The sequence below is a fragment of the Notamacropus eugenii genome, chromosome 4 (genome assembly GCF_028372415.1).
Source record: "Notamacropus eugenii isolate mMacEug1 chromosome 4, mMacEug1.pri_v2, whole genome shotgun sequence".
Lineage (NCBI taxonomy): Eukaryota > Metazoa > Chordata > Mammalia > Diprotodontia > Macropodidae > Notamacropus > Notamacropus eugenii.
The window spans coordinates 1,258,589-1,319,536 of record NC_092875.1 but is presented as its reverse complement, the minus strand read 5'-3'; the positions used below and the strand labels follow the sequence as shown (position 1 = coordinate 1,319,536).

The window sequence follows — 60,948 nt, the reverse complement described above, 5'->3', positions numbered from 1 at the left end:
CTGGTTTTGCTCTGACCTTTACACACACAGAACCCCTATTCACAGTGTGAGGAGAGGGTGGGGCCGAGGTTCTGGAGTTGGAGGGGTGCAGCTAGCCTGGGCCCCTGCAAAACAGACTGCCTAGGAACAGAGCAGTTGGGCAGTCACTGGGTAGGGCTCCTGGACAGCCTGGCTTCAGGCCTGGTCACTCCCTGATACCCTGGCCTGAATACCTCTGAGGCAGTCATGGCCCAGCTATCTTTCACTCTCATCCTTCCTCATCTCCCTCCAGTGGTCCTCCAGCCTTTGCTGAAAAGCCCTTCCCAGGCAGCTCTAGAAGGAAAGAAGGAAGCGAGGGAGGGAGGGAATATTTGAATGCTATCTGTGTGAGGCGGTGCTATGCCAAGGGCTTCACAAATGCCATCCCTTGAGGCTTCTGGTTCTGAGAGCTCTCAGAAGAACCAGGCCCAAACTTCTTGGGTGGTTCTTCACCTCTACAGGTTCCTCCCTGAGTCCTCTACCAGCATGGCACCCCCAGTTTCTTCTTCTGATTCTCCCTTCTCTCGCTCCCCACTGGCTCTCGCCACCTTTACCGACACAGATGCTAGCACCTGGGCAGAAGGTTGACACTGACTTAGTCAAGGGGTCCAGACACCTGAACCCAGGGGACACTCCCACCCCATGGGGCTCCTACCATACTTTCCAGGCTTTTCTCCATTCCAGCTCCAATCTGAAATGTTTCTCAAGCTGGGTGCTCATTGTCCACTGCCCCCATGACTCTGTAAGTACTGGGGTGTTGGCCCCATCACATGTAATGCACGCTTGGAAGGCCCAAGCAGCTATATCCAAGTGATCAAAAGGTGTAAACCAGATGGGAACCAGTCTTTATCCAATTTGAAGTAAATACAGAGATTTCCTCATTGGGCAGGAAACATCTGATTGGTTGGAGAGAACCAGTTGCTCCCTGCGGGTCAGTTCAGAAGCAGAACAGCCAAGGCTGAGAGGGGTCCAGGCCCCTGAGGCCTAGAGGGTAGGTAAGGTGAGGGTTGGGGGAAGAAACCCAAAGGACCCATCCCTGCTACCCCTCATCTACCTGAGCCAGCAGAGATGGGGCTGCCCCCAAGGAGTGCCCGGAGTCAGGGGCTGAGACAGGTGGGCCAGGAATCTCTAAGGGCACTAACTGACCCTACACAGAAAGACAGATTTTTGACTGTTCCTTGAAGGGAGAAAAGGACAGCTCCAGTGACAGCAGCTGTGGGATCCCTTTGCCACATACATAGAGGACATGTATGCCTCAGCACCATCAATCAATCAATCAATCAATAAACATTTATTAAGTGCCTACTATGTGACAAGAACTGTACTAAATGCTGGGGATGCAAAAAACAGCCCCTGTCCTTGAGGAGCTTACAGTCTGATAATGTACAAACAACATGCAAGCAAACACAGGCAAAACAAGTTGTAAACAGAGAAACAGAAAACAATTACCAGAAGAAGGTCTCTGAGGAAGGCTTCCTGTAGAAAGTAGGATTTTAGCCCGAGCTTAAAGGAAGATAAAAGCTTGCAGATCAGTGATCAAAGGGTCAGCATTCAGGCATGGGGGACGATAGCAGGAGAGAATGTCCAGAACTCAGAGAAGGAGAGTCTTGTTCATGGAACGGTCAGGAAGCCAGGGTCACTGGGTCATAGTATGTGTCAGAAGTGTATGGGTGTTCAAGGCTGCTCATCCAACTGGCATTCAACTCTTACCTGTGGTTCCAAGAAGTCGGATCATTTGCAGAGGCCACACCTCCTGAAACCATCTCAGCAGACAGGCTAAGCCAGGTTGAAGGGAACTGAGAGGTCTCAAACCCATAGGTGAGTTAGGGGGTGTCTACCCCAAGCATGTGAAGACTTCCCCCAGCAGAAAGGGTGGATGAGAACAGTTTGTTCCAATGGCCATGAAGGTGGTAGAAGCAGGTGCCATGGAGCATTCAGAGCATGGGCAGAATCAAAGATGCCAAGGTCATCCACTGCATCCTGCGCCATCACTAGTTGTCCTGACTTGTCTCTGGACTTCAATGACCTTGGAAGACAGAGGCAGATGACTTTGTGCAACTGGGTCTCACTTCAATCCAGTTCATGTGCAAGTCAGGGCATTATCCCGAGATGTCATTATAACATGTCAGGAGTGAGGAGGAAGGAGCATGAGAGGGCTCTGAATGACAAACAGAGCATTTTCTATTTGATCTAGAAGATGATTGGGAGCTCCTGCATGTTATTGGGAGGGAGGGTAGCATGGTCAGTGCTGCACTTTAGGAAAATCACTTTGGTGTCTGAATGGAGGATGGACTGGGGTGGAGAGAGGCCTGAGGCACCCCCATCCCCTGACTCCCCCAGCAGCTGCTGCCACAGTCCAGGTATGAGATATGAGGATCTGCACCAGGGTGGAGGTAGGATTGGAGGAGAGAAAAGTGCTGCAGAGGTGAAATCTACCAGAGCCATTGCAGACGTGCATATGCTTGGCGCCATATTGGATGTGGGGGATGGGAGTGAGGAGTCCCTGGTGACCCCTGCCCAGGTGCTAAGGGAGTAAGAGTGTGGGTGTGCCCTCTACAAAGATAGGGAAGAAGGGAGGTGGAGATTATTTAGGGAGAAAGATAATGAACTGTTTCGGATACTTTTAGTTTAAGATGTCTACAAGGACAACCAGTTGGAGATGCTTGAGAGGCAGCAGTTAGAGATGCAAAGCTGAAGGTGAGTTGGGAGGCTGGGGAGATTTCATCCCAGGTGTCCCTCAGGGCTCTGGCTGAGTCCTCTTCTCCTTCCGGATGATCTCAACAGCTCCCATTGACGGAATGACTATCTGCGCTAGCCTTAGGCAGGTAGCCACAGTCTTTCATCCTCTGGAGCTGAACATACTGGGCCAGCCCCAGCCCCAGGTCTGAGAAATGGGTTGTGCTATGCCTAGCCCCTTCTCCTTCTGCAGCAGGAATGGGACTGCTGTCCCAGGGTAGTGAATTTTCCTTCTAGCCCACTGAGGACTCAGGACTGGGAGATGGGATTTAAGGACTCCAGGAATGCTTGGGGGAAAGAAAACCCCAGGCTTCTTTATATGGGGAGCATTGCCAACAAGCTTAGAGGAGTGAGGGCTTGGAGAATTGGCAGCAGGAGTGAGGAATCCTTCAGGTCTTTGGGGAGTCCCAGGGTGCTCTGTAGAAAGCAGCCAGAGCCAGAAGAATGAATGAAATGAGGATCCCCCCACACAAAGCCCAGTGCACTTGTCCCCCATCACTGTGGGGAGGCTCTAGGCTACTAGTTCTGTGTCTAGTCTATTGGTCCTCCATTCCCTGGAGACAGAGAGTCTTAGTTATGGCTCTGCTTGGACATGATGGCTCAGGATGTGATCAGAGGAGTCGAGCAGGGCCAAGGGAGACAGCCCAGGTCCTGTACCCCTGTGTCCTCCTTGCACACTGTGTTGCTTTTATGTGTTTGGGTCCACTTCCAGTCCTCCACAGTGGAGAGCCTGGTAAGGAAGCTGGGATTGACCCTGGAGGTCACTGCCTACTTTGTGCCCCAGGATGGTGTGCCTGCCTACCAGGGGCAGAAGGCACAGGACCTCTGTTTCCACTTCTGAGCCCCCAGACAAGGGATGGAGAGGGACCTGAGGCAGTAGTTTCACAGGGGAGGGCTAAGCTTCAGCCTTCCCACAGTGTTCCTCTTGTAACTGGCAATCTTTGTTAACTATACCCATTTTCACTGCAGGCTCTCTGAGAATTCCTGAGGCATGGGGAAAGGGAGCCTGGGAGATCTGGGCAGGAGCAGGCATTGAGATTCTGAAGAACACAGGGCATATAGATGGAACTGTGGGGGGTGGGGTGAAGCGTGAACTGAAGGAATTAGAGGCTATTAGGTGGCTCGGTGGCCTGGGCCGGGAGGCAGGAAGACCTGAGGTTGAATCACTTCCTAGCCTCCGTGCCTCAGTGTCCTCATCTGTGAAATGGGGATAATAATAGGACCTCCCTTCCTTGACTGTAAGGATCAGATGAGGCGATACGTGTAAAGCACTTTCACACAGTGCCTGGCACATAGTGAGTGACGGGGTACAGAAGCTGGAAACCTCCTTGAATTCCCCTTGAATCTCACCACGTAACATGGCCTTTCATACTCAGATCTGTTCCCCTTAACTTAGCCTGGCCCTCCCTTGATTACTTCCCACCCAACCCTCCGATGTCTGATACCTTCCAATTGCCTCCAGGTGTTTCCCACCCTTGATTATATGACCTGTTAACAGAGTCCCATCAATCCTCCTTAGACCCTCCCAGACCACTGGATCACCTCTAGGTCTTTCCCACGTTCCTCGGGCCTCCATGATGGCTCTGATTCAATCCAGCTCTCACTCTGTCTAGGTGAGATTCTGTCTGGCCTGCTTGTCAATACAAGTGGCACAAATGGTTAGGTTCCTCAATTCAATATGGCGAATCTTTAATAAACTTTGATTTACTTTGGCTGGAAAAAGGCTTGAATCAAATTAATTTGGCAGCACTTGGCATATTTTGGGGTCCCAAGCACCCCAAACTTCAACAGAGAGCACCACATGTGTGCTGGCTACTAGAGAGCAGGCCCTGGGCCTCAGCCAGGGCCAAACTTCACACCCTTGACACCTGCTCTAGGTCAGTCCTAACTGCTCATGCCCTGCCTAAAACCAGAGACGAAAAAGGGATAGGGCATGGGCAGAGCCTGGCATGGGCAGGCACCAGTTCTGGCTCCTTGCTTAGATGCAGACACTAACTTGGGACCTTTGGAGTCATTCCTGTCTTTGAGCCTTAATCTTCCTGTCTGTGAACTGGAGAGGAGGGTCCCTTCCCTACCCAGTGGGTCTCACTGTACACCCCTCCCCCCGCTTTTCTAGTTTTACAACACACACACACACACACACACACACACACACACACACACACACACACACACACACACACACACACACACACACACGTACCCTGCCCATGCATGCACTCTCCAACCCAACGACCTCCTGGCTGTCTCACAAACACTAACTTCCATCGATTGGCCAGGTCATTCTCTGGTTACTCCTCTCCTTCCTCCTCTGCCTCCTGACTCCTCCCAGCTTTCTCTCAGTCCTATCTAAGCTCCCCACCCCCTATAGGAAGGCCCCCCCCTCCTGATTCGATGACCTCTCCCTAATCTGTCCAGTTTGTTGTTAGTTTGGACACAGTTGTTTGCTGGTCTCCCTGGTCAGATTGGGATTTCCTTGAGGACTATCTTTGGCCTTTCTTTGTATGACTCCTGCTTAAGACAATATTAAGCACATAGTAGGCAATTAATAACTCCATGGTGCAGTGGGTAGAACTCCCAGCCTGGAGTCAGGAAGACCTGAATTCAAATCTGACCTCAGACATTTGCTAGCCATGTGACCCTGGGCAAGTCCCTGTTTTCCTCAGTTTTCTCATCTGTAAAACTCATCTGTAAAATGAGGTGAAGAAGGAAACCACAGACACCCTCCAGTATCTGTGCCAAGAAAACCCCAAAGGGCAGCCCCAAGAGTGGACAGAATTGGAAATGACTCAACCACAACAGAGGGACTTAATCAACGTTGATGACTGAGCAGATAAGGAAGGAAAGTCTCCAAAGTTGGGGCATGGGCTTGTGTGACAAATGACAGATCTGTAGGAAGGGCCGCCAGAGAGGGCAGCAGGTGATCTCTGAGAGTGGCAGCCCCCCAAATTGAGCCCAGGCTGATCCTTAAGTCCTCACCAGGTCCTTCTGGAAGCCAGAGCTTGGACTTCATTGTCCCATTTCTGGTAACCTGAGGTCCAAGCTGCTGCCAAGGATACACAGGGACAGGCTTTCTTTAAAAATCCAGTGAAGGCAATGAATGTCACACCCACCAGGTCTAGACAGCAGGGAGAAGACTGGCCCTCCCAGCAGTCACTGCTCTTGAGTGCTGCTGCTGGCAGTTGTTGAGGCTGGGGTCATGAGCAAGTGGGACAGGCAGAGGTGAGGAAGTGCCATCACTGCTGGTGGCCATAGCTGGCTCCTTGCTGCCCGGTGGGTATGGGGAGGGTCTAGCCCTGGCTCAGTAGCCAGCTGCCTCCCCATGTTTCCTCTCATCTGATTCGGCGTAGATGCAGCCCAGTCTGTCTCTGGCCACAGCCTGGACCACGTTCAGCCAGAAGGTCATGTTTTGATCCTCATGTCCACGGTCAATGAGCCCATCCTGGACCTCCTGTAGCAGGAGGCAGTGGGCAAGAAAGACCTGGCCTGAGGGCTGTCAGCTGCTTCCCTCCCTCCCATACCCATGAGCAGCTCCCCTTCTCCACCCTGGCAGCTACCTGGGGATGAGGGTCCCCTGGGGCACCTGAGAGTGGCACACCAGAAAAAGCAAGGCCCAAGAGGGGCCCAGTGGGGTGGGGGCAGGGTGGGGTCCAAAATACTCACCTTATTAAAGCCTGGCTCAAAGAGAACCTTGGTTGTGGGCCTCACATAGAGAATCTTTGCCGCAATGGCTTCATGGAGGTCCAGACCAAACCACAAGTTGTTCATGATGGCCTGGATATAGGAGGGAAGGGCATCAGTGACAGGGCCCTGGGCACTGGCAGGAGATTGGGTACAGGGCCACAATTGTGGGCATGGATACCACACACTGGGCAGGAGATGCCAGACACTGGGCAAGGCAGGCTGTGCTGCCAGTGGTCTTCCACAGTGTATAACTGGAAAGGCCCTTGGCATCACTGAGTGTTGCTGGTACCCTTGCCCACTCAGGGGGGCCGCAGCAGTGCCAGGGCCCTGACTCAACTAATCCCTTCTAGCATTGGACACCAGGCCCTCATCAGTGGGCACCAGGAATCTGGGCTAAGGTGAGCTTTATGCCTTGGACAGATGAGGCAAGGGGCAGGCCTGGTATTGCAGACACATGGGGAGGAATTGGGGCCCCTCCGGCCCCAGCATGTGACCTGCCACCTCTAGGTTGCTTGGGGATAGGCATGGACATAGGGTGGGGCTCAGTGCCCAGGCTGTCAGGGAGGGATGAGCAGACAAGCATGGCTGACACACTCACCAAGGCCGTGGCTGGAAGGATCAATTGCCCTCCAGAGCCCCCGATCACCAGCTTGGACTTCTGATCTTTGGAGATCAAAATGGATGGTACCATCGAGGAGGGGGGCCTTTCCCCTGGAACTGACAGAGAGACTCGACTTCACTGACCAGCAATTCCTCCTTGGCCTCTCAGAATCCCCCAGGAAGAGATCAGAGGAGCTTCTCAGGGGCTTGCTCCCCTAAGGGGGAGTTCCAGCAGCTGTAGTAGCTGGTCAAGCTGCTCCCATCACCCAGCTCTGATGGCCCAAGAGAGCAAAAACTGTCCTCTGCAGTCTCCTCAGGGTCCAAGGGGAGCCCTGTGGCCACAGGCAAAGACCTCCTGCTGAATTGAGGACAGCCACCAAAGAGCTGTGGATCATGGTCGGCCAGGGCAGCTGCCTTAGGCAGAGAGCTCACTCCTCTGCCGCAGATAATTGGGGCTTGGCACCACTGGGGGGGACCCTGCTGAAGAAACTTGGTGCTTCTCCCTAAACATAACTGGCTCCATTTGGAGCAGCATGTGCTGGCATTCAATTTCTTTCTACCTCCCTTCCCTCCATGAAAGGACTCTGAATAGTGCCAGGGACTCACCCACCTCTCTTTATTTTGTCTGGCACTTAGTAGGAACTTAGCGAATACTAATGAACTAGCTGACTGGTGAGAAGCATCTGCTTATGAGACAGAGGCAGACAGATGGGAGAGAGGGTGTCCTGGGGAGGAAAAGAGCCAACCTGGCTCTGCAGGATTGCAGAAGGCAGGACAGGGAGGGGTCTCTGCCTTCTTGGCTTCTAGGGGCAGTCCCAAGGGGCTTGGAGGTGTTCTACTACTGCTCAGAAGCTCCCACCAGCTTGCCTCCCTCTGGATGATCACTCCATGTCTACGTGCTTTCAAATTTAATTAGCTCTTAGAAACCGAGTAAGGGTACATCTCAAGGACATCTCCTCAAAATGGGACATACTCCCCCATGAGTACAGGGTCTAGGAGCTCAGGAAGTAGAGGGGCTAATGCACAGCTCCTGGTTGGAGAGAAGTCCTTTTCTGCCTGTCACAGGGTCATCCCAAAGTTCTCCTTTTGGTGCTCTCTTCATAGTCACTATTTCCATCTGGTCCTTGGCTCCTGGTGTAGACTCTGTGGATAGCCATCCCTGATCCCAGGACACTACCGGCCCCCCATGAGAAGTCCAAAATCTTCTGACCTTTTGACGTTTGTGTGGTCATCCTCTAACTGAAGAAGGGGAGGTTGAGGAGGCAGACAGTCCTCTGCCAGGGCTGTGCCAGGTGAGGCCAGGGCTGATGTAGGTCTCTACCTACCTCTACCAATGCCCGTTCTTTCAGCCCGATTGCTCTGGTATCCCAGCCCTACAAGGTGTGACTGAGTCTCTGTAAGGGATCACCACGTACTTCCTGTGTAGACCAGTTTTCCTCCTTTCTAATGACTTGAGGATTTGTGGTGCCTCTGATGGATGGCTTCAAAAAAGATGTCACCTGATAAAATGCTTGGGGGTCTAATCAGTCATGGACTCCTAAACTTTTACTCCTTCTCTCCACCCCCCATCCATGACATTGACCTTTTGCTGCCTTTAGCCAGTGGGCTGGAGTGAGATTGGCCACAGAACTTGTTCGTGTTCTGGGCAAGTCTAGGGCTTTTGGATGGTCTTCCTCAGTGTTTCCTTCCAAAGAGTTTCAGGAAAAGTCTATGGTTTACAGCCCAAGACCACATTCAGTAATTAACATTCTTCCACTTTCCTCCAAGTCCACATTCAGTAATTAACATTCCTCCACACTGAGTCCTTGGCAATAAAATTGAACAAATGATCATTTTGCAGAATTCTAATAGGTTGGAGCAGATCGCTAACAGTCTCTGACCCACAACATAATATGGAAAAGAAAAATCAAACCTTCTTTCTCAGAAGGAGACCTTCTGAGAAAGTTCCTTGACCTCCAAGTTCCTGGAGCACATGGGGATTAGGAACATGTTCCTGGAAGCTATCCCTTCACCCCTAGATGAGAAAACAAGTTGCTGGGAGAGAAAATGCTTCCAAAATTCCCTCAGGGAATAAAGCCACCTAAACAGAGTCCAGTCGAAATTTCTAGGCATCCTTTCTATCCTCGTCTAGTTGTTTTTCAGTCATGTCCGACACTTCCTAACATATTTGGGGTTTTCTTGACAAACGCACCAGAATGGTTTGCCATTTCCTTCTTCAGCTCATTTTACAGGTGAGGAAACTAAGGCAAATACGGTAAACTGACTTGCCCAGGGTCACACAGTTGGGAAGTGTCTGAGGCTGGATTTGAACTCAGGAAGAGAGACGTCTTTATTCTAAGTCCAGAGGTCTCGACACTACGACGCCACCTAGCAGTCATGCTGTGCCATCACCAGTTTCAGAATCCAAGCCCATTTCCTCTGGGTCCTTGTACTAAAAGTCAGAAGACTCTGGCCCCCTCGTGGCTGTCCTGGGAACAGCGATGACTGTCGGCAGCCTCTACACCAGGAGCCCAAGACACCTCCCACTCTCCGCCTGTGTGGGTAAATCCCAATGGAGTTCTTAAGTCACCTTTCCACAGGACAAGTGGGTCCGATCAAAGAGAAACACGCTCAGAAAAGTCTTCAAAGAGATGTGGGGCTCCCCCAAGGTCTTAAGCACCTAGGGTGGGCTCCTTGGGGATCCTGAGCCATCAGGCAAAGCTTATCCTATGGACTGGGAGACACCAAGGAGCTCAAGAAAGGCACCTGAATGCGTGTCCCCTTCAGCAAATCTCCTAGGTCTGCTTAAGGATAAACCATGAAGGTCTGTGAGGGATCTGGGCCAAATTTAGGGGTGCTCCAAGTCTCACCTTGGGCACAGCACTAAACAAACATTGCGTAAGCATCCAAGGAGAGGAAGGTCTGACTTGGAAGGAGACCCAGGGAAAACTTGCTACTCTTCAGTTACAGTTTAAAGGAAAAACGGAGGAGTTGTATTATTTTTTTCCCTTGGACCTTGGAATCTTGACTACCCATTAACTAGAATTCCAGCTGGTGAATCTCCCTCATGAATCTTACAAACATGACACAATGAGACCCCACTACCCACCCGGTGCAGCACAGGGTGTGGGGCTGCCAACCCTCCTTTCATGGGGCAGGCTGGAGGGCATCCCCTGGTGCCCCCACAGGAGAGCTTGGTCAGTGTGGCTGACGATGGGACAGCTCATCTCTCCTGCTTAGAGAGGAGTGTCATCCTCTGTCCAATGAGGACGTTGCTGGCATGCTCACAGGAAGTCCAAAATCCTCCTCCTTTCTGAGGTTGTCGAGGTTGGGGAGGAGACAGAAGCCCATCCCTCCTCCAGGACAGCTGGACTCCCAAATTCTCCAAAGCCCAGATTCAGAAGTGGCTTGCTGTTCTATCCAAGCTCCATAGGGCCCAACTGAGGCTCCTCAACCAACTGCAATGTTGTACATTTTCTGTACAGTCATTTCATTTCAGCCCGTGGCTTCACCCCTTTCACACTGATTTAGCTGAATGCCTCACCTTGTTGGACAGAGGTGTTCTCACTTGGTAAATGGAGGTACTTTTAGAAGAGTAGGATGGGTGACTGAGTCAACTGACCTGCCATTTACATTAAATCTCTCTCCTAAGGATCTGGCATTTAAGACATAAGAGGAATTAGCACACACATGTAAGACCAGAGACCATTCCAATGGCTAATTGGTCACAAACCAATCTCAAGAGAAGAATTGCAAGTTGTTAGCCATGCTATGTGAGATCATTCCAAATCACCAAAAAGGGAAATGCCACCCTAAACAATAACCCCGAGGTTTCTCCTCACAGCCAGCCATCTGGCAAAGATGCCATCAGATGACAAGAGTCAGTTGTGGAGGGGCTGTGGAAAGACCCCTGTGTTGTAGGTAGAGCTGGGAATTGATCAGACTGTTCCAGAAGGCGTTTTGGGATTATACTTTTAAAAAAATGACTGAAGACTCCGCAGTCTGACCTAGAGAGGTCGTGGCTAGACATGAGTCCCAAGGAAGGTGCTTCCTGTGGTATTTTCTTCTAGAGAACCAATAGCCAATTACCTGCATCTGAGTACATCTGGCTCTACGTGTGTCCTTCCTCATCCCAGGTTCCTTTGGGCCCAGGAAGGTCTCTAGCCACCTGCCTATATACAGTAGGTGCTTCATAAATGCTTGGTCTCACCTGGATCCAGAAGCTTGCTGGAGCCTGGAGTTGTCCTCCAGCAGAGGTCCAGTAGTTGGTTGTTGAGAATGAGGCCAGTCTTTGGAGAGTACACCATGGAGCCAAACCTGGGTAGACAGAAGTAGGGCCCAGTTGGGCAATGCCCCTCACTCCCCTTCCCCACTTGGAGCAACTGCCATCAGCCTGTCTGATCTCAGGCTCTCTTCCCTGCTTCCACTTCTGTATTTCCTTAGGCCAGGAATGCCCACTCAGCATCCTTGGCATCAGTCCGGGCTGGGGGCCACGTCTTAGGTGGATCATACTCTAGCCATGAGGACTCCCTCCCTTCTGAAATCTCTCCTTGTTCCTCCTCTGCTCCAGCACCGCCTTTGTCCTATGTGACTCCATCTATCTGGAGTGCCCGCCACTCCATCCACCTTCCTGGGCAGCTCCCCTGACTTTCTCAGACCCTCTTCCTCCTATCATGGTTGATGGTTCATTTGCTTGACCGTCCTCAGCTTGGGCCAGTCTCAGGATCTCCCATTTTCCACAGCCTGCCTTGGCTAGGACCCTTCCTTTCTCCTCACATCTGCAGCTGGCCTCCCCTGGCTCAGACTGGGCACTCCCTGAGGGCAGGGCCTCGGCTACTTCCATCTCCTAACTGTGGGTCCTCCTGGTCACACATCACCCTCCCATCTGCCCCGGGCTCCTCCTTTTTAAGTCCCACAATGTCATAGATGGGACCATCTCATCCAAGTCCCCTTCACAGGAAACAGAGACTTCAATGCTGAGAGATGGGCCACAGGTCAGAGGGCACCCTGGTCCTTGGACCCCAAGTCCTCCATCATCCTGGGGCATACTATTGTGGAGGCCAAGGTCCTGGTCTGAAGTCTCTGGATTCTCAGGAATGCTCCCAGCCCTCTTTGAACAGCCCCCTTCAGGGGGGGCTCCTGACTTTCTGAAAGGAAGAGACTTAGCCTTGCTAAATGTGGGAGGCCACCGGTGTTTAGGCTGCCCTTGAGAGATGACTTTGTCTGCCCTGGATCAGCTCCAAAGGGGGGCAGCAAGAGAATTCTGGGAGCTGGTTGAGGAAGCCTCTGCTCCAGGGCTACTGGCGCCTGTGTTCTGGTCTGATTGTCTTTTGTTTCATGAAATGCTGGTGGACAGTATTCAGGCCATGGACCAGGGGCACGGGTTGTCTGGACCCCTCACAAAGCGGGAATGCTTCTCCTTACACAGTGTTGGCTGCAAGACAGAGTTGGGCCTTTGTCCTGGGAGGGCATCTGTTCACATCTGCTGCCCAGCGGGCAGCCAAGAGAAGTTGACATCTCCCTGCCCCTCCTTTCTTCATGTGTGAGCAGGTTCTGCTGCCCTCTGCTCCTCCTCATTGGCCACTCATGTCACAGACCACTCCTGACCCAGCAGCTGTTGCCATGAGCTGTGCCTTCCCCTTGCTTCCATCTTGTGACTCTGGATGCTGTGGTTCCCACCTACCTGCACATGCTGGACACACAGTAGTGCCTCCCGGATGTTTCCATGGGACTCCTTGGGCAGTGTCCTCCCTCCTCACAACCATGTGCCCTGGATGCCCTTTTGAGGCTGCCGCCTCCTGAGGGAAGCCCACCCTGATCTGAGGCAAGTGGAATTTTCTCCCTCTGCAGATGCTCAGGAGCCCACATTCTTAAGTAGCTTCTGGTCTGGACACACACCTAGACCACCCGGGGAATGGCAGGGGCTCTGTTGGAATCACGGAGCCCTCAGTGTCCCTGCAGTGGCCTATAAGCTCCATCCTCTCTCCATCCAGGCAGATGAAGAGCCCAGACTGGCCCTACCCTGTCCAGGCCCTGGGAATCATGGCTCAGACTCTGGTTATCTTTCAGGGGGTTCCCTCTGATCTTAAGATAGGAGGGTCCTCATGGGCCTTGGTTCTCAGCCATTCCAGCTTTGAGGAGCTATGCCAGCCCACGGCTCATAGAGGGGAACAGGGGGGGGCTTGCAGAGGAAGGTGATTGATGATGCCCAGCATGGTGCCACCCCCACGAGCTGCCCACTAGCCTCTGCTCCTTCCCCCTGGTGTCAGAGGATGGGAAGCCCTCCCTCTGCTCAGCCAAGGCTAACCCCTCAACCTCCCCTGCAGGGAGGACCAGGCAGGCCTTCTGTACTCACGGGGTGTTGATGGTGCTGGTGGCAGATACGGCACTGCCATCCGGTCCCAGGACAGCCACATGCGAGGTACCCGCCTCTTGCCCACCCACTCTGGTCAAGCTGATGTTGTAGTAGCTGGGTGTGTGGTTGCCCTGGGGGCTGATCAGATCCCGGACTTTCTGGGCCAGTTCCTCAGTCAGCAGGTCCAGGTACACATCCTAGGCAGGGTCAGAGGGGCAGCTGAGGCCCCTGGAGCCTTGTCTCAGGGCTCCCCAGAGGGGATCAGAGTCACCCTTCTACACACACTCACTTTACAGACCAGAAGACTGAGGCAGCCCAGGGAGGGGCAAGCCGTGCCCACACTGGGAAGAAGGCTCAGGTAACAGAAACACCCCAGCTTGGTTGAGGAGATAGGAGAGCAGGCTCCAGCCAGCTTCGCCAAGTCAGGGGCCTTCGTGGGACCAATCCCACATCCAAGGCTCTAACCCAGGCCCATTGAGTACAGCCGTAAGGTTGCCTCCCCCTCCCGGGAACTCTGGGAGAATGACTAGGACCGCCAGGGGTTCACTTTGTGTTCTGAGTTCAAACCCTGCATGTCCCAGGCTCAGGACCACAGACACTCCCACGGGATGACCAGTATGATACAGCCTCATAGGTGGAGACACTCTGGAGCCCTGGTCTCTGCCAGGGCCATGGCCCTGGACCTCTCCCCTCCTGAGAAAGAGGCCATGGGGGGCTCCAGGGCTCCATCTCTGTGTGACCTTGGACCAGCCCCTTCGTAGCCTGAGCCTCAACTTCCCCTTCTGTAAAATGGGGGCCTCAGGCATGGTGGTGCTGCTGTTGGGCCTGCTCCAGGTCCTCACCGGGGGCTCTGGGTAGCTTCGAGGATCCCTCAGTTTCCACTTGAGTGCACTGGCAAACTTCAGAGTCTCCACCACTCGGTGGTAAGTGCTGACCTTCCCCTCGGACTGGGCCAGGGCGTCCTGGGGAAAGTGAAAGCCTGGAGGCAGAGAGAGAGATGATGGTGCTAGTGCTCCCTCCCAGCTCTGGCACCATGCCTCAGCTTTTACCCCCCCTTTGTGGCCAGGCCAGGAACTCCATCCATCCTTGGTGAGCGGCCAGGCCAGCCCCTCACCCTCTGCCCCCAAGGTCCTCCAGAGAGCAGAGGAGTCAGAAGAAGGAGCCCTTAGGAGAGAGAAGACAGTGCCCAGAAAATACCAAGGTGGGGAGTCCTGCTGTGTGAGTGGGACCTCAGGCGAATTCCTTCGGCTGGAAAATGGGGACATAAATCCTACCCTTGCCTCCCTCACAAGCTGGGTGTGGAGGAGTAACCCTCCAACAGCTTCGGAAATGAGTCGTTGTGGGTCCATATCTCTTTGGGGCATGCACCCTTTAGTTAGAGCCTTGCTGAGAGACACCTCAGGGATGGTCTAGACCAGTTCATCCTGAGCAGGAATCTGTCCCCTCTACAACAAGCCTCTGGAATACCTCCAGGACAGGGTGCTCACTACCTCCCCTTCTCTCCTCTGACACTGCCCTCATCCCCTCAGGCCTAGACTCTTGCAATAACTCTTGGGTGGGGGGGACTGCCTGCTAACCCTCGCTTTAACTCCTCCCTCATTCCCCCCATTCCATAACTCCAGAGGCTCTCCATTGCCTCCAGGATCAAATACAAAACACTCAGGTCAGTGTTCAAAGCCCTTCCTAAGTTCCTCCCTTTTCAGTCTTCTTACTCCTTTCTCCCCCTATGTACTATGAGATGGCAGTAGCCCTCCCGGCCACCCCTCCAGCAGCCCCTCCATCCTGGCATCCTCTCTGCACCTGCCCACCAGGACAGCTCCCACTACTGACTCCAAGCTGGCCTCCTCCAGGAAGCCATCCCTCTGTTCACTAGCCCGTCTTTACACTGTGGGGAGCTTGCTTTTCGATTGCCAGCAGTGCCTTGCTGGCCTTTTTGTGTGCTCAGCATGGTGCCTGGCACACAGTAGGAGATTAATAAATGCTTGTTGACCCATCCCTCCAGGTCTCTGCTGACCTCATTAAGAGTCCAGTCCACTGCAGATCCTGACAAATCTCTCCAACTCCCACCCCTCCTGAGGACTTTACAGAGGGAACAATCTTCTACTGAGCACGTACTGCACGCCAGGCCTGTGCTAAGGTGCGTTTTCCGCCTATGACCTCCTTTGATCCTCACAACACCTTTGTGAGGGAGGCACTGTTATTATCTCCCTTTGTCAGATGGGGAAACTGAGGCAGGCAGTGGGTCTTGCCACAGCAAGAGTCTGAGGCTGGATTGGAACTCGGTCTTGCTGAGTGACTCCAAGTCCAGCGTGCCCCCAATCTACCTTCTCTGTGCCTCACGAGACTTAGACATCACCCTTCTCTCTCTCCTCTCAACTCTCAGACACCTCTCCTTGGCAGGCTCACCCCCTCCCTCTCTGCAACTCCAGCAGTGGCCCCCACGGCAAAGGGGGTCTGGGAGGCATCTAGGAGGGAGTGTGCCAGGGCACCGGCCTCACTTTCTCCTCCGGAGTCATGTGGGTCCTGTGACCAGATATTCATTTGGACACCTGGACATGGCCCAAGATGCCCTGGGGAATCCAGGCCCTTGTAGGCTAAGGTCCTTTCACTTTGAGTGAGATATACCCATTCAGTGAACAGGCCTCTTTAAGAAGTGAGTCCCAGGATGGCCCCTTTCATTAGAAAGAAAGAAAAAAAAAATCACACCGTGAGGGACAGACCCTCAGGGCTACTGTTCCCAAGAGAAACAGTTACCATTGACATTCACTTTGAGCCAGGAGGGCCCAAAATGTAGCCATGAAGTGGAACCTGGGCGGGGACCTGGGGGGCTCCAGTCTATGGACTTCAGAGCAAACTGAGTCCAAGGTACTGAGAAAGAAGGGAAGGAAGAAAGGAAGGAAGGAAGGAAGGAAGGAAGGAAGGAAGGAAGGAAGGAAGGAAGGAAGGAAGGAAGGAGAAAGAAAGGAAGGAAGGAAGGAAGGAGAAAGAGAGGAAGGAAGGAAGGAAGGAAAAAAAAGAAATCTAGCCAGTGAACTCCCAGTTAACTGTTTTAGTCACCAAAATTTCCCTTCCTTTGCAGAGGAGAGAGGGGGAGAGGTCGAGCTGAGTCACCCACTGGTACCCTCCCTCCCTCCCTCCATTCCAATTCAACCACAAGTCACTGTATCGTCTCCCCATGTCTTGGTCCTCTTCTAACTCAAGGAGAGAAAGTCAGAGGGAGGTGGTTAGCCCTGGGGAGAGCTGGACAAGCCCTGGCCTCAGGGGACTGGCTGTGTCCTGGGGCAGGAGGAGCAGCCAGGACAGACCACAGCTCAGGACCAGGTGGGCGGGCATGTGAGTTTCGCCCTCCCTGGCTCCGGCTCACCTTTGAGCACATTGAGGATAAAACTGAGGATGGCCCCTCCTGCGGGGGGTGGAGGCGAGTACAGAGTGTAGTCCCCCAGGTTCAGGGTCAGAGGCTTGACTACCTCGGCTTGGAAGCTGGCCAGATCCTCCTTAGTCAGTATGCTCCCTGCATGGGGCAGGGGGACAGAAGACAGAGAGGTTACTTCTGGGCCCACATCACCTGTCTAAGTCAGCTCTGGGTCTCCTCTGAAGCCCCTGAACCCTCAACTGAGAGTCTCTGATGCCCAGCCTTCCTCCAATTGCCTGCCTCCCCCAAAGCTACAGCTCCTTTTCCTTTCCTTATGCCATCATGACTGGCCACTGAGTGACAGCTCAGCCCCCAGGGAGGACCTACCTGCTTCCAAAGGCCTGGCACACACCCAGTAGGCACTTAATAAATGCTCATTGACTGACTGACAGACCTCCTGCCTTCCCAGCCTCAGTCTCACTCTCTCTCCACTTAGTGAGGAAGGGCCAGGAATCAGGAGGGAGGGAGGTGGACCCCTAGCGCTGTCTCCCCATAGAGCCTGTCACCTTCCCAGTGCCTTTCATTCTAGGATATCAAAGCACACTCTCCCCCAGGTTCCCTGTGATCCTCTAGAGGCAGTGACCTTTTCTGGCTGTCCCTTGTGCTCCCCCGTGCCTGCCCAAACTGGCTTCAAGCCCAGCCATGGCCCCACTTTGGGCTGATCACTGGTCAGTGGCATGGCTGGGGTGGAGAGGGAAGGGGCCTAGCATGCCTGGTGCAGCAGAATCAGCCCCAGACAGGTCAGAAGGCCAGGTCTGAGGATTTGTTTTTCATCTTTCCCTGGAAAGCACCCTGCAAACTTTAGGGCCTGTGACCAAGGGCTGGAATGCTCATGGGTGCTTTGAGATCCTAGGATGAGATCTCCTCCTTGGGGGGGGTCTTGGGGCTATAACTGTGTGGCCTTTCTGGAGACACACAGCCCCTGGCAACAGAGGCAGCCTGGGAAGTGATGGGGGGCCCTTGGTCCTGGTTTGGGGGCACCCAAGAGACCTTGAGTCAGGGTGCAAGGTGGGAAGCCCACCTTCCATGGTGAGGTCAGCCAGAAGATCCTCAGCTAGAGAACCCTTGTAGAACTCATCGGCGCCCTTCTCAGCCACAGTATCCAGGGTGCGTGCCAGCGCAGGCCACACCAGAGACTCGCCTTCTGCCAAGGGCTTTTTTCCATTGAAGAAGAGCTGGCTAGGAAGGTAGAGGGTGGCAGCTGTAGTTGTCAGGGGCACTGAGGGCACCAGGGAAGCCATGGAGGGAAACTGAAGACCCAAGAGGGCACAAGATCTGCCCAGGGTCAAACAGTAACCCAGGGGCAAAGCCTGGTTGGACCTCGCACCTCAGCTTTCCATCAGGGCCAGGTGCCACAGTACAGTGTCCCTGGGACAGGGGTGATCCTCACCAGAACCATTCAGACAGGTTGGCCCCTCCAGCTGGCTTCCTCCTCCTTCTCTTCTCCCTCCTCTAACTTTCAAAGGTCAGGATATGACTGACTTGCCCTCCCTGCTTTGGTCACTCTCCTCCTTCCACTTCTAAGGCTGGCACCGCCTTCTCCCTCCCTGCTTACTCCTTCTCTGCCTCCATGGTCAGATTTCCATCTTCTCCTTGAGCATTTAGCATGGGCACCTCCGGGCTCTTGCTTCCTCTCCCTTGGTTCTCTCTTATTCCAGCCTCTTTGCAGACGATTTGTAGGAGTCCCTCCTCCAGCCCTGACCTCTCTGCTGAGCTCTGGACCTGCTCCTGGCCAACCTGGCTGCTCTGCCTCCTGCTGCCCCTCACATCCTCCCTGATGCTGATCTCTGATCTGTCTCTGCAGCCTCCTTAGCATCCCTTTCCCTATCGCTGGGCAGGTTTTCCCACCTCTGTCCTCTGCCCTCCAATCCAGCTTCTAGTCACTCAGGGGACTCCTTGTTACACACTAATGATCGCCCAATACCCCTCTCACATCTATGCTGAGCACTCGGCCTTGCCTCCTGATCAGGCTCCAGATTCCTTGACTCAGCATTTGTCTTTTAGAGCCTGGTATCCCCTCATCTTCCCTGGTGCCCCCTCATCTTGCCAACCTTATTTCATGTTTTCCCCTTCCTCACCCTCTTTACTTCAGCCAAAGGGATGTGAGAAAGGAATTTCATTGTTCTGCTACCAAAGCAAATAATAAAGAAAGTAGCCCCCTGTCCTTGGGAACTGACCAGGATCAAGGTGCTCTGGCTTCATGAGCCTTATTAATATGAACTGACACACCCCACATAAAATGATCCCTCCATTTTCTGATCACGGATCCCATGATCTGGGAGGGGAAACAGGCTTGTAATGGAAGCATCAGAAAGCTTGTAACCCTGAGGCGTCTGGACCAATCATGACTCTGAGAGGAAGTCTGACAGTATTTAGTCCTGTTCTTGCTTCTGTACTGTGTGAATGTTCTTTGTGAACAGCACCCACATCCCAGGATGAGTAAAAACAACCACTTTCCTCTGCCTACTCCGTTTTTGAATCCTTTCCATGAGAATGGTGTGTTTCTCACAATTTGGTGCATGGGCCAGGAAATGAGACTCCAGGGGGTAAGTAAACAGATAGAGGGCAGAGCACTCCAGCTCAGTCTTGGAGCCATCCTTTTATCCAGGGAGGTCTAAGTACTGCTTTGTCACATCTCAGCATCCTAGGCTGATAAGTGAGCTTTGCCTAGGGTGGGAAGTGAGAGCTCTTGGGATCTATTGAGGACTGGACCAGCCCTTAGGTGTGACCAGTCTTTCGGGGACCTTCAGAGCATAAGTCCTAAAATGAGAAGTGAGTGCTCTTAAGAAAATGGTACCAGGAGGAGGACAGGGAATCTTCTGATTATTCCTTCGAATCCTGTTTTGAAGGAATGCTGCCTAGATTCCTTCCCTGTCTGCTCTCGAGACCAGTCTTAAGGAAGGACCTTCATGGGAGAGAGAGAGAGCAGAGAAAAAGAGGGAGGAGGGAGAATCTGGATTCTGGGAAGGATCCTTTGGAAATCGACTAGAAATCTGTCAGAGTAAATTACAACGCTGAGTTTTTGACTGGTCTGAATTTGAAATTGAAACTGGTGTGCGCTATATAATGCTTTGCCAAATGTCTGGTCTGTGTTGTTTCTGAGGTTTCATGTTCATAATTTGAGGTTATAAATGCAGCCTGCCAGCAAGGCGTGCTTTCCTCTTTGTCTCCTCCCTTCTTCCATCCCCCCTGGAGCAGTTTCAGAGGAGTGAGTGGGCAGGAGAGGGAGAAAGAGAGAGAAAAAGAGAGAGAGAAGTGTTTTGCAGTTTGGCTTGGTTTGTTTGCATGAGTGGTGTTAATAAAGCATTGGAACATTTTAAAAAGTTGTCAAAAAGAGAAAATGCCTCTTTCTGCATTCTAAACTCCGGCCAAGTTTTTTGAATGTGAAAGGAAATATAAGAAAGATATAAGAACTGGGGAGAGCCTTTTCCCCTCAGACCCAAGAAAGGCAGACTAATCAGTATTTAACCATTTCCTGCCTCAACTGAAAGAGAAGTTATTGTGTAACAGGACGCACTGAAAGATAATTGAATTCATTCTGGTTGCATTTGGAAATGTAAAAGGTGAAATGTGTCACTCTTAATTTAATGCTTAAGATAGGTTAGAATTTATTAAACTCTGCTAGAATTTAGTGGAAGATTAGCAAGCAAAAAAAAAAATCTCAAGCAGGCAGCCTGGAGTGAAGGGCTGAGAGTTTTGAATTCAGATTTAATTTGATCTCAAAGCTAAAGCCTGAACTTTATGTTCAAATTAAATCAATGTATCTGATATCAGATAATGTATTTAAAATTACAAAAAAAATTAAGGGTTTTTCTATCTTTCAAAGGTGATCATTTTAGGATAAAAAAACTTTTTGCTGGAAAGTGGGATGAAATTGGGGTATGATTTTTTATTTGGAAGGTAAAGGAGAATGAAAATAACCTCAGTAAAGGTTAGGAAAGAGAGAAACAAAGGCTTGAGAGAATGTATGGAAGGCAGAAAAGAAAAAATGTTGTGGAGAAGGACTGGAGTGGGAGAGTGACAGTGTGTACAATTAGAGAAGGTTATTAAATTTAAAAATGGGTGCTGACTGTGGTAAAGATATGGATTATTGTAATTTGTAATTATTACTATTTAATTAATTCTTAAGCTCCAGAGGTGTCTTGGTTCCAACTCTCAGATCTCTTTGGCCTGGGCCAAAGGCAACAGTTAGAATATTAACTTGACACATTTTAAGCTAACATAATTTCAAACTTTTAAACTTTTTGAACAAATAAAAGAAAAGTTATTCAAATTGGATGACTGTAAAGTGCTGGACACAAAGATGGGCATATGGGAGACACGTTATTATCTGTCTCTTATCTAATATAATTGTTAACATTGAATTTAAGTTTTTAAATAAGCAATAAGATCAATAATTTCTGGAAATGCGATTGACAATATCTGGAGTTATTGTTTGTGTATTTCTAAAGTTCTCTTTGAGGTAGAAATGGTGTTAAAGCAATTTTAAATTTGGATTTTGTTGCATATGGATTGTGTCTGATAGAAATTTGAAACAAATTTAGTTATAAATAAGAATAAGATAGTGCTCCTGATGGTAAATAATGGTAGATTTTCCATTTGAAATATTGGCTCTTATGAAGATGTGTACAGTGTTTCAAGATGTGATTTATCCTTGGTGCAAAGTAATTAGAAACGCATTCACCTAAATTGATAATGGTTTGCTTCAAGTTTTGAATATATAATAATATTTAGGACATTGTACATTTCTAAATTATGTGATTTGGTAAAAAATTATGTGGTTAAACCACAAGCCCTGTGGTTAAAAGTAATTTCTCTTAATTGTACTGTCAGAGAAAAATGATGAACGGGTTAAGAGCTGTTATGAATTCTGTGTAGAAGTTTCTGTGTTGTAGAATTCCTATTGGGAAGGTGAGAATTCTTGGAAAAGAAAGTTTATATGTATATATATTATATATATAAATAATATACTTATATATATGTATGTATGTGTATGTATGTATACACACATGTGTAGGTGTGATTTTCAGACCTGTTTCATGTAAGGATATATTTATGTATGTTAATTTGAAGGTTCATGGACATTCACTATCTATGTGAAATTCCAGAATGTAATTAATTTCTAGCGATATAGCTAAGGACAAATGAAAGATAATACTTTGGAATTTAAATTAGATTTAATGAATTCCAATGTTTAAAAGTTTATTTCTGCTATTAAGAAGGAAGTTTCAGTTAGAATTATTTCTCTATAAATCAAGTATTTACAAAAGCATGTTTATGAAAGGAGACTTAGTAATTATGCAAAGACTTTGTAAGATCTCCTCTTGTCATTTTTGTCACCAGGGAATTTGGGAATAAAAGGTAAATGGTTATTAAGAAAGGGAAATATTTTTTTCATGAAGAAATGTTCTGTAAAATCTTTTGTATGATTTTAAGAAGGCCTACAAAATGTTTATTTCTAAGCTAATTTGTTGTAATAACTTGATACTGAAGTTTATATTCAAACCTGCTGTGAATCACACCTTTATAGAGGTTTTACTGGAGTTGAAAGATTACCAACATGATAAGGAAGACAGGAGAAGTTTTATGACTCCAGGATATGGGAAGCTCTGTGGTGTTTTAGGATGGGGGGAAGGGACTTTGGACACCTTCAGGTTAAACAGTGTCCTTGCAGTCTCCTCATTTCCCATCTCCCTTTCCTTTTAAAGCCCAATGGTTTTACAGGAGGATTTTTTTAAAAGACCTAATCTTAACTCGAAGAGCTGCTCAGATAGGTCTGGGAAAATATTTACTCTTTCTGTTAAGTGATATGGAAACTGATGTTAGGAATTTTTGGTTAGGATCAAGTGAGCTAGGTCACTACTCAAGACCTCATTTTTTAAATATATAGCCCACCTCCTAGCATGTGAGTGAAGTTGTAAGATAGTTAACTAAGTTATTTGGCATTACAGTTTTAATGCTAAAGCCTAAAACTGCTAATTGATTACTGTGTATGGAAAGTAAGGGTAACAACCCTACAGGCCCCCCCGAATCCTTAAAGCTAGAAAGCCTAGAAATTGTTACTGAGGCAGTAACTGGGTCAGAAATCAGCTGGCCTCCACACCTAGCTCTTGAATTTAGCAAAAATAATTTCTAGTGACTGGCTTTTAGGACAAATTCAAAATTCAAGACGTAAGTCCTGGTAAAATTTTTGACTAGTGAAACCTGCCATCTGATGATAAAACTTCTGGGACAATAACAAATTGTGTTCTGCTACTCAGAGAGAATGTGATGTTACAGGTAGACGTAACCTCAGGGAAAAAAAGATTGAAAGGACAAGCCTGGCCTCTGCCTGGGATGGTATCCTTCTGCCTCAGTTTCCCCATTGTGTTTCTCTGAAAAGGAAGATTTTCCTACCCGACTATTCCTGAGCCTGGCTATAGAGTGGAGAGGATATCTAATTAGGCCCTTGCTTTTCATCTTTATGGCATGTTTCTGTAATCAAAGCAGGTAGTTTAAGATGTGGGCACAAAGCAAGTAGTGGAATCTTGCTGTTTTCAATGAAATAATTGGGTAAATTGGTGCTATGGTATAGTCTTGTGAAAGATAAAATCCCTAGAACAGAACATTCTTTCTAAATGATGTGAGAATAATTAGATAAAGGAAAAGAAGTTTGTGAAACAAAGGTACAAATGCGATGTTGACTAAGGCTGGGATTTAAAGTTATATCTGTCTACAATAAGGTCTTCGCATGTTTCAAAACAATATAAGAGCAAGTGGGTACTAATGTAATTGACAAATTAATGTAATTTGCAACTAATGTAATTACAAATGTAATTGAATTAATTACTGAAACTAGATCAGAGACACCTTCAGTTTGGGGAAAAGAATTTCAGTGTAAGTTTCTTACAGGCAGCTCACCTGTGGTAATACTTTTGCACTGACGGAAAAGTTAAATGTTTCTGTTTCGATCTGAACTCATTCCATGACCTAAACCTAAGCTGAAGTTAGCGTTTGAACTCATCATATTTATATTTCATTCTTTCAGACTGAGCATGGTTAGAGAAGGATAAAGGAGTTTGGGAAAGAGATACAAATCGATTAGAGCAATAATTTATGATTTTTAATTGGAACAAGTGTAGAAATGCATGCAGGCTATTTAAAGACTCACTTTCAAGAGGTGAGGTTAGTCATATAGGAAGTAGATTATTGGAGTTTGCTATTTAAGATTTTATGAGACAGTTAACTGACTTTTTCTGAGTCTAACTCTAAGTGTGGATACCAAGAAAGGCTGTGAACCACTGAGCCATGATGCCAACAAACCTATGCAGATATGAACTGCCATGGGAAGGTTGGGAGAATGTCTGTTCCACCTGAGCCTAAGGTAGGATTCTCCTGACTCAATTTCCCCACTGACACCAGGCAGACTTTAAGCCTGGCTAAATGCCAGTTGACCATCTACTGCCTGGAATTGACATGAAGTTGGGGGCCACAACTTCTCTCCATTCTGGGTACAGTGTCCTGCCCACAGGAGGCCCAGGAGGCTGCCACCCTCCTCTCCTTGGGTCCAGGTCTACCTCTGCCTACCCCTCTACCATCACCCTGCTCACCACATGCAAGGACTGGTCTGAACATCAGTACAAGAGCTCCTGGCCCTCTGTTCATGGGCACCTCATCAGGTGACTCTGGGTTCTCCTAACTCTGTCCCCAGTGAGCCCCCCCTGCACTCTATGCCCTGGAATGTCTCCCTGTGGCTACCCATGGGGTAGGGACAGGTATCTTCATAGGGGTGAGGGGGAAACCTTGAGCATGGGTATCAACCTGGGGCCAGTGGGGCTGGTGACACATTCTTGGTCTGAGGAAGGAGACAGCTAGTCTCATTGCCCCCAACCCAACACTCTGGGGAGCTTCAGTTTACCTTCTATGACCCCCGCCTATCCCCCTGTCCAACTCACCGAAGAGAGGAGCTATTTATGACCTGGGTAAGAGGGCTGTTAAGAAACAAGTTCAGCACCCTGGGGACGTGGAGGCCTTTCTGGAAGAGGCGGAGGGTGGGCTTGAACAGTTGGGCCCATGGTAAGCGGCCATGGCGCTGGTGTGCTAGTTGGTAACCTCGGAGCTCTCCTGGGACTCCAATCCAATAGGTCCCTGTGTGAAGACCAGCCAGATATGGGAGTCAGTGGAAAGACTTGGGCCAGTGGGGGGAGGAAGACAGAGCCAGCTGGCCCAAATGCCTGCAAATCCAGGAAAGGGGGACTCACAGGATCCTCCACTGTCTGGGTGGATGGGGGAGGCATAGAGGGCAACCCAGACATGAAAACCGTACCACATACTCAACAAGTAGCTGTTCAACTGCTGCTTGGATATTGCCAGAGACAGGGAGCTCATTACCTGATGGGGTCAGCCCGTGCCACCCAGGGACAGCTCCCATAAAGACGAGGTTCAGCCTCTTGCTGCAGTTCCTGGCTCCACCCTCTAGGGCCACGCAGAATGAGGCTGAGCCCTCCTTTAAAGGACAGTTTCAATCCCTGAGATAGCCACCCTGCCTAGACTCCAGGCGTCCTTCACTCAATGCTCTTCTCTCATGGAGTCTGCATGGACCTTCCCCATGTGGGTGACCCTCCTCTGGAGTCCCCGCAGTTCAGCCACCATCTTCCTAAGCTGTAGCCCCTGGAAATGAGCCCAGGCCTTTGGGTGCAGGCTGACAGGGCAAGGTACATGGAGACCATCCCCTGTCCAGTCCTGGAAGCTCTGCCCCTTCTCATGCAGCCCAAGATGGCATCAGCTCTTATGGCTGCCAAATGGCACTGCTGACTCATAGGGAACTTATGGTATACTCATACCCCCATCTTTGCTGCCCAACTGGGTCTCCCCACTCTTACATTGGAAAGTTGATTTTTGTACCCAAATAAATGTTTATGATCTGATGCCATCTAACTCAACTCTCTGGCCTGTTTGAATCCTCACCATGGCATTCAGTGTGTCAGCCACACGTCCCAGATTTGTTATCCCCCAACTAGACGACTATGCCATGCCTGCCTCTAGGTCCCTAATAAAATTGGTGAGCTACCCAAGACCAAGCACAGATCCTGTGGCACTCCACTGGAGACCTCCAGCCATGCTGCTGGACCTGATATAGACATCAGCCCTTCCTGTTTGGGCAGGGAGAACATCTGGGAGTCTTAGTTACAGAATCCAGGTGGGAAAATCACAGAGGACCCAGGAGGACATTCTGAGAAGCTTCCAAGAAAGGCAAACCATAACCTGGGAGCATTCCCCCAGGGCCCCACAGCCTCCTGCAGAACTCAGAGTCCACAGGGTGGTCAAACAGGCAGAGGGCTGAAACCAGAAAGAGGGGGAGGTCTGGCTTTGAATTTGACTCTACCTCCTTAGCTATGCACCCCTGGCCACCTCCCTGATTTGGTTTCCCTATTTGTAAAATGGGGATAATCATTGCACCTGACAACATGGGACATCATAGAAATGGACATTACCACCCTCCTCTTCCTCCCTTTCTGCCTCCGGCCCCACCCTGGGGCCCAGGGAAGGTGCTTGGCAGACCTCACCTTTCCCCAGCGGCTTATCTTTCTCACAGTGCTCCTGCAGCATCCGGGGGATGGTCTTAGGCACAGTTTCCCGAGCGTTGATCACTTCTACCTCTCCTGGAGATGCACACACTGTCAGCCTTGCCCTGATCCCCACCCCTTCCCCCACTGCAGCCTCCACTGGGACTAGACAGCCCTCTAAGGACCCTGCTATCCTCCGTGCAAGACACTCCCTCTTCCCTCAACCAACACTGAAGGGGTTTAGGGGAGGTGGGATCAGAATAAAAGTCACCCCCCCATATCTCCATTAGCTTTAATCTGGGGACATGAACCATGATGTAATTGGTGTATGGAATTCCCAGGTAGCAGAGGCCCTCTACCACTGCAGACAGCAACCCTTCCTCTTTGAAGCCCCTCAGAGGTTCAGTGACTTCATTCACATCCTCCCACATGGCTCTCCAGGTTCTTTGAAAGGGGTTGCAGTCCAGGGTAGGTGAGGATCTACTAGTGTCTCCTTCTCCTTATTTTACAGAAGAAGAAACTAAGGCCAGAGAAGGGAGAAGGAGTGGCAGCCTCAGGCTCAGTCCCAGGGCTCCTTCCATGCCCTCACACTGTCTGCCTGGGGTCAGAATGCCCAAAGCAGTGAGAGGGCCTGAGGATGGGGGACGGGGGTACAGGGGTTTGGACAGATCTATACTGCTAAGGGAGGACCACAGCCTGGGGCACTTACCTGTGCTGGCATTGTAGATGGTGAAAATGACCCCACCACCCAGGCCCATGCTCTGAGGGTTGACCACAGCAGTGCAAACCAGGGCAGCGATGGCTGCATCCACTGGGGAGCCACCTAGCTTCAGGATGTCCCTGGGGGAGGCCAAGAGGTCTGTCAGTCGTGGCACAGGGCACATGGCCAAGCATGGCCGAAGCTGACTACCAGAGGGTAGGCTCAGGGCTGAGCAGGATCCATGCCCAATGCCAGCCTTACTGTTAGCCCCTTGGACTTCATTCTCCAGGAGGTCTGACTCAGAAAAATTCATTCTCCTGAGTTCAAATTCAACCTCAGACCCTAGAAAGCTGGGTGACCCTGGGCAACTCACTTCACCCTGTTTGCCTCAGTTGCCTCATCTGTCAAATGAGCTGGAAAAGAAAATGGCAACCCCTCCAGGATCTCTGCCAAAGATAACCCAAATGGGGTCCCAGAGAGTTGGACACCCTCTTCTGCATGGGAGTTACCCTTCGGTAACCTAAGGCTTAGCCGTTAAGGTGCCAGGTGCTAGGGCTCCAAGCCTAGCTTAGGAGTCCAGGCCAGCAGGGCAAGGTCTGGGAGTCTAGGTCCTGTGAGTGGTAGTGGTAGTGGTCATCCTGGAGCAGAAAAAGCTCAGGGCTGAGTTCAGGTGGGAAGGAGGGGTCAGTTTTGTTTTGCTGTGGGGGCCAGACCCAGGAATAGCTGGGGGGGAGTGTGTGTGTGAAGGTGATTCTGTATTGATTCAGAGCTCAAAGGTTTCCAAAGCTCTTTATTTGTGTAATCTTAAAAGCTGTGCTTAAGGGCTAGTATCCTTCCCATTTTACAGATGAGGAAACTGAGGCACAGAGTCATGGTTAAGTGACTTGTCCAGGATCGCCCAGTGAGAAGTATCCAAACTTGGGTGTTCCTGTCTCCAAGTCCAGTCCTCTTAGCACCTACCATGTGCTAGGCCCTGCCCTTCAGGCACCAATCTTCTCTGAGTGTGGGTGAGATCCCACCTGGACTTTGAGAAAGCAGACAAGGTCCCCCTGGAGTCCTAAAGGGTGGGAGCAGCCAGAGCTGAGCTTTGGAGACCCAAGCTGATGGGGGAAATTGGGGTTGGGAACTCCCAGGGACTGGCCTTTCTTATCTGGACCTCTACCATCCAGAACTCAGCTGTCCTAGGACTTGGATTCTATCTCCCTCTGGTCTCCTCTGTGGAGAGCTCAGATGGGGCTAGGGAAATAGCCACCTGCGCAGGACTTTCCTCAGGATTTCCCCGGGCCTTAGCTCCCCTCCAGATGGGGGACCCAGACTCACAGGCCAAAGGCAGGGTGCTGGCCTCGTCCCCTTCATGCTTCAGGGGAAGGGGAAAGGAGAGGCCAGAGAACCAACCTGATTCCTGTCTGACCCACAGGGAAATCCAGGAGGGATGGCTTCTCCACACTAAGAGGGCAGAACTGGAGGGAAACAGCCCTGGGGGGCCCAGGTGAGTGATAGAGGGAGCTCCAACCCCCATTTTAAAGATGAGGACCTGAGACCAGAGGCTAAGGTCTATTCCAAAGATCTGTGTGACCTTGGGTGGGTCAGTTCATCTCTGTGAGACTCCAGGTTGGATCACCTTGATAGACCCCTTTAAGGTGGCAGAGCACCTGACAAACCGCCTCTCATTGGCAGGGAGCTGTGCTCATTGTCTCCACCCTAAGGACCATGGGACCTTCCCAGGGGATGTGCTGTAACCTCCCCCATGTCGTTCTTTCTGGAGTGTGGGCTCCTCCAACGCAGGGACTGTCGAGCTTCCTGTGTGCACCTCCAGAGTAGGGCCACGGAAGGACCAGGAGCAGCGCTTCTTCCCTCGCTCGCTCACTCACTCACTCATTCACTCACTCGTTCATCCATCCATCCATCCATTCGTTCACTCACTCGTTCATCCATCCATTCACTCACTCATTCACTCAGCACTGAGATGACTGCCTTCTTGAGGGAATGATTTCACTGTAAACAGAGACAGGATGACTCCCTATCATGGATGGGAGGATGGCTGTGGATGGGATGCTCTCTGCCTCTGGTTGTCTGGGTTCTTTGGGTAACCTGGGCCCCTGGCCTACCCTCTGATTAGAGGAGTTGGTTCAGAGCCATACTGATATGACTCAGGGAAAGAAGGGGCCAGGACCTGATGAGACTGGATGGTTCTTAAAAGGCCAGGGTTCCCTTTCTCCCCGGTGGCGGGACAGGTGGCCACCCAGGTTTCCCTGAGGCTGCTGGTGCCTGCCTGAAATTGGGGAGCTCTGGTTCAGTGCTTTGACTGTGGTGACCAGGACTGCAGAAGGAGACTAGAAGAGGAGCACCAGGGCTGCCAGGGAGCCAGAGGCAGGGAGACCTCTGTGCCTCCCTGCCCCCCTCACCCATGTCCTTTGGTCTGGACACACGGTGTTCCCCACTCCCCCATTCCTTTCCCACCATCTTGGAGCCTGAGAATCCCCTTGGGAGGGTGAGTTAGAAGAGTTAGCTTTAGGGGAGGTTGGAGGCGGAGCACTCCATGGAGGGGATACTGAATGCTCTGGTTAGTAAACTGATGGCCAGAGATGCTGAAGCTGGCATGTGGGGGAGGGACTGAGAAAAGAGCTACCAGATGTGGTATCCAGTGGGGGAGGGGAGAACTACAGATCCCCCCTTTTCATCATATGGGGAAACATCCCACCTCCTCCCCACACTGGGCCCAACAGTGGTAGGTGAGCAGTGCAGGTGGCAGGGTCCTCTGGAGGGGACCACACTGGCTCTGTAGGAACTTCCCTTGTAGAGGCTCAGGGGGAGCCAGCTGGGTCACTGCTACCCCGGCAGGGTACCCCAGAGTCCACACAGAGTGCTCCATGAGCTTTGGAAGGAGAAGCTGAGATGATGTTAGCCCAGGACATAGGAAAGGTGATTGTAGGTGATGGTGGTGGTGGTAGTGTGTGTGTGTGTGAGACAGACACACAGAGACAGGCAAAGACACAGAGTCACACAGAGACAGAGAGAGATATAGACCCTTGGAGAGACAGATCAGGGATGGGGAGGCTCCTGAGGCTATGCTCAGTTCAAGGGGCCACACACACCAGCTGAAGTTAATGTCAGGGTACAGAGCATCCCAGGGGTCCCAAGATGGTTTGAGGCTAGGGAGCTGTCCCCAAACCTCACCCCTCCATGGCCCAAGTTGGCACCCACCACTGGCAGGGGAAGCAATGGGGTTGCCAAAAGGGGACTAGGTTGAGCTATCTCCAGGTACTTTACGGTCCCTGGCTATGGCTGAGCCCCTCAGGGGAGGACTGGAAACCACCTTGAATGTCCAAGGACACCCTGATCTTCCCAGGCCTGGGGCCAGCTGGCAGGAGGGCAGGGCAGAACCAGGGCAGGGCAGAGCCAGGAGCCTGGCCTGGGCAGTCAGTCAGTCCCTGAGGGCTCCAAGGAGGAGGAGGTGTGGGAATGGGAGAGGGGTGCGCCAGGTTGGGAGGCCCCAGAAGCCTGTCCTAATCTAACAACTGTTAGTACTGGCACTCAGTCCCTCGAGATAGACAGATGCTCTCCCAATATGGTGCTGCCTAAGTGGGGTGGGGCAGGGGACTCTGTGGTTCCCCCCGTGTTATAGAAGCAGTGTCCCGTAGCTGGAGGCTGATCTCCTTCCAGACTGTGCACCTGGTACTGCCTGGCTGCCTCCCACAGTAATCATGATGGCTTGCCTCGACACCATGGGAGTCATCCCCTTGGGTCCTTCCTTAAGCTGTGGGCTCTTGGTGGTTTTTCTGAGAGCGTCCCCCCACCCAAGGGGCTGGCGGGGTATGGGGGAGAGGAGGATGAGCGTCACGAAATAGCCTCGGAAAGCAGAAGACACCAACCACACGGACTGCCTTGGGTTAGACGTGCATCTAGGGTTAAAATGCGCAGGATCTCCTCTCCGTCCAGGCGAGTAGCCAGGCGGCCTAGGTCCCAGGTCCAGCTTCCCAGGGTCTGAGGAGCCAGCTGCCCAACCTCCCAACCCCTCCATCGCCGCAGCCCACTTCCAAGGCCACTCTGCTCATTTCACAGCTGAGAAAACTCAGGCCCCATCCCACAGTTATTGGTGTTGGGGGCATATCCAGAGTTCAAAAAGGGTGCCGCTTGCTCCAACCCTGTGCTACATCCCCATCCCCTCACTCCCCTCAGAGGGCTAGTGTAGATTCTTTGTCCTTGTCCAGGCCATTTTCCCATTCTAAGTCTCAGTTTACCCAATTGTAAAGTAATAGGATCAGATTGCCAAAGGGAGCAGGATGAGGCTCCCCAGGGCATCTTCTTTGGGCTACCCCATACCACCCATCTGGAGGAGAAATCCTTCCCTGCTGAGGCCAGCTGGCAAACATCTGAACCTTGCCAAACATCTGGACATTTCCAAGGCTCAGAATCAGCGAGGGACTCTTTCTCTTCATCAGCTGTTCAGCCCCTCTTGTGAACAGGGGCTCAGAAGAGAGGGAGGGAGCAGGGGTAGGTTCTGGATCTGACTAAGTATTTCCTGCTTCCCCTGGGAAGGGATAGAGTGGTGTGAGAGAGACAGCTGGGACAGAGGGCTCGGGGCTGGCTGCAGGTAAGACTCAAGGAGCTGTCACATAAGTGTAGAAGCAGGTGCCTAGGGCAAGGGCCCAGGAGTTTGTGCCTGGCCTGTGCTGTTTAACACTTGCATCAAGAACGCATCAAATGTACAGGTCCAGGGCAGAAGGGTTAGTGAATGCCCTGGATAACAGACTCAGGACTTAAAAAGATCCTGCCAGGCTGGAGCCTTAGGCTGAATCTGTAAGATCCTTTCATGGGGATAAAGGTAAAGCTTTGCACAAGGGTCCAAAAAATCACCTTCACAAATATTAGATGAGGAAGATGAGATATGAAGAGACAGCAGCTGTTCTGAAGAAGATCCTGGGATCTTTGTGAACTGCAAATTCAGCCTGGGGTTGGGGGGCAAAAACAGCAAATCCATTCTTGGGCTGCTTTGGGAGGGGAATGGTTCCCTCTTTTCTTTCCCTGGTCAGGCCTTTTCTGGAGCACTGAGGTCAGTTTTGGGCCCCACAGCTGAGAGCAGAGGAGGTGACCAGGATGAGGAAGGTAACTGGAGAAAATGGGTGTGTTTAACCTGAAGGAGAGACAGGAGGCCTGTGTTCAGGAAGCCCAAAGAAGGAGGGGCTCCCACCCTGAGGCTCTGGCCCAGAGCACCGTGGGCAGCCTGTCCTGGGACGTTTCCCAGCCAAGGCTGACATTCCCTCACCAGGCCTGCTCTGAGGGGCTTTGCTGGCAGGGACAGAGGGGCTGGATGCCTCTGAGTTCCCCTCCCACTCTCCGGGTCCTCAACTCTCTGTCCTTCTAAGATTCCCTCTCTCTCATGGAGGCTGCTAATGTTTTAGCCCAAGTCAGAGCTTGTGCGCTGCTTAGAAGGGGTAAGGGAAGCTGGGGACCCAGCCCTACCCCCCCTAGAATAGTGACTGAGGCAGTAGCCAGAGCCTCACAGGTGATGGTAGACAAGCTCCTCCTCATTTCCTCAGGCATTGGACTTTCCTTGAAAGTCCCTTAGCCTGGCTCCAGCTGACCTCTCCAGGCTGGTGAGCCACTAAGGCCCTTCACACATTGTCCCCAAAAAAAGTGCCTGAACTTGCCCAGCATCAGGGCAAATAGGGCAGGGGCTGTGTTGGAAAGGGAGGCTGGACAAGGCTGCACTGGATCCCAGAGCCCTCTCGGTCACTCCTGGATGGAGGCTCGAGATGGTCATTGCTCTGGTCCTGGCAAGAAGTGACTGTGGGGGCCTGTAGGAGAGATGGGAAGCTAAACAGGATAGGGCTTGGCTGTGGGAAGGGTGGTAATGACACCAGGGTCATGAAGCCAGGGGAGTGGGGGGATGGGAGCGCCCTTGACTGAGGCAAGAGAGGCAGAGAGGTGGGAGGAGGCAGCCAAAACCTTCCAGTTCACTGCACCCCCAAGGACATCCTGGTAGAGATGTCCCACTGAGCCTAACCCTAAATGCATGCCTGGGTAGTGTGCCCAGCTCAGGGGAGAGGCTGGGATGGGGCTCAAGCTCTGGGCCACAGGGGCAGCTTGAAATGAAGTGAAATGAACTCCTGACACGTTCTGTGCCTAGAGCATATGGCCTCTCTTTTCAGACAAATTAGTCTTTCTTATTCCCTGCTCCAGTCTTGGTGAGAGGGTCCTACAGACCACCAGCCACCCTATTGCACACTGGCTGCTAGCTGTGGGAGCATCTGTCCTGCCAAGCTAGAGTAAGGAGACCCAACGTTCCGGCTGAGCAACTGGCATGGCCAGGGCTTGCTCCTGCCCTTGAATGAGCCCAGGAACAAGCCTGCATAGTGTATGGACCGAACCAGACCCCAGCCCTGAGCAAACTTGGCCATTGGTCCTGAGAGAGCCGAGACACCAAGCTGAGTGGCCAGTCGTGGTCCATGGTCAGGACCGAGCCCTGGTCCTCCCAGGGACAGTCCACACTTACCTGCCGATGTCTGAGCAGCTTCTGGCGTCGGCTGCCACAGCAGCTGTGGGATAGTTTTTACCTGGGCACCTGCTGCGTGGGGCCAGGAGGCTGGCCAGCACAACGGTGGCTGCCAGGATCGTCAGGGCCAGCAGGATGAAGCAGGCTGTGCGACCCCCAACCTTGGCCATAGCCAGGGCGGCTTGGCTTCCTGGAAGGATAGAGCTGGGGTGTGAAGCAAGCAGGGAGCTGAGCTCCTGGGGCAGCCTCCCCACACCACCTCCCTCCTCCTCCTGCCCCCAGGAGCCAGGCCCCCTGTCTCTGGCACCAGCTGGTAGAGGGGCTGCCTGGGGCAGCAGCAGCAGCGGCAGCGGAGGCAGCAGTGAGAGCCTGTTTCCCCTTCTGCATCCTTCCTCCAGCTCCCCTAGGGTGCAGCCCCGGCTCTGGGCGGGCAGAGGGAAGGCTTTGGTGACTGTTCTCCTCCCATACTCTGCTGGCTAGTAGCCACCCTCAATCCTGGGCGTTTTAACCACTTCCCCACCCCACCCCCCATCCCAGCCCTCTGCCACGGCTGGGAGCCTTTCCTGATTGCCCCTTAATGGGCCCCCTGGCTCTGTGGCACTTTGGGCAGGTAAGTATCTACTGTGTGCTAGGCAAAGTGTTAAGCCCTGGAGCTATAAAAAGAGGCATGAGGCAGTCTCTCCCCTGGAGAAGTCACAATCTAATGGGAGAGACAGTGTGTAAGCAGCCTCCAGTGACAAACTACAGCCAGGAGAAATGGGGGATAAGTGGCGTTAGGAAGAGGGAAAGGCTTTCTGTGATTGGCAGGCATGTAAAGGGAGCCAGCTCTCTCTGGGCCCTCTTGGTTTCCCCCTCTGGAATGTTAGTGGTTGGAGAGAAACCCTGGCTTCCTTCCAAAGGCAGCTGGGGTCACCCCCTCCCCCCTCATCCTGTCCCTGGACCCCCTTCCCCCATCCCTGGATGGAGGGAGGTCATGGATTGGTTCCCTGTGCCTGCCCTGCTCCAACCTCTGCCCTGGCACTGGGTGGGGGGATCTGGAGGGACCATGCAGTCCAGCTCCCTGAATTCCCAGAGGAGCAGGTGAGGCTCAGACAGCAGCTGCCACTTGGCCAAGGTTACCCAGCCAGTAAGGGTCAAGTGCCCTGGCCCCATTATGGGCAGTACTGGCATCTGTTCTCTCACTTGGAGACTTGGGAGAAAATAGGGGAGACACTGAGAAGGGAGATGCGAGGACTGAGGAGGACTGTGGCTATCCACCAGGACAGGCCAGCAGGAAGGATCCCCTCTCACTGGGGCCAGCTGCCCCATATGAGTTTCCGGTTTCTGACATGTTTGATAACCCAGCAGATAAGACCTTTCTCTCAGCGTAACAAGACCACAGTGCAGTTTTGATAAAGGACTTTCTACTATTCTTGTGAAGAAGATGGCAGGATGAGGTGCGGCAGGGCAGGATGGATGGTGGTAAGCGAGGAGATCTCCAATGGAATGCTGCCGGGATCAGTGCCGGCTACAAAGACCCCACACCTGGAGGCATCACCAACCCCCTGAGTGACCAGGCCAGGATCCTGAAGGATTGAATAAGAGGAAATTTATTTGGGAGAAATGTTAAGTTTTGTACTTGAGCACACATGTTGATAAGGTTGGGGAGGCCCACTGAGAAAACAGTCTGTCTGAAGAAGAGTGTGGGGTATTAGTGGACTTCAAGCTCCATTGAGTCAGCACTGAGACTTGGTCATCACAAGAGCTCTTGGGCTGCCTTGAGAAGGCAAAACCTTCTTATTCAGGGAGCCAAGGGTCCATCCCTCTAGCCTCTACCCTCCTCCAACCTTGGCTAGAGTACTGCGGACCACAGCAGAGAAAGGTCCTTGGTAAATGGAGCATGTACCAAGGAGGGCAGTCAGTCCAGGGAAGCGGCTGGATTTTGCCAGAGGAGGACCCAGTAAAGACTGGAGGGGGCAGAAGCATGGCAGGATGGCTCTGCTCAAGTCTCTGAGTTGTCGCTTGGAGTAGTGATTAGATCTGTTTTTCTTAGCCCCAGGAACTCTGAAGGAGGAAGGGAAGCTGACAGTTTGGACTGCCTTGAGAGGAGGTGAGCTCTCCATCCTTGGCTGTCTCCAAGAAGAGGCTGGCCACTCACTTGTCAGGGATGCCAAGGTGGGACTCCTTTGAGGTCAGACTGAGCCCCCTGCCAGCTCTGAGGCTCCAGGACCCTGGAGATGCTAGGCAATAGCCAGTGGCCATCTGCCTGAATATCTCTGTCCTGAAATGACCTGGAGGGTGTTTCCAGGGTCAGGAGCCTGAAACAAAGGCTTGGTCAGCTGTGGCCACCACATCCCCCCCAGGGTCTAGGCGATGTGGCGCCAAGCTGTATGGCCACACAACACATTCCCGGAAAACATGATGTTGTCTGTCCCAGACCAGGCCAGTGGGACTACCCTGCCTTTTTGGCCCTCCCTCAGGCTCATCACAAAGGGTGGTGGGACCCTGGCCAAGTCACTGCCTCCACTAGGCTCCAGCCAGGTGGTGTCTGAGGCAGGCCCTTCTTGGAAACTGCAGCCAGTTTGTGTAAGGCAAGGGGTTCTGCTCAGAGCCTGAAGAGAGGAAGCTAAGGTCCAGAGTGGGAGGGGTGACAGGAGCCCCCTGGCGCTGGAGTCAGACCAGCAGGCACCTCTCCTGGAGCTACCTGCCTGCAACAGCAAGGTCTTTTTCATACTGGATTTGTCCAGGAAATGTGGAGGGGGCTTGGGCCAGATCAGCACTAGGCTCTCTGCTTGAGGGCACTTGGACCCCCCATGGACCTGGACCATCACTGCCCTCTCTGTGCATGGGGAGCTTGCTACCTCCACCGCTAGATAGGAGAGCCTGTTGGGATGGCGACACTGCCCAGACCTTCCCTTTTCCTAGCAAGCTGAGATGCTGCTCAGAAGTGGCCATTGTTTGAGAGACTGAGGAAGTGGAGGCATGGTGTGGTGGTCAAGGAGCAGGGCTGCCTGGTCAGGTACCTGTGCACACAGCTTGGACTCCAGGTCGATGCTGGGGCCCAGGAAGTGTGTTGAGGGCCAGGATGGAGTGCAGTTGACAAGTTCAGGATAGATTTTCAGGGAATCTGCTCTTTGAGACTGTGCTCCCTATCATCCAGAATGGCTCTCCATGCTCCCCAGATGTTGTGGCTCCTTGAGACAAACCAGAGAACTACAGAATACAAGGGATATGTAAAATAGATGCCCTCTAGGCTGGCAGTCTTTAAGACAATAAGACTGGCCAGATCTCTAGGACTAGAGATGAGCAGAATATCACATAGACTTGCAGCTTCTGTCTATAAATACCCTGACCCTCAGATCAATAAATGGAGTTGCCCTATCTTCTCCCACCTGCCTGTGTGTCTTTCTTTTTCACGGCTGTCACTGAGCCACGTGGGGACGCAGGCTGTCCGCCACAGAAGTGTTCTGAGGACTGGCTATTAAGGATGCCCTGGGCCTTCCTCCCCCATCTCCTGCTCTCTAGGACCTGTGGGGCCAGAGGTCTTTTCTCACTCTGATGGGTGAGTGACGGGTGTTTGGCATTCATCATATGAAGGATGCTGTGCCAGGGATCAGAAACAGAGAAGTGAAAACCTGGGCTCCCAGTACTCCAGTGGTGGGGTGGTCACCATGGAGGGGGGTGGCCCAGGCAGCTTCCTCCCTCCCCCAAGAGCTACTGCCTCAGACCAGAAGGAAGTGGGAGTTGGGACAGGCTTCTCAGAGGGCTGGGGGGTAGTCTGGGGCCAGATGTAGAAAACTCCAGGACAAGCAGGCCTGGAAAGCAGACAGCCCAGAATGGAAGGATCTAATGGGAAGGATCTAATGGGAATGGATCTAATGCCAAGTGAGCAGGGTACCTGACCTGCTATAGAGGAACCCCTCCCAGGACACAGCCATCCTATCCCTCCCTGGCCTAGAACTATCTTGAGGTTCCCATTGCTTCAGCCTGTTCTGACCTTCTAAGAGAACTACAGCAAAGATAAGACTACATGCTAGACTTGAGCCCTGAAGGATGGATGTAACCCAGAGAAGAAACTGAAGCTGAGAGTTGTTCATTGCCTGTCCAGGGTCCCCCAGGTAATCCTGGCTCTCCTCTGAGCAGCCCCAGAGGGCAGGACTCCCTCAGGCCACACTCCTGGTGGCCCTTCCCCCTTTTCCTGATTGGATCACAGAGACTGTGTCTGGCCATTCTCTGTATGCCCAGTGCCAGGTTAGGGTAGGTCCTTCAAAGTCATTTGACTCTGACTCTGAGTTTGCTGTGACCTCACTGGGCATCCACATCCTTTCCTTCCTCAGCAGAGTCATCCCCATTTTTCTTTTTAGGATTTTGTTCTGTGTTGCAGGATTCCAGGACCCGGGATGTTCCCTAGACTTTCTAGGAAAGTGGTCCTGACCTCCCTGGTTCTCCTCCTGGATTCTGGGATGGTACTATGGTGTTTCCTCAACACTGTCCATTTGTCTCTCTCCTGAGTTCCAATCCAACCTCAGACACTTACTAGTTGGGTGACCCTGGGCAAGTCACCTAATCCTGTTTGCCTCAATTTCCTCATCTATAAAATGAGTTGGAGAAGGAAATATTCCAGTATCTCTACCAAGGAAATGCTAAATAGAGTTACAGAGAGTCGAACATGACTGAACACAAAAAGCAGGTCCTTGAGAAGGGTGTGCTGGAAATGGCCACACTTCTCAGTTTAATCTGAATCATGAACATTTTCTCCACTTTTGAGTTGACTCTTGGTTCCTGCTCAAGAAGCTTACATTCTAATAGGGAGAGACAACACATAGAATCAAGCTGAAGGTGGGGAAGGTGGGGCAGCAGAAGTACCCAAGATGGAGGCATGGTAGAAGAAGAGCACAGCCTGGAGAGAGAGGAGATGTGACTGGCCTCAGCATTCTCCTGAAGTAGAGGTTCTAGGGGGAGGGAGAGGCTGCAGGGGCCAATGTGTGGGTTCCAGAGCTGGAGGGAAGCTTCAGGAGGAAGAGGTTTTTGGGGCTTGCCAGAGGAAGTCTGCGGTGCAGCATGGAGAGGGGTGAGGCTATGTGGTTCTTCCTCTGACCCTTCTGTAGATAAAGCACAGGCCACTCCCATGTGACTCCCCTGCTCAGAAAATTCCAGTGGCTCCTCTCTTTGAAATATCTAGGAGACAATTGGTGATGGTAAGTGGAGCTCAGGAGAGAGGTTAGGGCTGGATATGTAGATGTGTAAGTCATCTCCACAGAGATGATAACCAAAGCTAAGATGGCTGGGAAGATTACCAAGAGGTTGGACCAAACATTGGACCAAAATGATATCACCATGATAAAGTGAAGTTTCAGTGTGTTCAACTGTGGCTGATCAGACCAATATGAGCTCGGAATGCTCTACCACAGGTTGGGCACAGATAGTCCATGTGAACATTTGGGGTAGTTTCCCCAAATTTGCGCATCCTGCATTTACTTTGTGCTATCTCACTTCTGCTTTGCTCATAGAGCACAGCACCTTTTCTTATGTGGACATACCATGCTGAACAATCCTGTAACAGTGTCTCCCATGTTGCACAGTCAAATCCAAAGTTCTTGAGAGAGACCTTGAGAGTATCCTTGTATCGCTTCTTCTGGCCACTATGTGATCACCTGCACCATGGGAATTCTCCATAAAATAGTCTTTTTGGCAAGTGTACATTTTGCATTCTAACAACGTGGCCAGCCCATCAAAGCTGCACTCTCTGAAGCATGGTTTGAATGCTTGGCAGTTCAGCTCAAACAAGGACTTCAGTGTCTGGTACCTTGTCCTGCCAGGTGAACCTCAGAATCTTCCTAAGACAGTTCAAATGGAAGTGATTCAGTTTCCTAGCACAACGCTGGTAGACTGTCCATGTTTCACAGGCATACAACACTGAGGTCAGCACAAGAGCTCTGTAGACCTTCAGTTTGGTAGTCAATCTAATACCTCTTCTCTCCCAGACTTTTCTTCAGAGCCTCCCAAACACTGACTTAGCTCTGACAATGTGTGCATCCTTGGAAAGTACACGACCAAGGTAAGTGAACTTTTCCACAGCATTCAAAACTTCTCCATTTGTTGTAACTGATAGTTCCATGTATGGATAGTGTGGTGGTGGCTGATGGAGCACCTGTGTCTTCTTGGTGTTAATTATCAGGCCAAAATGAGCACAGGCAGCAGAGAATTGATCCATACTTTGTTGCATCTCAGCTTCCAAGGCTTCATTGAGTGCACAATCATCTGCAAACAGAAAATCATGCCCCAACACTCCCTCCACTTTGGTCTTGGCTTGGAGCCTTTTCAAACTGAAGAGCTTACCATCAGTACAGTAGTTGACCTTGATGCCTTGTTCATCCTCACTGAAAGCATTTGATAATGAGCATTATACCAAGAGAGCAGGTATAAGAGAAAAGAAGAGGTCCCAGGAAGAGTCTTTCAGGGGCACTTATGATTAGTGGATGTGACCTGGAGGAGGATCCAGCAAAGAAGAATGAGAAGAAACAGTCAGACAGGTAGTTGGTACTGCAATAGAAATTTAACAAAAAGGCAAACTAAGGCAAATTTCTCCAAGCAAGATAATATTTATTAATGGGACATGCTGCCTGTCAATAAATGGATCAGTGGTTTGCCTTCATTTATGCTAAAGGCCCTGAGAAAAAGGACAGTTCCCCTTTCACAGGTTTTGGGAAATACAGAACAAAGAACAGGGTAGACGACCTCATGGGACTGAGGACAACATGTTTAGTTACAGGTGCTTTGTCCAGCTGAGGCGCAGGAAACAATATAATTGTGTAAAAGTTTGGTGATGAGACTTCCAGGAGTCCAGATAGGTTTGGAACATCATACTCCAGAGGGCAAAGGGGCTAGGACTACAACCAAGAATCACCTACCCAGCAAAAGCTGAGTATAATAATTCTTCAAGAGAAAATAGATATTGAGGACTTTCAAGTATTCCTGATGAAAAGAGCAGAGTTAAACAGAAAGTTTGGTTTTCAAAACCAAGACTCAAGAGAATCATAAAAAAAGGTAAACAGGAAAGAAAAATCATAAGGGACTCAAGAAGATTAAACTGTTTACATTCTTCCATGGGAAGATGATACTTGTAACTCTTAAAAACTGCATCAGCATCAGGGCAGTTAGAAAGAGCATGCATAGACAGAGGGTGTAGGTATAAGTTGACTTTGATAAGACCATATTAAAGAAAATAGCCCAAGATAAAGACAAAACAAAATTAAGAGACTTGAAAGAGGATGGCAGTGGTTGAAGAGGAAAATGAGAGGTTTATTGGAGTAAATGATTGCCCTTTCTTGTTTTGTGTGTCCTTCATTCTGGAAGAGGACCATGACATCAAGATGATTTGCAGTTGACTTTGATTGGGGTGAGGAAGGGCTGTGCAAGGTTATCTGTCTCACTTTCTCCTCCAGGAGAGGTCCATCTGGGTCCAGTGGTCTCATATTCATCAGGACAACTGGAGATAGTCCAGGATGCAATGGGAGACCCTGGCTCTTTTAGGCTAAGGTCTTATCAGATTCTCACTTTGAGTGAGATATACCCACTCAATGAATAGGCTTCTTTAAGTAGTTACACAAGAGATAGCCCCTTTTAATAATAAAAAAATTCAAACAGGAACCCTCAAGGTTCCTGGGTAAAAGAGAAACAGTTTCTATTTAGTATTTACTATCTTACAAATACACAAAAGAACTTTTACAAGGGAGAGGAAGATAGGGGTGGGGTCTCACTCAAACCTCACTCTCATTGGAATTGGCTCGAGGAGGGAGTAACATACACAATCAGTTAGGTATAGAAATCTATTTTATACCACAGGGAAGAAAGAGGGGAGGGAGATAAGAAAAGGGAGGGACTGATAAAAGGGAGAGCATGGGAGGAGGTGGTGGTCAGAACCACAACACTGATGAGGAGCTACAGGGTGAAAGAGAGGGAGAGAGAGGGAGAGGGAGAGGGAGAGGGAGAGGGAGAGACAGAGAGACAGAGAGAATAGATGAAGGAAAATACACAATAATCATAACTGTGAATGTGAAGGAGATGAACTCACCCATCATACAGAAGTGTACAGAAGAATGGATTAAAAACCAGAATCCTACAACACGTTGTTTAAAGAAATACATTTGAAGCAGAGGGATACACAGAGAGGCAAGGTAAAAGGCTGAGAAGAATCCATTATGATTTAGCTGAAGTAAAAAAAAACCAGGGGTGTCAATCCTGATCTCAGGTCCTTGGGTGAGATTCTTTAATTGAGTCCAAGTTTTACCGAACAAATCCTTTTATTAAGGGGATTTGTTCTATGAAGTTTGGATTCAGTCAAAGGGCTGCACTTAAGGACCGAGAAGGCCACATGTGGCCTTGAGGCTGCAGGTTCCCCATCCTTGACTCAGACAAAGCTAAAGCAAAAATAGATCTAATTAAAAGGGATAAAGAAGGAAACGACATCTTGCTAAAAGTAGCACAGACAGTGTTGACCATTACTGAGTTAATTCTAAGAAAAGCAAAAGCAAGCTGCATGTGCCTGTTTATTTCTCTCAAAGTTTGTGGAATAAGCATGTAGAGATGTCAACGGGAGTGCATTGTGACCAATGAGCCCAAGGACAGATACACAAAGCGATTCCCTCTCACCCTTCCCTCCCCTCCTGGCACAGAATGCCTATGTCAGCAAAATGATGGTCTCCATATGTGTTAACCACAGTACGAGAAAGAAATGTCTTAATTGGATAGATTGTAAATACAATAAGATAGGAGAATGTCAAGGTGTCAATTGAAATTATATATCCAGGATGTCTGTGTTTCCCTTAGCATTAATATGACTATATAAATACATACATACATATATATATGTCATAGCATAGCATAACAAGTGTCCATAAAATATCAAGATAAGAGAAAAAGTCCCATTATTCAAGATAGTGTCCTCTTCAAGGAACCTTGCCCTTGACAGTCATAAACAGAAGAGTGTTTATGGTCAGCTTTATTCATTCCTGTAATTGAGATACAAGAAGGGGCGTTTGGGGTTCACTCATAGAGCAAAACAAAGCTTATCTGTTATGTCAGAGCATGTAAGGCGTTATGATAGGTTAAACTCAGAGTGGGCCAAAATGTCTTTCTCCAGATTGACCAATCCAGGTTTTAGACCTTTCTCAGGTGATGGGGAGGGAGAGTTCAAGGAAGTTTGGGGAGGCCCCTGGTTGATTTACAGCAATGAAGTAATATCCATACTAAACATACATGCATCAAATGGTATAGCATCCAAATCTTAAGGGAGAAATAGATAGTAAAACTATACTAGTGGGGAACCTCAACTTTCCCCTCTCAGAACTAGATAAATCTGACTACAAAATAAACAAGAAGAAGTCAAGAAGGTGAATAGGATTTTAGGCTGAATGCAGATTGAAGGATACTATTTTTCACTTCGTTTTTGTGTTTTTTTTCTTTTGGTCTGTTTCTTCATTTACAACATGACTAATATGGAAATTGTCATGTGTTTGTCCTTCATTCTCGAAGAGGACGATGACAGATATAAGTTGATGACATGACTTGCCGTTGACTTTCATTTGTGTGAGGGAATGTTTTACATGATTACACATATGTAACCTATATCAAATTGTTTAGGGAGGAGGAAGGTAAGGGAATTTGGTAAAAAATTTAAAACTCAAAATTTTAAAAAATGAATGTTAAAAATTGTGTTTACATGTAATTGTATTTTTTTTAAAAAGTTTGGTAATGAGGGATTAGCAATGAGCCCTCCCCACCTTTCTCCTGAGACTAAGAAATGCTCTTTGTCTGAGTGCAGCTGTGAGACAGTGGGCCAGACTTTGGGACATCAAACCAGACAGTGGGTTAGCTTGATGGTATAAAGATATTAGACTCAATTCCCTTGTGTTCATATGCATCCCCCAAGGTCAGCTAAATTCCAAAAGGCAAGAAGAGATCAGTGATTAGCAAGAGAGTTGTTTGAACTTACTACATTATGGACTGGTTGAATTCTAAAGTAAGTTCGGAGACAGAGAACCATGATTTAATTTAATTAATTGCAAATAAGATCAATCAATCAATAAATGTTACAGAATCAGCCTGAATCTTTGCAGAGGAGAATCAAGTAAGGGCAGGGTCACAGACCTAGGGGAGAGTGTACAAGTGATGGACAGTGTCAAAGGCTGCAGAGAATTCAGGAAAGTGAGGATGAAGAGAAACCCATTAGATCCAGGATTTCAAAGAATATAAAATTTACAAAGATTTGCACAAACAAAACCAGTGCGACCAAAATGGGAAAAAAAGGATTTGTAGGAAAATTTTCTGATAAAGATTTCATATCTAAGATGACTTACAGGACTGTAAGCCAAATGCTGTTCCCCCAGAGAGAAAAGGTCCAAGGGTACACTCAAGAAGTTTTCAGAAGGAGAAATGTGTGCTCCCAACAGCCCTGGGAACAAGGCGTACAAATGAAGGTAGCTTTAGGCTGATGTGTGCTGGACGGGCTGGAGGAAAGCAGGCTGCAGGAGCTACAACTGGTCCAGGCCCTTGAGAAGCAACTGGTAGCTAGGTCCCCAAACATCGTTGGACTGTGCATGGCCTCTGACTCTCCAGAGAGATCGTGAAAGAAGTAAAGGATTCATAGGACAAAAGGATTTAGAGCCCCAGTAAGCAGCCCTAAAAATAGGGAGAGGAGAGAAGAAGAGAAGCCTGCAGGGGGCACAGACAAATAGGGCTGTGGGGGTCCGAGCTCGTTAAATTTAATGTATGGATAAAAAAAAACCCAAGCTATACAGCCCAGAGGCTTACAGGTTCACCCATAATCCTCTCTGTTCTTCATTTTCAGAAAAGTTTGTGTTGGGGTTATGGCTGCTAAATTTCCCACAAAAAAAGAAAAATAATAGTACAAGCTATTTGGGGGGAGGGGGAAGAAGTAGTATTTAAACTTGCATTTTCCCCCATGAGATTAGTTTCGGTCTCCACCCCCACCACATACACCCCCCCCCCCCCCCCCTGCCACACACACCCTCTCCCCAGTTCTGGCCACTGTCCCCATCACATTCCACACCATGTGTTGTTTGGTTTTCCCTCCTCCAGGAAGTCAGCGAGGCCCTGGACAGCCTGCTGTCATCAGCCATCTATGTGGAAGGGAGAGGGATCCAAGCCCCAGTTCAAGCCCACACATCCACATACCTCCCCTGAATCCAATGGGATACAAATAAATCCTCAGCTAATTTGACAGGACTAAAGCGGACTTAATCTGTGCTGAAAGAAAGATAGCGACCCGGAAAAGAAGGGATTAGACACAGCTCTGGGCAGATGGAGAACAGTCAGGCCAGCAGAGAAGGAGTTCTGAGTTCTGCCTAGTAGTGAGCCACCAGGTTGAACATCCCACTTGGGGGGATGCTTCTCTGTTCTCTGTCTCTGTCTCTCATTTCTGTCTCTCTCCGCTCTTCCCCCTCTCTATTGATCATGTTTTCAGCCCGGATCAGTAAATAAAGTGTACCCAAGAGCAGCCAGACACGGGACACACCCAGGACAAACCCAGCTGGGCAGGAAGCAGCTTTCAGAGTCTGATCCGTCCCCTCTCACTAGAGGACATGTCCAGCTATGGAGTTGTGTTTAATATGAATGTATCTGTAGAGCCTGTATCAGATTGCATGCCATCTTGAGAAGGAGGGAGGGGAAGGAGGAGGAGAAAATTTAAAACTCAAAAGCTTGTACAATTGAATGCTGTAAACTAAAAATAAATAAATTAATTAAAAAATAAAAATATTTTTAAAAAAAGTTTATTGGAGCTACTGGCAGTTAACTGATGGGATAGCAGTGAGGATTTGGAAGTACTAGAAAGCACAGTTACCGAACAACCCTCTGGGTGCTCGTTAGGAGGATGGGCCCAGAGGAGGTATTTTTGTGCAAGTCATTTTTAAGTAGCACAAGACCAACCACAGACCTCTGGGGCATAGCCATGAATCACCCTTGCTTCTTGTATTACCTTTATTCTTGCTTTGGTTTCCCCTGTTGTAAAATGGGGATAATAATCTCATCTACTACCCTGAGACAGTATTTGTAAAGTGCCCTCCCCCTCCCAGCTCATTGCTAAGGATGGGGTGGGGAGGTTGGTTCCCATTCTTGGGGCAGGGAAGCTCTGCTTGGCCCTCTTCTGCTACAGCAACTGGACCCCCAGGAGGAGAAGTTCTGTGTGTCTCTGTTGCAGTGGGCGTCCCGCTCAGGAATGACTCGACTTTGATAGCTTCTGAGGTGTTTTCCAACTTTCCAATGCCATAAGTCTGTCAGGGAGGGCAGGGGCTTTTCCAGACCATGTCCCTCTTCAGCTGCACCTGCTGCCAGCCTGGGGCCTTAGGGTGAGGCTCTGCTGCCTCCTCTCTCCTTAAACATTCAAGAGGGCATCTTTCTGAGGTCTCTGATCATGAGTAGCATGAGAGAGGAGAAAGATTGTCCTTCTGCAGGCTCCAGGGATATCTGGGAAGACCCCTGAGCCATGGATCTGTGTTCTGAAGCTCTGGGCCTCCAGGAATGCCTCCCTGCTCCTCCCCTCCCAATCCAGTAAGGGCAGATTAAGCACCTACTGCGTGCTGGGCCCAACAATCCCTGCCCTAGAAGAGCCCTCATTCTTTTGGTGGAAGAGAGAAGAACACATTCATTGCTGACTAGACACAAAGCAGAGTAAAGTCAAAAAGTCATGAACAAACAGTTCTCTAAAGAATTGCCATGATGCCAGCCATCTTGTTTATATAGTGTCTACTACAAACGCTTTACACACGTTAGCTCATGTGAACCTGAGAAAGGCCTCAAGCCTGGACTGGTCAGTCAGGAGAGGCATTGTGGTCCACTCTGCTAGAGCTTTGCTTTGCTGTCTGCGTGGACCCCAAATGCCCCTTCCTGTATCAGCAGCTACAGGGCTGGATGAATGCCAAGGACAAGGTACCTTGGACCAGACACTCTCTTGAATAGCCAGACTTTTCTTGCCTTATATGACGTCGTGTTATCCCGGATCTGCAGTTTCTATTCACCCCTTGACATCCCATCCCATGAAGAAGTCTCGCACTCACAAGTTAAACACATATGGAGGCTATCTATTACTGTGGGCTGACACAGGCACTCTGATCTGGGATTGCCTTCAGCTTGCCTCCTGGCTCCATCATGCATGACCCTCTGGTTCACTGAGAATAAAGAAACCTGTGATAGTACACGGACAGCCTGGTTCTCTTTGTTCTCAGGACAAACCTCCAGTTAAGGAGGAAACGGATTCTGTTTGTTCCTTTGCACCAACCTTTGGTAAATGGTTGACGCTTGTTCAATTCTCACAACTGTCTTAGGATGGGGGATTGTTCTTATTGTCCTCATTTTACATTGGGGAAACTGAAGCTAATGGTGAAATGCCTTGTTTAGGGTCACCTAGCTAGTCTGTGTCTGTGGTGGGATTTGAACTCTGGCCTTCCTGACTCCAAGTCCCTTGTTCCATGCCCTATGGTGCCCTGGAGGCCAACCTTGAGGTTTCACTTCACACCCCATGAATTAGCAAAGATGACAAAATAAGGGAATAGTTAATGCTGAGAGGCACACTAGTACATTGTTGGTGGAGCTGTGAATCAGTACAAACATTCTGGAAAGGAATTTGGAATTTAACCACCTAAAAATGTCTTAAAGGTCCATATACTTTGACCCAGAGAGGATGCAAGGGAAACAAATGATACACATAGGCACATTGTGCCCTAGGAGGTCAGTGATAAAAACAAAGGCTGATATACATGCGCGTGGTTATAGCAGAACTTTTGGTGACAGCAATTCTGTTGATTGGGGAATGGACTACCAAACTGTGGCATCTGGATGGAATTCCTGTGCCTTAAGCAATGACATAACCGAGAATAAATCCTGCAAAATCCCAAGAGTAGTCCCAAGAAGACACGGGGTGGGGGTGGGGGGGCCGAGAAGGCGGGGGCTATGGGTGTGGAACACTGCATACACTGTCAGATTTGTTTGATGTACAAGTCAGCTTTGCTGATTTTCCTCCCTCTTCTTCCTCTTAAAAAAATTCTTTCTGGAGGAGAAGGGGGAGATAAAAGTGAAATAAAAACCACATTCATCAACATTTATTTTAAAAAATGCTTTTGGAAGCCTAGTCCAGTCTTGAGATTCAGTGATACCCTTTTTTGAAAGAGAACCAATATTTCTATTGAGCAATGAGAGGTACTAGCCCCGCTGGTCACATGTTTCTGTGTCAATGTCATTAATTAAAATTAAGGAAAAAATACTTTCCCTCTCCCACAAGTAAATTCAAGGTCATTTCAGTAGCTATGAAAGTGGGAGAGGGAGGAAAGGGAAAAGGCTTCAGTAGAAATGGTTTTTGACATGAGTGCTGATGGAAGTTAGGAGGGAGAGGTAAGGAGGGAAGAGCAGTTCTGGCAGGGGAGACAGCCAGTGCAAAGGCATGGAGATGGGAAATGGGTGCTGTGTATGAGGAGAGTGTGAAAGTGTGAAGGACTTTAGAAGTCAAACAAAGGGTTTTCATTTTGACTTCAAAGGTCATAGGGGAGAGTTTCTGAAGCTTGGGAGAGGCCCCATGATCCCAGAAGATCGCTTTGGCACCTGAATGGGGAAACATGAAGCAGGCAGACCCAGTCAGACACTCTGAGGGCTCCCTAGCACCGGACCCTTGAACATATGGAGAGAAGGGGGCATTGGGGAGATGCTATTGCTGTTTAGTCATTCAGTCCCATCTGATTCTTCATGACCCCATGGACCACAGCACGCCATCCCCTTTCTATCCTCCTCCCTCCTGAAGTCTGTCCAAACATGTTTGTTGCTTACAAGGTACTGTCTCATCCTATCTCACCCTCTGCCATCTCTTTTAGCCCTAATGACAATGAGAGTCGGGAGGTGGTGAGCAGGGGGAGGGGACTAGGAAGATGGGGGGGACGCCCCAACAGTGACAGGGAGAGGGGAAGAACGGAAGCTTTGGGGGGAAAGATCTGGTGCTTTGCTTTGAACGAACTGAGCTTGAGATGACCAGGAGGCATCGAGTTTGAAATCCCCAGTATTCTTTTCTCAGTCCCCAGTGTCAGATGTAGCCAAGAGCTCGAGAAGGATGAGGATGGAGAAACAGGCATTGGCGAAAGCCATTAACGGACTTTGAATTACAAGATGGATCAAAAATTAGCCTCAACGTGTAAGACCAAGGAGGGGTCAAAGGACCAGAGGAAAAAATTCTCAAAAAGAATTAAAGTATCCCCACCCTTATGGAAGGTCACTCTCAGTCAATAACAAGAAAGGAAAAGCAAAAAATCCAAATCCAAATCCCTGAAAAGCGGCACAGGTGGGAAGGTCTTGTTTTCTGAGAAACTTCGGTAAATGTGGTTGGTCATGTGCAGTCAGCCTGCAGGGCCAGGCGACTTCCAGCTTGGACCCGCTGCTTGTGGTGGACCCTAGAGGGAAAGGGGAATCACAGAAGTCTTGTGAGCAGAACAGGGGTGTGGTCAGAGGCAGTCTGGCTGCTGAGTGACGGACAGGCTGTGTGTCTTTCCTGATGGCTGCAGCTGTGCTAGAAGAGAGGGAGGCCTGTTCCAGCGAGGCCCCAAGCTAAGAGGGGAAGGAGGGAGCCAGGACGAAGGCTTGGGGTTCTGGGGTAGCAGCCCCCTCTCCCCATGTGGATGCCTGATGAGTCACAGCTCTGCTCCAGGAGGCCTGATTCAGTAAACACTGGCTAATGGTGAGAGCTGTTCTGGTGTGGATGGAGGAGGCAGGAGGCTTTGGGAAGGAGTGAGCTCCCCACGCCTGGAGGTTCTCAAGCAGGAGAGTTCCTACTCCTGTGTGCTCAGGCTCTAGCAGGGTAGGAGAGTAGCCTGATCCTGGACAGAGCCTCCAGGCCCCCAGGATGCTGTGACCCCTGCCTGGCCTTGCTGGGATGGGCCCTTGTCAAGCTAAAAGTGCCCAACAGGAAACCCCCAGATGGCCCTCAAAGTGGGGAGCCTGGGTTCCCCAGAGAAGCCCCTGTGCCACTTAGGGAGCAGAGCCTTTGTCACTGTGAGTCACAAGGCCCCACCTCTTGACCACCAAGGCACAGACACCAGGGCCACACATGGAGGCATAAAAAGGATATGGGAAGGGGAGGGGACTATCCTGAAGTGCTGGAACATTTCTAAGAAATGAAGCTGTGTGAGGAAAGAAGACCCAGGATGGCCTCAGAAAATGAGTCTGCAGGCGGCTCCCACTTCCTTCCCCCAGCTGGTGCTCCTGGGGGAGGGCTGGCTTTATCCTCAGTTTAGAGATGGAAGGACATGGCTAACAGGTAATGTATTGGGAGGAGCCTTACTGCCCTGACTCCAGGCCCAGCACTAGCTGGCTTCTGTGAGATGGGCACAGGAAGGAATTACCCATCCTTGGAGGTCAGCTCTCTTCTACCTATCTGTCTGCTTCCCTGCCTGCCTGCCTGCCTGTCTGTCTGCCTGCCTGCCTGCCTGTCTGTCTTTCCTTCTGTCTGCCTATCTGCTTATGTGTCTGCGTGCTATTCTGCCTAGCTGTCTGCCTATCAGGCTATCTATATCTGTCTGCCTGTCTGCCTACCTCCGTTTGCCTGTTGGTCGGATCTGTCTGCTTGTCTGTCTTTCTGCCTGTCTGTTCATCATAAGTGATCAGAAAGGGGCCCTGGATATATATGTCTTTTCATGTACTCATTCTCTCTGCAGAGTGGGTTGTATTAAATAAAATGGTTTTAAAAGCTGGTGTAAATTTGTGAATGACAGTGTGTAGGAGGAGAGAGGGTGATGGGAAGAGCCCTGAGTTCATTTTCCACCTGTGTGCTTTCTTCATCCTTGTCTCTAGAAACTTGTCAACCTGGAAGATAACTGGACCACTGAAACTCTGCCTCCTTAGGGCTAGCCCCTGTTGGAAAGTGTGGGTGGTGGTGGGAATTTGGGGAAGAATGTTTCATTATATTGTTCAGGGGAGAACTGATTATGCTGTTTAAATGCCACTTCAAGTGACTAGAAGTTGTTTGACTCAGAAAGTCACCTGACCCGGTAATTCTCCGAGATTGCCCGAGATAACTGCAAGGAATTTTGAGACCTCGCCAGATCCTGGACCCACCCTCCTCATTGCTGTTTAGTCATTCAGTCCCATCTGATTCTTCATGACCCCATGGACCACAGCACGCCATCCCCCTTCTATCTTCCTCTCTCCTGAAGTCTGTCCAAGCATGTTTGTTGCTTCCAAGGTACTATCTCATCCTATCTCACCCTCTGCCATCTCCTCTTTTTGCCCTAAATCTTTCCCAAAATCAGGGTCTTCTCTTGTGAATCTTACCTTCTCATTATGTGGCCAAAGTACTTACCCTTCAGCTTCAATGAATAGCCTGAATTAGTTTCTTTAAGTATCGACTGATTTGAACTCCCTACTGTCCAAGGGACTCTCCAAAGTCTTCTCCAGCTCCACAATATGAAAGTACTTTTTCTGCCAACCTCATCTTTCCTTATAGTCCAACTCTCACAGACACACAAAAAACACAACTGGCAATAAGGACCTTTGTCAGCAAGGTGAGGTCTCTGCTTTTCATTGAAAGACCATTTTTTCCCCTGAAGTATTATAGTGAGTTTTGCTGGGTAGGTGATTCTTGGTTTTAGTCCTAGTTCCTTTGACTTCTGGAATATACTGTTCCATGCCCTTCGATCCCTTAATGTAGAGGCTGCTAGATCTTGTGTTATCCTGATTGTATTTCCACAATACTTGAATTGTTTCTTTCTAGCTGCCTGCAGTATTTTCTCCTTGACCTGGGAACTCTGGAATTTGGCCACAATGTTCCTAGGAGTTTCTCTTTTTGGATCTCTTTCAGGCGGTGTTCTGTGGATTCCTTGAATATTTATTTTGCCCTCTGGTTCTAGAATCTCAGGGCAGTTTTCCTTGATAATTTCATGAAGGATGATGTCTAGGCTCTTCTTTTGATCATGGCTTTCAGGTAGTCCCATAATTTTTAAATTGTCTCTCCTGGATCTATTTTCCAGGTCTATTGTTTTTCCAATGAGATATTTCACATTATCTTCCATTTTTCCATTCTTCTCTCTTTGTTCTGTGATTTCTTGGTTTTGCATAAAGTCATTAGCCTCCATCTGTGCCATTCTAATTTTGAAAGAACTATTTTCTTCAGTGAGCTTTTGAATCTCCTTTTCCATTTGGCTAATTCTGCTTTTGAAAGCATTCTTCTCCTCATTGGCTTTTTGAACCTCTTTTGCCAATTGAGTTAGGCTAGTTTTTAAGGTGTTAATTTCTTCAACATTTTTTTGGGTCTCCCTTAGCAGGGAGCTGATCTGCTGTTCATGCTTTGACTTCATGTCTCTCATTTCTCTTCCCAGCTTTTCCTCCACCTCTCTAACTTGATTTTCAAAATTCTTTTTGAGCTCTTCCATGGCCTGAGCCCATTGGGTGGGCTGGGACACAGAAGCCTTGATTTCTGTGTCTTTGCCTTGTTCTTCCTCATCAGAAAGGAAGGGAGGAAATGCCTGTTCGCCAAGAAAGTAACCTTCTATAGTCTTATTTCTTTTCCCTTTTCTGGGCATTTTCCCAGCCAGTGACTTGACCTCTGAATATTTTCCTCACACCCACCTCACCTCCTGATCCTCCCAGCCCGTGTTTGTGGTCTGAGATTCAAATGCTGCTTCCAGCCTCAGGGCTTTTGGCGGGGGCAGGGCTGCTATTCAGTATGAGATTATGATCTGGTGCTGAGATCGGGGCAGGGCCACCTCTCAGGCTCAGTTCCCTCAGGGGGTTTATGCGCAGACCTTCCGCAATGGATTCAGGCTCCCGCCCGCTTGGGGAGCCCCTGTCTGCAGTCGCCTCTCAGCTTCTACCTCCCGGGGGGGGCCTGAATTATGGGGGCACCCCACTCCCCTCTCGACCCGCCAAAGAGACTCTCTCACCCACCCCTGTCACCTGTGGGTGGAGGGACTTGTGCGGCCGCTGGAGATCCCGTCCCTGAAGCCTGCTCGGATCTGTTTCTCTCGGTGCCGCAGCCGTGGCCGCAGCAGGTCTGGGCTGGGCTTTGTGTCACGGTCTCTGCTTTTCAGTAAGCTGTTCAGATTTGCCATAGCTTCCTGTCCAAGGAGGAAATATCTTTTAATTTCATGGCAACAGTCACCATCTACAGTGATCGTTGAGCCCAAGAATAGAAAATCTGACATTTCTTCCATTTCTCTTTACAGAAAATGATGGAACCAGTTGTCAAGATTTTAGTGTTTGGGTTTTTTTTTTTTTATATTAAGCTTTAAATCAGCTTTTACACTCTCCTTTTTCCCCCTCATCAAGAAGCTTCTTCACTCCTCTTTGCTTTCTGCAATCAGAGTGATATCCTCTGCTCATCTAACATTGTTGATATTTCTCCCCCAGCAACCTTAATTCCAGCTTTTGGATTCATCCAACCTGGCATTTCACATGGTGTACTCTGCATATGAGTTAAATAAATAAGGTGACGATATGTAGCCTTCTCATACTCCTTTTCTAATCTCAAACCAATCAGTTGTTCCATGTTTGGTTCTAACTGCCATTTCTCAAGCTGCGTACAAGTTCCTTAGGAGACAAGGAAGGTGATCTGGTACTACCATCTCTTTGAGGACTTGCCACATTTTGTTGAGATCCACACAATTAAAGACTTTAGTGGAGACAATGAAGTAGAAGTAGATAGTTTTCTGGAACTCCCCTGTCTTCTCCATAACCCAGTGAACGTTGACAATTTGGTCTCTAGTTCTTCTGCCTTTTTGAAAACTAATCTCTTCTGGGAATTTTTGGTTCACATATTGCTGAAGCCTTGCAGAATGTTAAGCATTGTGTGAAACAAGTGCAATTGTTTGGTAATTTGGTGATTCCATGGCATTGCCCTTCTTTAGGATTGGGACATTAACTGATCTTTCCCAATCCAATGGCCATTAGTGAGTTTTGCAAATATGCTAGGATATTGAGTGCAACACTTTAACAGCAACTTCTTTTAGGGTTTAAAATAGCTGAGCTGGAATCCCATCACCTCCACTAGCCTTGTTAGCAATGTGTTCTAAGGCCCATTTGACTGCATTCTCTAGGATGTCTGGTTCTAGATCACTAACCACACCATTCTGGAGTGTTGTGATGTTAAGGATCTTTCTTTTAAAGTTCTTTTATGTATTCTTGCTCCCTCTTATTAATCTCTTCTGCTTCTATTAAATCTGTCGCATTTTTGCATGAACCCTTCCCTGGATATCTCGAATTTTCAGGAAGAGATCTCTTGCCTCTCCCATTCTATTGCATCCTTCTATTCCTTTGCATCGCTCATTTTAAAAAACCTTACCTCTCCTTGTTCTTCTCACACAGGTCTGGTTATGTGCCCACTCAAGCTTCCCTTTTGGCTTCACCCAAATTTTATTGAATGTTGACAAATATCTCTCCATTTATCTTGTTTTCAAGATGCCCTGTGGGTTTGTTCTCATGAACAAGAGTTTCTCGCAACCCCCCCCCCCCCCCAACCATTTAGGAAGGGCACCCAGGGTAGCCACTGCATCATTTCCTGTATCCCCAGCACTTAAGGTACCTGGCACAGTAAGGACTCCTGAGCTGTGAGTCAGGAAAGATTAGGGTGGGAAGCTCTTCCCTATTATGCCCAGTGGTGGCTAGTCTCCCCCTGAAGGCTTCAGTTTCCTCCTCTGAATGATGGGGCTAGGGGTTTGAACCGGATGACCACTGAGTTCTCTTTCAGAAAAAATATCCTGTGATTCTTAGAGCCGAAAATCCCATCACTGGAGACATTTGATTAAAAGTTCTCTACAGTGAAGTGGTGCACTTGTGTGTGTGTGCATGTGTATGAGTGACTGTGTCTGAGTGCCTGTGTGACTGTGAGTGTGGGTAAGTGTGAAAGTGTGAATAGGTATATGAGTATGAATGGGTATGAGCATGAGGGAATGTGTATGCATATGTATGAGGATGTGAGTGGGTGTATATGAGTATGCAAATGGATGGGCATTAGTGTGACTGGGAGTGGGGGGGGCACACTGATGAGTTGGAGGTGACCAAGATCCTGTTATTTGAAGATGGTCACAGGCATGGTTAACCTTGGTCCCATGGGCAAACCCTGGAGCAATAGGGGAAGTTGCAAAGAGGCCCTTCAGGGATGAATGAGAGGTAGAGAGGTCCCCATCAGAGGCAAGGGGGACCAGGTGAGTGTTGGCTTGGCTCAGGTCCTCTGATATTCTGTGTGAGCTGGAGTGAATTACTCCTTTCTCTGGGCCTCAGTTTCCCCATCTATCACAGAAGGATGTTAGACCAGATGGTCCCATAGGCCTTGACAGCTCCTACACTCTGGGATTCTCTAAATAACATGAATAGGGGAGAAGAGATTGCCTTAGATAAAGGGTCTTTGAAGAGTTAGACCTGGGAACAGGACCTGACTGTCAGGGACAGGGCCAAGGGGTAACCCAAAGACCCTCCCTGTTCCCCCTCCCCAGAATTAAGACCCAGCCATGAGATGATTTCAGAAAAACCTGGAAAGACCTACATGAACTGATGCATAGTGAAGTGAGCAGAACCAGGAGAATATTGTACACAGTAATAGCAACACTGTAACAGTAATAGCAACATTGTAACAATAATTAACTGTGAATGAATGACTTAGTTACTCTAAGCAAGGCAGACCCAAAGGCGATGTGATAGAAAGGGCTGTGTCCACTGAATACAGAATGGACCAGGCTGTTTTGTCTCTTTCTTTCTTTGATTTTTTTCATTTATTCAAATCTTCTTGTACAAAATGACTAATAGGGAAATGTTTTCTGTGATTGTATATGTAGAACTATGGGGCAGCTAGGTGGTGCAGTGGATAGAGCACCAGTGCAGGAGTCAGGAGGACCTGAGTTCAAATCTTACCTCAGACACTTGACACTCACTAGCTGTGTGACCTTGGGCAAGTCACTTAACCCAAGTTGCCTCATCCTGGGTCATCTCCAGTCATCCTGATGAAGATCTGGTCACTGGATTCAGATGGCTCTGCAGGAAAAGTGAGGCTGGTGATCTGCCCAGCCCTCCCTCACTCAAAACAAAATCAAGTACAAGTCATGTCACCATTCTCTGATGGCATGGTCTTCTTTGGCAACGAAGGATGAACACACATATGTAGAACCTCTATCTTATCGGCTTAGGAAGGGGGGAGGGGAGGAAGGAAGGGAGGGAGGGATAGAATTTGGAACTCAAAATTTTAAATAAAGATATTTTATATATATATATATAGACCTTGCTAGGTGATCAAATACTAAATAGGTGATCTTAAGTCATTTAATGTTTCTGAGGTGCCTCAGGGATGGTCCCTCTGAGCCCTGTCTAAATCCTGAGATTAGCTGGGTCTGGCCAGGATCCCAGATCCTCTTCCTCTGAAGTATTGTCCCATCAGCCTCATCCCCTCCCTCCCATGGTCTGGCCAATCCTCTCCCAGATCCTAGGATGCTCCCATCTGCCAAGAGGCTTTTCCTCTTGCCAAGGATACATACTCCAAGGTTTCCTCATCTCACAGTGGGAGAACATTTCTTGTTCCATGACTCTGGTGGAGGAGGGGGAGCGGGCCCTCTCCTTCCTGGGGATCACTGTGTATGTGTGTGTGGGGGTGTAGTAATACTGGGCTCCCTCCCTCTAACCCTTGATTCTGTGTTCCTGGGAAGAATCCTGCACACACTGGGACACTCTAGCTCCCTTTCTGGGAATTAATCCTTGAGTTAAGGTGTCATCCACCCAGCAGCCCAGGTGACTGGCTGGCTGACTCTGTTTCTGATAGCTGAAAGGACTTTGGAGATCTAGCAGGCTGGCCCACCAAGGCCAGAGATGGAAGGGACTTACTGAAGGTTACTTGAACCAGGTAGGATGGAGGTGCTAGTCCTTGGGGGAAGGGCAAGGGATGCCCTTGGGGTGTGTCAGGGCTGAGTCAGGGAGGGGCTCCTCCCCCAGGTAGGGGCCTCAGGGCAAGCCTGGGCAAATGGGGGACCCCTCTGAATTTGGATTTTGGCATGACCTAAGTAGGGATGGTAATTCTTCCACTCACTACCTACATGACTTTGGACAAGTCCTTTCCCTCCTTGGGCCTCAGTTTCTGCATCTGTGAAATAAGGGGGCAGGCCTAGACAACTGTTTGGTTCCTCCCAGTTCTGAATCCACTGTCCTGGGATGCTTGGGAAGAAAGGCTGTGCCCCTCCCCCTTTCCCATCTTCCCCTTTCCCATAGCTATTTCTATAGGGACCCTGACTACTTCTTGTGAGTTCAAGAGGCCCTGGGGTTCTGGGTCTACAAGTGGAGATTATCCACTCCAGACCCCAAAGGCTCCTCCCTCTGCTTTACAGCTCAACTCTGCCTTACATCACCCTCTGCTGGTCGCATAAAGCGATTAAGCTGGAGTTTATCTGGAGGAGGCCCGAGATGGGGAAGGCATACAGTCAAGGCCATCCTGAGGACTGTTTGAAGGAAATGGGAGTGTTTTGCAGCAAGAATAGAAAACTCAGGCTGCTAGAGAGCACCACAGTGAACAGAGCCCTGAGCTTGGAGTCAGGAAGGCCTGAGTTCAAATCCAATCTCAGATCCTCACTAGCTAGGCAAGTCACCTAACCTCTGCTTGCCTCAGTTTCCTCATCTGTAAAATGGGCATCCCAAAGCTCTACCTCCCAATGTTGTCGTGAGGATCAAAGGAGACCATTACAAAGCTCTTGGCACATGATTAGCTCTTAGGAGTAGTGAGGGTCAGGAGAGCTGCCTTCCTGTATGGCAAGGGCTGACAAAGGTAGGAAGGCTTAGCTTTGGTCAGTTTGGCCTCAGATGGCTGAGTCAGGGAGGCAGGTTCAAGCTGCATGTGAGTAGAGAGCAGTTTTACACATAGGATCTCATTGATCCTCACATTGACCCTGGCTGGATGGTGGTATTGTGGGCTGCGTTTTCCAGTAGAGGAAATGGAGGCAGGTAGAGATTCAGTGCCCTGCCCAAGGTTGTATACCTAGTCAGTGTTCAAGTCCAAATTGGAACTCAGGTCTTATTAGCTGAAAGCCAATGCTCCTAAGCTGCCTCGTGCCCTGAGGCATCTTGAGTCTGGAACAATGGAAGAAATTCCAGAGCCGGTTTCTGGTCCACCCTTCTCTGTATCTAGACCAGCTATATCTGCCCTGGTCTCCACCCAGATTCCGGGGATACACAGAGGAGTTGGGGTTTGCTTCTCTACCTCCTTCTGCTCAAGGCCCCAAGGGCAGTGGCCCCCACCTCAAGCTTGAATTGAATCACCAAAGGGACGCTGACCTCAGAGACAGAACTGGAACAAGAGTATTGGGGGTGAGGGGGGGGACTGGGGGTAGCTAGAAGCCCCAGGAGAGCATAGGAGGGAGGGAGATAGTTGTTGGGGGTGTAAGCTCAGTTTTCACGTGAACAGTCTCGGGCAGGTAAAAGTGAGGGCTTCTAAACCTCAGAGTTCTCACGAGGCCCCCCAGGGAACATCTGGGAATTGAGGAGTGAAACATGAGCTTTCCACATCTTCTTAGTGGAAACTTGCGGGAGAGAGCATCCCGCCCTTGAGATTGGTCGGGTCTGAGCAAACCTGTTGTTAATTAGCTAGGGGCTGAGAGCATGCACGGTATTCACGGTATTCATGGTATTCACGTGCAAACTATGTGGCTGGGAGAGCTTAAGTAGGGACAGGAAAGCCTGAGGGCCCTCTTCTTGCTGTTGGGTCCCCTCCAGGGGTCCCTCCCCTCTTCCACTCCCATCTTCTTGCTGTATGATCCTTGCCCCTTGGGAGGAGGAGGGTTCCTTTCTCCTGGGGAAGAATTTGCCCTGCATATGGATGCATAACTAAGACCCTGAATAAAGCCTAACCCTTGTTTGACTCTGGAAAGTCTCTTTATCTGGTTGGCCACCGAAGACCTGCGAAAGGTAAGAAGACTCGGGTAGCCCACCGTCATTAAGCCGAACAGATAGTGATCTAGGGCCATTCCCTAGCACAGAAGTCAGAAACCTTCTGGTTCTTGTACTCCTGGACAAGAAAGCCCTTGAAAATCCACGGGCCGAGTAGTCTTTGAAGCTCTGCCAGAAGACCTCCATGGAGGGGAGTTCACTCCCCACTGAGCCAGACCACCTCACTCTAGGGGAGCTCTCGTCTTCTTAGTTTTCTTTCCTTCCAGGAAAACTAAATGTTTCACCCCCTGCTCCTTGTTCCACCTTCTGGGGTCTCTCTGCCAGTGCTGGGGATCAGACTGTGGTCCCCCCAAGTCTTATCTCCTCCAGGTCCTGCTGGGACCCTTTCTCGTCTCTCCCCACTCTGCATTAGCTGGGTGAGAGTCGGTTCTTTGGCTAAAGGCCATTTGTCTTATTCTTTGTTTTAAGACATGACTTTCTGAGTAAGGGGAGAATATGTTGGGAAAGTCAACAAGAGACATCATTTAAAGGAAAACCTAAAGATCGTCAACAAATAACAAAGCAATTCCCATTAAGCACCTGCCGCGTGCCAGGCTCTTTGCTAAGTGCTCCTTATGTGATCTCACGTGATCCTCTGTAGGAAGGCGCTGCTGGGATCTCCATTTTGCAGTTGAGGAAACTGAGGCAGAGAGAGTCAAAGTGACTTGCCCAGGGTCATACAACTAGTAAATACCTAGGCTAGATTTAAACCTGCTGGGGTACCCCCTAGAGGACTCAAAGTAAGTGGTACCCAGAACTGAGTTCAGTGCTCCTGATGACGTCTGAACAGGACAGGGGCCAGTGGGATGGACTCTCTCCTTCCTGATCCAGGAAGCTCTGCCCCTTCCAAGGCAGCAGAAGAACCCAAGACCTCTTTGACTGCCATATTCCACTTCTGGCTTATACAGAGCTTGTGGCCCACTCAAACCCCCAGCTCTTTATCAGACAGATTTCTGCGTAGCCACTCATGCCTCTCGTGTTTTTGTGAGTTGATGTGTGAACCCAAGAGTAAGACTTTACATTTATTCCTATTATATTACATTTCATCTTATTGTATTTGGCTCAATATTCTAACAAGCTAAGATCTTATTAGGCCTTAACTCCATCACCTCCTATATCAACTAACCACACTAGCTCCTGCCCTTCAATGTGTGTATTCAAATCACTGGTAAAAATGAGAGTCAAGTCCAGAATCAAGGATAGAGCCTTGAGGCACCCCATGAGAGACCTCTTTCCAACTGTGTCTCAAATTAGTGAGTCTTTGCTTTGGCTATGTCAGTTCAGCCAGTTCAGGAAATGACTCCATTTCCTGTGTCATTGGTCAGTTCTTCCCAAGAACAGGATGAAATATCATTACATTCTGTTACCAGTGAGCCACCCTGTCAGTAAAGGAAACAGGGACAGCTTGGCCTGACCTCTTGCTGATGAATCTTGTTGATTCACCTTTCTCTACTTCCTTTTTCTTAGATCTGGATTGCAGGTATACACCCACATGGGTCCCACTCTGACAATTCCCAAGAGAAGTGTTTCCCTTGATTCCTGGTTCTTGATGGTTTCAATGAGAAAAAAAAAAGCTTTGCCATCTGTCTGGCTTCTCTTGGGTCTGTTCTAATTTTTAGGGAGTGTGTCGTCCCTCCATAGGAGGTTGGGCACATTTTGCTCTTCTTGTGCTGAGTCGTTACTTTTTTTCTAGCTCTTTTGTGCATAGCTCTCCTTCCTTTTCCATTTTTTTCCTCGTGTATTTTTATTTCATTTATAAAAGCATTCCAAACTCTTTAAAAGACAAAATGAAAAGTGCTTCACCTGTTCCAGGAATTCCAGTTGACTTTGTGCCCAAACTGTGTTTTCCTTTGAGACTTTGCTTGTAGCTGTTTTGGAGTCCTCTTCCTCTGGGTTTGTGTCTTGAGTGTCTCTGTTACTCTAGCGGGATGTCTATTCTTCCAGCTTGTGTCCTAACCCCTGACTTGGTGTTGAGGCAAGCCATGCTACGCTTCTGAAGGAGGGTTTGACTGGTCCTGCTGCTGCTTTCTTAGAGTGTCTGAGGCCAGATTTGAGCTCCATGCCCAGTGCTCCATGCACTGTGGTAGCCCTTCACAGCCTCTATCTACAGGGAGGTATCAAGGCTATACAGTGATGTGCATGGAAATGATCTGGGTTTTTTAGTGGACACCAGGCCCGGTAGGAGTGATCAGTGTGAGGTGGCACTCACTGCACCGGGCACTAGGTGAATCCCTGCCATGGAGGAGCTTACCTTAGCTCCAAAGGCTAATGGGCTTTGGGGCCCAGGACCAGGGAGGTGACAGCTTGCTGCTCTCCTCCACCTTGGGCAGACTTCATTCACAGTGATGGGGTCAGCTCTGGGTTCCATGGAGGGGAAGGGCCTAGGAAGATGGGCTGAAGGAATGGCGGATGTCAGCAGGGGGAAGGAAAGATTCAGAGGGACTTGAGAGCTATCAGTAGTGGAGGGATGGGGCCTAGAAGCCAGCAGAACCAGGAGCACTG

General features: G+C 49.7%; 1 protein-coding gene across 3 annotated transcripts; it reads right to left on the bottom strand.

The window, feature by feature from the left end:
* Positions 1-4,421: 4,421 nt before the first annotated feature.
* GGT5 (gamma-glutamyltransferase 5) lies at positions 4,422-33,904 on the bottom strand. Of its 3 annotated transcripts, XM_072606715.1 has the most exons (12): positions 33,526-33,904; positions 27,039-27,169; positions 26,330-26,425; positions 24,719-24,911; positions 17,806-17,963; positions 16,737-16,883; positions 14,215-14,351; positions 13,373-13,569; positions 11,228-11,334; positions 7,037-7,155; positions 6,418-6,528; positions 4,422-6,205 (listed from the first exon to the last, which is right to left on the bottom strand). In XM_072606715.1, exons 1-12 carry the CDS (start codon positions 33,693-33,695, stop codon positions 6,056-6,058), a joined length of 1,716 nt encoding a protein of 571 aa, XP_072462816.1. In that variant the 5' UTR covers positions 33,696-33,904; the 3' UTR covers positions 4,422-6,055. The 3 variants fall into 3 exon arrangements, 2 of the variants coding, with proteins under 2 accessions (XP_072462816.1, XP_072462815.1); XM_072606714.1 differs by lacking the exon at positions 33,526-33,904 and having other exon boundaries at positions 27,039-33,507; XR_011966555.1 differs by lacking the exons at positions 11,228-11,334; positions 33,526-33,904 and having other exon boundaries at positions 6,117-6,205; positions 27,039-33,513.
* Between the last annotated feature and the right edge of the window lie 27,044 nt (positions 33,905-60,948).

Coding starts and splice junctions, on each gene's coding strand:
- GGT5 (XM_072606714.1), bottom strand. CDS start 27,342: ATGAATTTTTCTGAGTCAGACCTCCTGGAGAATGAAGTCCAAGGGGCT. Junction 26,426..27,038: donor CATCTACAATGCCAGCACAG/GTAAGTGCCCCA, acceptor GTGCATCTCCAG/GAGAGGTAGAAGTGATCAAC. Junction 13,570..14,214: donor GAAGCTACCCAGAGCCCCCG/GTGAGGACCTGG, acceptor GACCCTGCCTAG/GATGTGTACCTGGACCTGCT.